Source organism: Hippopotamus amphibius, chromosome 4 (assembly GCF_030028045.1).
Source record: "Hippopotamus amphibius kiboko isolate mHipAmp2 chromosome 4, mHipAmp2.hap2, whole genome shotgun sequence".
Classification (NCBI taxonomy): Eukaryota; Metazoa; Chordata; class Mammalia; order Artiodactyla; family Hippopotamidae; genus Hippopotamus; species Hippopotamus amphibius.
This window is the reverse complement of record NC_080189.1, coordinates 12,418,734-12,479,681: the sequence shown is the minus strand read 5'-3', so window position 1 is coordinate 12,479,681 and position 60,948 is coordinate 12,418,734. Positions and strand designations below refer to the sequence as shown.

At 47.8% G+C, this 60,948-nt stretch overlaps 3 protein-coding genes across 3 annotated transcripts; 1 reads left to right on the top strand and 2 right to left on the bottom strand.

The window, feature by feature from the left end:
• Positions 1–1,421: 1,421 nt before the first annotated feature.
• On the bottom strand, positions 1,422–28,850 carry TRPV5 (transient receptor potential cation channel subfamily V member 5). The gene is made up of 15 exons (XM_057732355.1): positions 28,723–28,850; positions 26,600–26,697; positions 26,340–26,462; positions 25,594–25,731; positions 25,211–25,309; positions 24,890–25,065; positions 24,361–24,507; positions 22,248–22,460; positions 9,960–10,046; positions 9,770–9,846; positions 9,355–9,520; positions 9,085–9,151; positions 6,739–7,007; positions 2,501–2,607; positions 1,422–1,719 (listed from the first exon to the last, which is right to left on the bottom strand). Exons 1-15 carry the CDS (start codon positions 28,848–28,850, stop codon positions 1,422–1,424), a joined length of 2,193 nt encoding a protein of 730 aa, XP_057588338.1.
• Positions 28,851–33,082: 4,232 nt separating this feature from the next.
• LLCFC1 (LLLL and CFNLAS motif containing 1) lies at positions 33,083–33,895 on the top strand. Its single transcript, XM_057732538.1, has 2 exons — positions 33,083–33,224; positions 33,717–33,895. Exons 1-2 carry the CDS (start codon positions 33,083–33,085, stop codon positions 33,893–33,895), a joined length of 321 nt encoding a protein of 106 aa, XP_057588521.1.
• A 915-nt stretch (positions 33,896–34,810) lies between these two features.
• On the bottom strand, positions 34,811–55,868 carry KEL (Kell metallo-endopeptidase (Kell blood group)). The gene is made up of 18 exons (XM_057733590.1): positions 55,806–55,868; positions 55,445–55,589; positions 54,960–55,136; positions 53,010–53,134; positions 52,569–52,715; positions 49,649–49,702; positions 49,367–49,555; positions 48,985–49,133; positions 47,260–47,389; positions 39,183–39,293; positions 38,002–38,100; positions 37,680–37,757; positions 37,142–37,242; positions 36,849–36,959; positions 36,633–36,700; positions 36,243–36,412; positions 35,794–35,889; positions 34,811–35,079 (listed from the first exon to the last, which is right to left on the bottom strand). The coding sequence occupies exons 1-18, from the start codon at positions 55,851–55,853 to the stop codon at positions 34,918–34,920; spliced, it is 2,160 nt and encodes a 719-aa protein (XP_057589573.1). The 5' UTR covers positions 55,854–55,868; the 3' UTR covers positions 34,811–34,917.
• Between the last annotated feature and the right edge of the window lie 5,080 nt (positions 55,869–60,948).

Genomic DNA, 60,948 nt, shown 5'->3' with positions numbered 1-60,948 from the left:
CGAGGCACAGGTCAGGGATGGTCTCATAAAACAAAGAGCAGGGCCATCCAAGCATAGAAAGGAATAATTTAGCACACATATTTAAAAACACACCAGGATGCAAATGAGATACAAACGCTTTAGACTGCGAGTCTCAAAAAACAAGGATAAGACGACTCAAAAATTACAACCAAAAAAACCCCAAAATAGCTCAAAAATGGGCAAAGGACTTGAAGAGATATTTCTCCAAGAAAAATGATATACAAATGGCCAATAGGCACATGAGAAGATGTTCAGTGTTGTTCGTTACCAGGGAAATGCAAATCAAAACCGCCATGAGATACCACTTAATAACTGAAAGGTTGGCTATTATCAAAAAAGCAGAAAGTAACGTGTTGGTGAGGATGTGGAGCAATTGGAACCCTGTGCATTGCTCGAGGAAACATAAAACAGTACAGCTGCTGTGGCAAACAGTATGGCATGGCAGTTCCTCAAAAAATTAAACGTAGACTTGCCGTAAGATCTAACTATCTGCTTCTAGTCATATATCCAAAGAAAATGAAAGCAGGGACTTGAACAGATAATTGTATGCCAGTGTTCATAGCAGTATTACAATCGCCAAAGGTCGAAATAACCCAATTGTCCATCAATGGATGAACAGGTAAACACAATATGGCACTTATATGCAATGAAATGTTATTTGACCTTTCAAAGGAATGAAATTCTGACTCATGCTACAACATGAGTTGAAACATTATGCTACGTCAAATAAGCCAGGCACAAGAGGACTAATATTGGATGACTCCATTTGTATGAGATAGCTAGAGTACTTAAATTCATAGACAGAAAGTAGAATATTGCTTAGCAGGGACCATGGGGAGGGGATAATGGAGTGTTCACGTTTAATGCGTACAACAGTTTCAGTTTAAAAAATTCCCTAGGACTTCCCTGGTGGCGCAGTGGTTAAGAATCCACCTGCCAATGCAGGGGACATGGGTTCAATCCCTGATCCAGGAAGATCCCACATGCTGCAGAGCAACTAAGCCCATGCGCCACAACTACTGAGCCTGCGTGCTGCAGCTACTGAAGCCCGCATGCCTAAAGCCCGTGCACTGCAATGAAAAGCAGTCCCGCTTGCCACAGCTAGAGAGAAAGCCTGCACGCAGCAACAAAGACCCAACACAGCCAAGAAAAGGAAAAGATACCCTCTTTTCCCAAGATGTGTGGCCTCTTGGGAAAGAAGACATAAGATACATGGGGCCCTTTGCTTATCCCAGGGTGCTGATGTGAAGAGCAAGGCATGGATGGCTTTTAAGAATTATTCCAACCAGCCCTCCCGGGATTAACAGGCATGAAGATCAGATGCTTGCATAGGAAGTGCCTCTCTCTCTGCCTTCACCCAGGCCTACCTGGACTTGGGAGGAGAGTAACAGGGGTCCTAATTATAAATGATAGACACTTTCCTCTCCATCCCCTTCCCCAAGGTCCAGTCCATGATTCACGTGTCCCAGGGCATTGCGACGAATAATCTCCCAGCCTCGGTGGCTGCTGCTTCGAGATGTGGTCCGGGACAGGGAGGGAGTTGGGAGGGCCAGGGAGGCTCTGGCTAGAATCCCACTTTCAACCACTGAGGGCTGTTTCTCCGAAAGATGCTCGTGTTCTTCATCCTTGTCTGAGCCCTTGAAAGCTTCCACATAGCGACGTACTCGCAAAGTATTCTGATCTTGGTTGGTCTCAACTCTGAGGATGGGAAAGGGAAGAGGACTCAGCTGAGCTGGGGAGAGGTGGGCCACGGGGAGAAGCAGAAGTAAAGGAGGCATGGGTGGGAAACAGGAGTGAGAGGAAAGGGGGAGGAAGTTAGCAACATTGAAGCCAGAAGACCCACTACCTTCATATGAAGGAAACTGAAGCTAATCCTCCAGTTTATGGAGGATAAACTGGGAGAGAGACCCAAAAGGCTGTGCATTCAGGATTTGGAGGGTAGTAGGATGGGGGTGTGTTGGTGGGAGGAATGTGGTTGAGTATGAAACAGAAAACAGAGCCAATTAAAAGATAAATGTATTGTAAGGATGAGGAGATGCAATTCAGGAAATAAACGAGAGAGGAGAGCCACGTCAGGAAGAGTTGAAGGTAGCGTGTGAAGGAGCAGGTTAGCTTCACGGCTAGACTAGAAGCTTCGAGAATGTACTAGAAGTGGGGGTTAGGTGGGAACAAGACTATACCAAGTTGGATAACCAATGCCCACATTCACGCACGGACACATATTTGTAGCTGTTCACACATTATTGCCCTTATGTACTGACTGCCTGGCATCAGCTCTCAGCATTCTTTGCACCCCTTCACTTCAGCTCCATCCCCCACCCCCAAACAGGCTGATGCAGTCTCACTTTACAGAGTGATGACATCTCCTTTGGGTCCAATTTGGAATCTCAAGAATGGAAAGGAGGGTCATAAACGCAGAACGGGTCACCCTTGCTCCCATAGCCTCACACCAGTTGACAGTTCACACATCTACACTCACCGCAGGAACCAGCGATCCCCCAGCCCGTACTTGTACCCACAGATACCGGAGCGAGGCCACAGGGTGCGAGGCAGCTTCCTCTCCAGCATTACTGTGGTGGCCACGACCTAGGAGCAGCCAAGAGATAGAGGCAGAACTCAGAAAGAGCCATGAGGTTTAGAGAACCCTGAGGCTACTGACACAGGGAACCAAAAGGAACCCGTGGGATGAGGACACCTGAGATCAGTGGAGGTGACAGCCACTTACCCACCCCCTAGCCTGTGCGAGGTGCCATGCTACCTGCCTTACTCATCACTCACCATAAAAGGAGGGAATATTTTATGAGTGTTTTGAATAAGACAGTGACCCCTACATTACCATTCAGATTCATGGAAAATGAGTCACTCCAAACTAATCTTATTTCCTTTTTTTGTAGGAAAGCCATAGACCAATTATCTTGATTTCAATAAAATGATTAAACAGAATCTCTATGATCTTAGAGATGAAATTCTGCTGCTGATGTGCAGGGAATTTGCAGCAAATTAAATAAATACCCATAAACTAAGAAGAAAAAGGGTGAGTGAATGACTCCAAACTTGGCAGGGAAAATTCTAGTGGCATGTCACATGTTCTGTCCTTTGCCCAACTCTCATTAATTACTTAGATGAAACATACAAGACAAGCTTATCAAATATGCCTGTGACACAAAACTGGGAGGGACATGTACTATGCAAGATGACAAAGCAGTAAAGCAAATATATTCTAATAAAGAGTTAAAAAAAAAAAAGATCTCACTAGACTGGAATACTGGTCAAAAACCACTAACATGAAACTTAAGTAAACCAAATGTAAGGTCCTACATTTATGTGTAAGACTAAAGTATCATTTGAAAAGATACATGCACCCCAATGTTCATTGCAGCACTATTTACAAAAGCCAGGACATGGAAGCAACCTAAATGTCCATTGACAGAGGAATGGATAAAGAAGATGTGGTACATATATATAATAGAATGTTACTCAGCCATAAAAAAGAACAAAATAATGCCATTTGCAGCAACATGGGTGGACCTAGAGAGTGTCATACTGAGTGAAGTCAGTCAGACGCAGAAAGGCAAACATCATATGATATTGCTTATATGTGGAATCTTAAAAAGTGGGTACAAATGAACTTATTTACAATACAGAAGAAGAGTCATAGATGTAGAAAACAAACTTATGGTTACCAGAGGATAAGTGGGGGGAGAGAGGTTGGGATTGACACACACATACTACTATGTATAAAATAGTTAACTAACAAAGACCTGCTGTATAGCCCAGGGAACTCTACTCGATACTCTGTAATGGCCTATATGGGAAAAGAATTTTTTTTAAAAAAAGGATGGATATATGTTTATGTATAGCTGATTCATTTTGCTGCACACCTGAAGCTGGCAAAACATTGTAAATCAACTATACTCCAATAACAATTTTTAGAAAAGACTAAAGTATTTGTGTTAAGTACAGGAAAAATGGTAAAGGAACCTAGCTAAGTCAGTCATGTAACAAAGATGTGGGGGGGTCTAGTTGATCACAAGCCTAGTAAGAAGCGATTGCATGTTTGCCAAAAGACCTGACTCCATTTTAGGTGCCATTTATAGTATAGTGTCCAAAGCCAGGAAAGGCATGACCCCTCTTCATGCTGCATTTCTCAAATCATATCAGGACAGGACCATTCTAGTTTCAAAAGGCCTAAGATCTATTAGGTCTGAAGAGAGGGTCAGTCAGGATGGATTGGGTCCAGGGAGCTTGATTAATTGAAGGAACTAGGAACCCTTAAAATAGCTCGGCTCTCCACTCTGACTTCTTCCACCTCCGTCTTTCTCAGTACTCTGCCTCTCTTGGCCTTCTCTCTTTTTCTTAGTTGCGCCAAGTTCCCTCCAACCTCAGGACTTTCAATCATTCTATTCCCTTTCTCTGGATAGCACTTTTTCTTTCTCTTGAAAAGGACATTTAGTGTTTCTTCTTATGCCATCATTCAGCACCCATCCCCCCAACCTTTTTATGGTAACAGAACCCGTCTTTCATTTAGAGAATCACACCTTCTCTGCTCTCAGTCCATCAGCTGGAGTAGACTGGACTTCACACAGTCCTGGTTAATTGGTCTATTCTGCCTCAAACTCCACCACCACCACCACCACCGCCACCACTCTCTAATCTTTGGCCTTAACCTTAGATTCAAGGATGCGCGTATGATCAAACTTGTTGCAATGAGGTGGGTTCGGGGGCAGGGGGAGGTGCTCTTTTAAAGGCTACAGATCCACAGCATTGGGATCTGGGGCTGATTGGAATTTGGGACACAGTGCACCTGCTCATTCCTTTGTAAGTTTAGGGCTTCTCTAAGCTATCTCACCATCATTGCACAAGAGATGGACTTAAAAGAGTCAGGACAAAAGAGAGAAGAACAGAGAAACTGATGCAATGTTTGAAATAAGAGATCCAGGCTCTGACCAGACATGCCTAAAGCTGATTTAATTCCTTAAACTTTCCAGTTATGAAGGTCAACACACCCTTCTCCCACTGCCTTTTTTTTTTTTCAAGTCTATTTGAGTTTAGTTTTCTGTCCCTGTAAGCAAGAGTTCTGATTGATACAAATCCTAACTTCCATCCCTTCTGCTCATTCTTCTTAGTTGACTAATTCTTACCCATGTTTAGGGGCTCATCTCAAATTGTCACTCCATCAGGAAAGCATTTCCTAAGTTTCCAGTAAGACTCCTCTGTTGCCTCCTCTTCTTAGCATTTTCACTTCTCTAGGACACGTTTGCTATTCTAATTGTACAGCTTTCTGTGAAGTCATTTGTTTAATGTCTATCTTCCCAGCCAGACTGTAAGCTCCATGAGGGAACAGACTGTATCGTTATACTTGTTGTCCCCAGATCCTAGACATTTCCCAACACAGAGCAGGCTCTAAATAATTGCTGCTAATGAATGAAAAGTCTGAGGGGATAAATAGTGACTGTATTCAAATATCTGAATGGCGCTCCTGTGGGAGAGTGTGTTCTGCACTATACGAGAAGAAAAAACTGGGGCCAAAGAGTGGTATAATGGAAAGATATGTTTCAGTTCAATGCAATATGGACTTTCCTAATAACAAAAAGTTTTGAAATATAAAAAAAAAACAAACCTCTCTCTTTCCAACCTTTACCCAAATCCACATGATAATAAGGTCTTAATCAGCATTAAAGAAGATACTGAATGACCCTCTGACCAATAAATGATTATATATTGGGTAGGAGCTCAACTAGAGGACCATTAAAAGCATTACCAACTCTAAGATTTTATTAGCCTATGATGATATAGAGAAAAGATTCTAGAGAAACAGTTATGGAAGCAAATAGAAAGTAAGGTCCAAATGAAAAACTAGAATATACAAGAACAAGACAGTTTCTAGTTCCCACTGGATTTAAGGTTTAGTCCTGACTCTATTGTTCCCTTGTGCTCTTGGGTATTGATCCTAAACCTATCCTACCATCCTACCCTTTTTTGTCCCCTCCATCTATCCAAAATTACCTCTGTTGAGGTGACAGCCCCACTGAGTTGTTCCATGACTCTCCTAAGAATCATCTACCATGACATATTCCACTTTGATTTTTCTCTCCATCCCTGCCCCTTAGTAAGACTAACACTAATAACAATAGCCAGGACATGGAAGCAACCTAAGTGTCCATCAACAGAGGACTGGATAAAGAAGATGTGGTACATATGTACCATGGAATATTACTCAGCCATAAGAAAGAATGAAATAATTCCATCTGCAGCAACGTGAATAGACATAGAGATTCTCATACTAAGTGAAGTAAGTCAAACAAAGACAGATATCATATGATATCGCTTATATATGGAATCTAAAAAAAGGGTACAAATGAACTTATTTACAAAGCAGAAATAGAGTCTCAGATGTAGAAAACAAACTTACGGTTACCAGTGGGGAAGGAGGGGAGGAATAAATTGGGAGATCGGGACTGACAAATACACACTACTATTTATAAAACAACTAATAAGGACCTACTGTATAGCGGGAACTCTACTCAATACTCTTTAGTGGCCTATATGGGAAAAGAATCTAAAAAAGAGTGGATATATGTATAACAGATTCACTTTGCAGTATGCCTGAAACTAACACAACATTGTACATCAACTATACTCCAATAAAAATTTTTAAAAAATAATAAAATACAATAAAAGGTAAAAAAGTAAAAAGACTAACACTAAGGAACTCACCTGGGCCCTCCAGAGCTCGTCCTGTTCATGGGCCACCCGCCAGTGAGTGTCACCCATCATGGCGATGAACAGGTTGAGCATAAGGAGCGTGGCGATGATGGCGAAGGCAAAGTAGACGATGCTGAACATGAAGGGCAAGTTCACGTCGTAGTTGGCGGGCCCATCGATGATGGTGAGGAAGAGCTCGAAGGTGCTGAACAGCGCCATGGGGTAGTCATAGAACTGCCCCAGATTGGATGGGTCCTCTGTCTGGAAAATGACAAAGAACGCTGCTCCGCCCATGAAGAGGGCATGGAGATCAGGAAACAGGGAGTTATCCCAATAAGCATGGGCCTGGTAGCATTCATTCTACCTCCAATATACATCTTCATACATTTACACACATGCACATAAATGTAGATATGTGAATTATACACATAAGTCACATTTTCCCTGTGGACCTGGCTAACCCTGAGAGGTCCTGTGATCAAGTTTATCATACCAGTAATACTCAAAATTTAGCAAATATCTATCTCTCGATCAATCAATCAATCAATCAGTATAGTATATGCCTCCTAACTGGTTTTTACATTTTAGAACCACCTATTTAAAAGGCAAGTTGTTACAAGAATGCATGGAATTTCCAACAATTTTAAAGAACTGAGCACATGAAAGGGCTAAAAGAAAAGCATCTTTAAAAAAATCTCAGAATTCCCTAGATAACCATCCATTACTCTGAGATTTCCTGGGTGAGCCTGGACCATCACAAAAAAAATGTTTGCTCAGTGCATAGCCTACTGGATGGTACTGGACATCATGGAAACTCATGACAGCATCAGAACCTCTAAAAGACCCATCTCTGTGTGAGGAATGGAAATATAAATAAGGTGACCCCAAGAGCAGAACTAGGGTCTATGACAAAGCATGGCTTTTCAACCACAAAGAAGAGATGCTTTAGGAGATCTACAGGAAACTACTCTGTTATATTTCCTCATTTTGCCTGTGTAGATGCAGGTGGGATAGAGGGTGGGGAGGAAGTGTACATAAGGAATCTTCCACACAGGCAGCCTGTCAAAGTTTTACCCTCTGAGAGTTCAGATCTTGGTGTAGTTTTTTGGTCTACTGTTCTGTGGAAACCCCCATTAAGCAGGGGGATGCCTAGGACAGGAATGGCGTCCTTTGTACTAAAATCCATGGTCCTGGGACTTCCTAGGTGGTGCAGTGGTTAAGAATCCACTTGCCAATGCAGGGGACACGGGTTCAATCCCTGCTCCAGGAAGATCCCACATGCTGTGAAGCAATTAAACCCGTGCACCACAACTACTGAGCTTGTGCTCTAGAGCCCAAGAGCCACAACTATTGAGCCCATGTGCTGCAACTACTGAAGTCCATGTGCCTAGAGCCCATGCTTTGCAACAAGATAAGCCACCACAATGAGGAGTGCATGCACCACAATGAAGAGTAGCCCCCGCTCGCTGCAACTAGAGACAGCCTGTGTGCAATAATGAAGACCCAATGCAGCCAATTAATTAATTAATTAATTTTTTAAAAAGCCATGGTCTTTAGGGTTGTGGGTCTTCACACGTAGTCTGGTACATCCACCTGCCTCATGGAGGTTCAGCCACGGACATGGAGGACTGGGTTAGACTTGCTGCCGTTTGCTCTTCCTCTTTCAGCCTTTCCCCAAGAACAGTCTTCCACTTGTTCCCTTGTGCTCTCCCTCCCTCTGCTCTGTCTCATCTGTTCTGTTCTGGGTGTTTCCCCTCTGCTCTCCCTGACACCCTCCCCCTGCACCCTGGGTTGTGACTGGGTCCCTGCTGGCCATTCTTCTTCCAGAGTCTCTTCATAACTCTTCTGCCTTCCCCTTTCTCTCTTCAAACTCTCCAAATCCGTTTTTTGTACCTCCTTTTTCAAACTCCTTTCTTTTCTTTCAACTTTGACCACACATGGGGGGAAAAGGCATCTTATGTGTTATTGAATGCTTTTCATTTCATCTTCTGAAGTGTAAACATAGGAGAGTTAAATACTGGACTGTTTGCCTATGGCATCTTTCACAACCGGCCAGTCTTTCCTGTTTAATATCCTTCTCTCTCCAGAGCCCTTTGTCTATCTCTCCTTTAAAGATCTTGCAGGACAATTAGTCAACATGAATGGTATTGGACCAGAAATTCAGAGCACATGGGTCTACTCTCTAGGCAAACCTGAGTGACCCTGATCCTAAGAACGCGAGTGTGTTTTTTGATTCACTTTCCACCAGGGGGAAGAAAGCAAAAGGGAGTACAAACGAGAAATAACTGAGAGCAAGAGTGAGAGGGTAATTTCTGGAGAAATGAATCCGATGATCTGGTGAAAGAGTAATGCTCTTACCTGAGGCAAATCCCACAATAACCACAGCCATCAGCCAGCAGAAACGCAATAGGTCTCCGAAAATCATCTGCAGAAAACAGAGAGGGGAGGGAGGGTGGGAGGATCCTTTCTCCACCTGCCTCTCAGTAGCTACTGCTGCTAGATCAGAAGTCATCCGAGTTCCACTAGATCCACTCCAAGCAGCATTTTCCTTTTTGCTCCCACTCCCTCCCTCTGTCTGGGAAAGGTCCAATGTCTGAAGCCAGATGAAATTGTGGGAAAAGTACTGACCTTCTGGATCATGATGGTGAAGGGACCCAGCATCTGGAATCCTCGAGCAAAATACATAACACTGCACCAGCCCAGCACCAAGGCGGAGGACATGGGCACTACCTCCCCGTTGGTATTGGAAAGCCGCATCACCATGGTCACCAGCACCAGGGAGGCGTAGGTGATGCTGGGGGGAGAGCAGAGGGGGAGGGGAGTGAGAGGAAGGCTGGAAATATTCTAGGTCCCCTCCAGCAAGGCACTGACTTGCATGGGACCCACACACTCGGGCTCAGACTTCACACCTAAACCTATACACTGTCACACACACAAGTCCACTGGAGAAAAATCCCTGGAGGTGAGGGTCCTGGAGAGGGATTGGGAGACCTGGGACATTTGTGGCAAGGGAAAGCAGGGGTCTGGAAGGAAGGACACTCACGTGATGACATGGAATGGCCCCCCGAGGACAGTCTGTCCAAAATAGCGAGAGAAACCAACCCTGAAGATGTCTGGGATCTGGGAAAAGGCCAGGAAAACAAAACAAACAAAAAACAAAAAATTGATGTAGACTTCAGTTCAATCTGAGGCCTCAGGTGGGTGGCCTCAGCCTGGACCCAGCTACGCCTCACCTCTAGGAATAGGATGATCACAGCCCCGAAGATGGTCATCAGCTCCCCCACCAGACGAATTTTATCCTGTTGAGTCACATAGGCCTCCTGTGGGGAGAAATTCAGGATAAGAAGTGCTTTCTGATGGACTGAGAGTCAAATCCTTTTGAGTCAGTGGTCTAAAGCAGCTCAACCCTACCCAAGATGAAGAAAAGATCCCCTTACCACCACCACCTCCACCCTCCATTGTATTTGCCATTGTGGCTCAGTCTGTGACCGGGTCATTAGTCTATATAACCAAGGCTTAACATACATATGTTCCCTATCCTAACAACTGGAGTTACCACCTAGCAAGTCACCTCTTATATATATGTTGTGAGCAGTAATTATGATGATGTGTGTACCAAGGGGCTGAGGTCACATTTCAGAGCATCAAGTTAAGAAGGCTAAACCAACAGGAAGAGGTATCAGTGGCTTGGGCTGGTTTCAGCTATGCTGAAAGGCCAGCTTTTCCAATCTCATTTTGATTCCTGGCAGGTAGAATATAAACACATCACAGACTTCAGTTTCCGGTGTGGATACAGAACCTATCAGCTCCAGTGAAACCTTGAATCAGTCACTAAAACTCCCCGAGCATGGGATTTCTCATCTGTAAAATGGAGACTATAATGCTTACCTCCTAGGGTTACCATTTGGGAGACCAAATTAGATGATGTATTTGGACATATTTTATAAACCATAGAGCACTATAGATATATTCATTGTGGTTTTATTATGATTTGGCAATATAGAAAAGGGCTAGAGACACTCTATGGCTTTCAATTCTGAGGAAGGCTCTGCCTTATCCTGGATGGTAGGTGTAGAAGGTACAACCCTAAAGTCAAGATGGAGTAAAAAACATCCTTCTTCTGCACATGGTACTTACACTAAAAGTCTTGCACCATTACCCAGCACAGCAATAGAATTCTACAATAATGCTCCTTAACTGTTTTGAAGTGGTAAGCCCATCTGAGAATACCATGAAGGCCACAGACCCTCTTTCTGGAAAACTGTGTTCACATATACCATAATTCCCACATGAAATTATACAAGGAATTTCAACACATTTGATTACCCCTTAGACTTTTGGGAACTCTGTTCTCCAAGGTCACATCTCTGAACTGTACCCTGAAGACAGGAGTTGAGAGTCCCCGAGGATGATCTAAGCTGGGGAGGATGTGATCCCTCATCAGGCATGAGAAATGCCTATCATCTCTGTTCTGCTGATAAGCTGGAACCTCTCAACATCCCTCTGCAGGATACTTGAGCATTGTATTCTCCAGTCCAGTGAGAGGCATAGCTTTTGAAATAGGTAGAGATGCTGTGTAGTAAGAGGTGATCTACAGTATAAAGAAGGCACCCACTAATGTATCCCATGGCCACTCAGAGGGTGTGTGTCAGCTCAGCAGAAGCCAAGGATACTGCCTTTAGGGAAGAGTAGGACCAGAGTTACTAACAGACGATGGAAATGTTTCAGGTAAATCATATGGGACCAGGGAAGACCAGGAAAGGAGTTGGTAACTATGTACCTAGTAAACAATGTGGTCTAACAACTTGTGACTAGACTTTAGTTCCTTTGTTGTTGTTGTTTAAAAAACTGATGTTCTGTAAACTTCTCTCACATTTATCTCTCTTGAGAAACTGGCAAATTTTATTTTATCATATAGTGGGACATTTCCCTTTTGCCTTGCTTCCAAGGAAGCTCCGAGTTCTTTTATTTATTTATTTATTGTTTTGTAATCCTCGGCTCAAGCAACTATCTTTTCATCACCTCTCCTCCATCCTAAAATTCAGATGATGGGTCTTGTGAGCTTCATGTTCCTATAGTATCTGTTTTTCATTGTAAAACAGGCCAACTCCTTTTGAGAATCAGGTTGTAGGATAAATAATAAGTTCAGTAACAATAGGAACAAAATAAAATTAAATATAGAAATAAAATAACGGCATCTGTGCCATATATGTGTCTGTACAGAATTTTTAAAACGTAAAAAAAACTTCAGACCTTGGTTGCATATGTCTGGAAAACTGCCACCAACCTTTTTCCTTGGCTCAACTAAGAAGACTGCACTAGTTGGCCAGGAGAGTTGTGGGAATCAGAGTGCCCCTAGTGGGCAGCAAGAGAGTGGCATCAGCTTTCTCCCTCAAGAGGTAAAAAGGTAAAACCCCAACTAATGGAGAACATCAGGGATGGTTTTGGTTACCACAGTTCCCTTCTGGGGCTGTTCCCCTCACCAGCACCCCTTAGCTTGTTCAACAGATTCCTTTAAGAGTAGGAGTTCCCCTGCTCAAGTTCACCAGTGAGTAGCAGAGGTGTCCAGAGACCCCGAGCTTTTGCCTTTGCTCCATCTGGGATCTGATTGCCCTAAAGGAGCTGCCTCCACCACTCTGTACCCAAAGGTCCTCTATTTAAAAGCAGAATGCAGAGTGCCACAGCCTCCCGAGAGCCCCCTTCTTTGCTACTTTCCAAAACCACCACACAGCCCTTTTTGTAGGGTATTTATTTATTTATTTATTTATTTATTTTAAACTTCTCTCTCTGGAAAACAAAAGGTAATATTCATGTGTGAAAGTCGCTGTGAAAATAATGGTAGTTCATACAGTTCAGTAGCAAAAAAACCCCAAACAATCCTATTAAAAAATAGGCAGAGGACCTAAATAGAGATTTTTCCAAAGAAGACACACAAATGGCTGAGAGGTGCGGAAAATGCGCTCAGCATCACTAATCATTAGAGAAACGCAAATCAAAACCACGGTGAGATATCACCTCAGACCTATTAGGATGGCTATTACCAAAAGACAAGAAATAGCAATGTTGGTGAGGATGTGGAGAAAAAGGAATCACTGTGCACAATTGGTGGGAATGGAAATTGGTGCAGCCACTATAGAAAACAGAATAGAGGTTCCTCAAAAAATTAAAAATGGAATTACCACATGATCCAGGATTTTCACTTCTGGGTATATATCGAAAGGAGATGAAAACAGAATCTGAAAGAGATGTCTGCACTCCTGTGTAAACTGCAGCATTAGACACAGTGGCAAAGATACGAGGAACAAGCTAAATGTCCATCAGTGGATAACGGATAAAGAAGATGTGATGTACATATATATGTATGTATGTATGTATATATACACACACACATATATATATACAATGGAATATTATTTGGCCATGAGGAAAAAGGAAATCCTGTAATTTGTAACAATAAAGATGGAACTTGAGGGCATTATGCTACGTGAAATAAGTCCATCAGATTAAGACAAATACCTCATGGTAGCACTTACATATGGAATCAAAAAAAAAAAAAAAACAGCCAAACTCCTAGAAAAAGAGAGTAGAAAAGTGATTGCCAGAGTCTTGGGGTATGGACAAAATAAGGAGAGATTGGTAAGGAGAGTTCCAGGGGCTGACTTGGCCGGGGGGAGGGGTGGAAGAACTGGAAAAACGTGACTTAACCTCACTCATTCTTTAAGACTGATTCTTATAACTCTAGGGTGGGGGTTACCTAGGACGTCACAGATCACTGAGTAATGAAATTCTTTGAATATCACCAACATTTCTAAAGAAACAGTCAGTCCTAACAATCAACCCTGATAATCAATCCTAACGTGGGGACTGTAATTAACTCTGCTCTGAAGGTATATAACTCGCTCAAGTAAGACCCCTTCTCGGGTTTTTCCACCCCCTTCTGGTGTCTGTGCCAGAAGCTGTTGTACTTTCTTCTTAATAAGCTGTCATTCTGTAATTTAAACCTGAGCGGCGGCTTGCTATTGATCCCGAGGAGAAATTCTTTTCTTTCAGAGATCACGAATCCACTCCCTAGATGGATTCTACCGCATCAGTAAAAGGGTACAAACTTTCAGCTATAAGATGATTAAGGTCTGAGAGGCTAATGGTAAAACAAGATGACTATAGTTAATTACACTGTATTGTACAACTAAAATTTGCTAAGAGAGCAGAACTAATTATTCTCACCCCCCCCAAAAAAAGATAAATATGTAAGCTGATGGATGCGTTAATTAACTAAAAGATAGGAATCCTTTCACAATGTATATGTACCTCAAATCACCGCGATGAACACTTTAAATATCTCACAGGATTTCCCTGGTGGTGCAGTGGTTAAGAATCCGCCTGCTAATTCAGGGGACGCGGGTTCGATCCCTGGTCCAGGAAGATCCAACATGCCGAGGAGCAACTAAGCCAGTGAGCCACAATTATTGAGCCTGCACTCTAGAGCCTGAGAGCCACAACTACTGAGCCCGCATGCTGCCACTGTTGAAACCCTGCACCTAGCGCCTGTGCTCTGCCACAAGAGAAGCTAGAGCAATGAGAAGCCCGCCCACCTCAGTGAAGAGTAGCCCCTACTCGCTCCTGCTCGCAGCAAATAGAGAAAGCCCGTGTGCAGCAATGAAGACCCAATGCAGTCAAAAAATAATAAAATAAAGTTCTCTTAAAAAAATAAATATCTTATAATTTCAATTGTCAATTGTACCTTGATAAGGCTGAAAAAATAATATAGTTGTGGGCTTTTAAAACATTTTTCTTTTCTTTGATTTCAAGGGGAATTCTAGCATTTCACACTCATGTAATTTTGGCTCTTGTTTGGAATACTGTTTTCAAAGTTGAGAAAGATTTTAACTTTTTAAAAATGGACAAGGGTGTTGAATTTTAATGAATGACTTTCTGATGTCTGTTGAACTGATAATAAGAATCCCCTCTTCACCAATCACCCTTGCACTTTTAGAATTAAACCCTAAACTCAAAGTGGTAATGAGGTTTTTGTTTTGAATTTTTTAGAATTTTGTTCTTCGGGGATTGTATTCAAGATTTCCTGTCTGTAGGGAGACATCTATCTGCAGCTTTCTTGGTCTGTGGTTCTAATGAGAAGGGATCAAGGGTATGTTTAACAAAGTGAATTAACAGAGACACTCATTTTCAAAGTCCTGTTCATTTAGCCTCCCAATTCTTTCAAATGCTCCTCTGGCCCTCAATCCACAGCGCCACTGCCTTAATGCAAACCCACAGCACCCTGTACCCACTGCCCCTTCATTCAACCCACTCTTCACCTCGATTTTGGACTGGCCTTTCTCAAATGCAAATATCAGCCCATGGCGTTTCTGTTTAATACCTTGCCTAGTCCCACCATATACATGGAATAAAAATGAGGGGGAGATGGCAGTGATGGGTATTCTCTAAATCCTCATCATAGTAGAAATTCAACAGCTAATGTTTAATTAATGAATAGAGACAGAAGCGTATTATTCAGCAGCACAGAGATGACAACAGGGATGCATGAAGAGCTTAAAGAGGTAAAAACTGGCTGCCTCCAGGAAGCAAAGCATGGGTGAGGTGGGGCAGGCCAGCACACTCTTGCTCTCCGTTATTCCTGCCACTTGATTTTTAAATCACGGGTATGTATTCTTTTACTTAGATGTGCTCATAGTGAGACAGGAATAAAAGATAAGACTCAGACTACAAAGCGTGATATACAGAATGCTTGCTGGGCTGGCTCCTGCCCCAGGTCCCCATATTCTGTGTGAGCTCCGGTCACATTGAATTATTGGGGTCCTTGGTTGTTAAGTCAGGGCTTTGTGCCCTTTTCTTTGAATGCCTTCCTCCACCACATGTTTCTGGTTCACCCTTAACCTCAAAAGACCCAAGTCACAGCGTTCTTCCTGAGTCCCTTTTCCTGCCCCTCCACGCCTAGGTCAGGTGCCTTCCCTGCAGATGCGTGGTGCTGGCCTCTGGTTACAGCCCTTCCCCAGCACACTGCAGTCATCTGGACATTCCATGTCTCATCAGGAATCTTAGAGCTTCCTGAGAGCAGGGAACTCTAACTCCTTTTTATCCACGATGCACACACAGTAGATGCTGCATTCATAAGAAAGGAAAGAAGGAAGGGGAGAAGGAAGCAGGTAAACGGACAGGTGCCCCCTGAGCAGGGTCCAAGAGTCGCAGAAGGGAGTAAAGGGGAACCAGGAGGTGGGGACCAGGAGGCAAGTGGGGGAAAGGATGACAACGAATCGGACTTGTCTGGAATTTCCAGATGCCGAGCTCAAGGTCACCTAAGCAGGCTTAGCTAATTAATACACTGAGAAAATACTCCCCCCAGCCCCTTTAAAAATAAATGCCTTTCAACAATGACTGGGATTTTTTATCTCTTTACATGACTTAGGATTTTGGGAGCTGTCAACAGCCAGATCCCCTGTGGAGGCTGACGGGTCCTACTTTGTTGAGGGTTAGCCTAAAGAGTGTGTTCTCACTTACCAACCAACAGAGTTCATTGTCTTGAAGGAAGTGCCCAGAGAGGGGTGGGCCTAGCAGAGCCTGGGTACCATTGTAGGGAAGGGTGGGGAGCAACTGTAACCATGGGGAAGGGAGAAGGCACCAGAAACAGTTGTCAAACCCCATCCTAGACACTCTTTTTCTCCCCAAGCATCTTGCAGAGGAATGAAGCTCCCAGAAAGAGACCTGCTGGTTCATGATGAAGAGTTACTCTCATCCTCTAAACGGTTCAGGGCTCCTAACCAGGCTTCCCATCAGAATCAGTTGGGAAGCTTGGTTACCGCACATATGCCCAGGCCATCCCTGGGGACTGTAATTCATTTGGAGCAGGGACCTGGCATCCTCTTTTTTAGATGTAAGTGTTCCCGCTATTACCCCCACTTGGGAACCACTGGGCCAAAAAGCGAGGAAGAGCTCCTGGTTCCCATGTAAGTCTACCTTCCAAGGGCTTACTCAACGTCCTAGTCTCTGTGTTTGTTCAGGAAGATTAACTTGGGAAATATCTGCTTGCTACAGAGGAGTCCTCCTTATACATACCCACAGAAGCAGGACTTACCCTATCCATTAAAAGGTTAGTCACATTAAAAAAAAAAAATGGGGCCTATTATCAAAACTAGAGCATAGAGCATAGGGAATTCCCTGGTGGTGCAGTAGTTAAGAACTCACCTGCCAGGGGAATTAGATTCCATCCTTGGTCCAGGAAGATCCAACATGCCACGGAGCAACTAAGCCCGTGTGCTATAACTACTGAGCCTGCATGCTCTAGAGCCTGAGAGCCACAACTACTGAGCCTGTGTGCTGCAACTACTGAAGGCTGCAAGCTCTAGGGCCCATGCTCCACAACAAGAGAAGCCACCATGATGAGAAGCCTGCACGCCGCAACAAAGAGTAGCCCCCGCTCACCACAACTAGAGAAAGCCCATGCACAGCAATGAAGACCCAACACAGCCAAAACAAACAAACAAACAAACTAGAGCATAGACAGTAGCTCAGTAGCTAGAGGTTGGAGGCAATACTGAGGTCTGGCTTCCCACCCCTGCATTCCAGCATTCCTTATCTTGGCAGGGAACTATGAGGTGTGCCCAGGTACAGGTGAGTGTGGCAGGCCCTGGCTAGCTCTCAAAGCCTGGAGGTATGAGTTCCTCATGCAGTGGGTCCTCCAAGGAAGAAGCCTGGGATTGAGCACATCACTCTGGAGGGAGAAATGGCCTGGTTTTGTATTAAAGGTGAAGGTTCTGAAGTGAAGCAGAGCAGAACCCCCGATCCCAGTGCTGCCCTTACTAGCTGAGTGTCTTTACCAAAGTATTTAACCTCTCTTGATCTCAGATCCACCATTTTTAAAATGGTAACAATAATTTTCTTTACTTATTAAGCTATCTATGAGGGATCAAATGGTGTAATGCTTTGGCATTTGAAATGTGGTCCCTAGAATCACAACACCAGCAATACCCAGCAGCAAGTCAGAAATGCAGAATCTCAGGGCCCACACCAGCCTACTCTCAGGATCTGCATTTTAACAAGATCTCAGAAGCAGTGGTAAATGCATGTCAAGTGCACAAAGCAATCACCCAGTAGATGTTATTTTTACCTACCAGGCTCCCTGCTTCTCACCTCTTATCTTTAATTTGTTGTGTTTGTTCCAAAATGAGTCAGTTAGGACCCCTGAGTAAAGCAGTATAGAGCTGGAGATCAGCTGGGTTTTCAAATAGCTGTGGTGCTTTGGATTGTTGAGAGTTTATGAGGAATTGTGATGTGTAGAAAAAGCAATCCCACTGACAGTGACAGGTAGAGTATGATTTAAAATAAATGGAACCTATGAGTCACTCCTGCTGTGTCCTCTCCCTGACTATCTACATCACCTCCGCTGTGCAGCAGTGATGATTTTACCTTCGATAAGTGTCCTGACGCCAACCCCTTCTCTCAGTCCCTTCATCACATCCTGAGGCCAATCCCCCATTATCTTTGCTCGCTGAACTGTAACAGCCTCTTAACTAGTCCCCCCCCACATCTTCCCTGGCCCCCTCAAACCTGTCCTCCACCCTACAAACAGAGACATTCTTCTGAAACAAAAGGGTTATCAAGTGTTTCCCCTGTTTAAAATCCTTCTGAGCCTTCCATCACCTTTAGGATAAAAAGTAAAATCCTCAGTATGGCCTCCAAGGTCCTGTATGACTTGAAAAAGGTGTGCCTGGACAACTTCACCTAGAGCCCCCTGTCCCAGCTCCCTCTACTCTAGCCAGTCTTCCTTCAGTTCCTAGATGCTGGCAAGGGTCCTCCTGCCTCGGGGCTTTTGAATATGCACCTTCTCTGCCCAGAACTCACATTCCACCTTTTATTCATACCCATATCTTAGCTCAGTTACCTTCTTCAGGGAAGCTTTCTCTGGCCTCCCAGAGTGCCCAGGCCTGTCATAAGCTCTCTCAGCACCCTGTCTGTTTTCTGATCATAGGGAAAAAAATCACAGGAATTGTAGCCATCACAGGTTGCCGTGAAATATCTTTTCATTTCGTTAACATCAACCAGTCTGTAAGCTCCAAAAGGGCAGAAGTTGCTTGTGTTTTGCTCAGACCAGGTGGAATTTCCAACACCTACAACAATGGCCCCACTAGGCTCTCAGTGATTGTTTGTTCAGCGAAGTGATTTGGCAGTGGAGAGATCAAGGGAAGCTTCAAGACACAAAAAGGAAATCTGATAATGGGAGATCGATGCCCTCTTGCTGAACAGTGAGTCAGGGATCTAAATGATCAGAGTGATTGACTTCACACTGGAAAGTTGAGTAGATGTCTCCTGAAGCCAGGAGCTCTCAGTCCAAGCTGAGTACGAGAATCACTCAAAGAATTTCTTAAAAATACCGTTGCCCGGGCCTCAGCTTCAGAAATTCTGATGTATCGGGTGTGGGGCAGCTTAGGAACCAGTATTTTTTACCAGCTTCCCTTGTTCCTAATGTGTAGTCTTGCTTAAAAACCACTGATCTAGCAAGAGATAGGATCGGCCCAAGGTCAAACAGTTATTTGGTTTCAGAGTTAGGACTCAAATCTAAGCTGCCTAACCCCAGACTTTGAACTTTCTTCTCACTTGGAAACCTAAAAGAACTAGGACTATAGTGCACGTTGCTGCCTAAACCAAGTAGACGTTGAATGGACACAGAAGATGAACTCTAATTAATCAAGAGCATTCTAGGGAAACCCTGAAAAAGCGTAACTTTTACGGCCACACAATGAGGCATCTTAGAGTGAAGACACTGAGAGAGCTCCAAAGCTGCACAGAGATCAACTGACTCCACCTTCATGTCTGTCTGCTTTTGTGTAGTTTGTGCCACCTCATTTAGGAGTATTTTCTTTCATTTTGACTGTCTGGAGACAGTGCTGGGGGTTACTCTCATGAAGCCCAGTAACTTTTCTAGACCCCATGAGACCCAAAGAGGAAATCCTACAGTGACTGAGAGCTCTATGTGTCCAGATTTATTAACATAATTGGATATAAAAGAATTCATTTATCTAAGAAAAAGCTCCATGGGCTAACTAATGTGGCAACAATTGCATTCATCAAGTCAAGACCCTGTATTGGTACATTTTCATTTTTCTAAGACTTTCAAGTAGTAAAATTGTAGAAAAAAAGAATTTCCTATTATTCAGCAAACATGGTACATCATGAAAAGAGAATCTTTCAGCTCACAGTGATGTATTTGGGGGCCCTTTATCTCATCCCAAGATACTTCCTGCTGAATAAGAGGAAAACATCATCTCAGGTGTTCCATCAACTCAGTACCAAGGCTCAAGGGGTAATGCCAAAAAAACACAGACCTTGGGATTTCCCTGATGGAGCAGTGGTTAAGAATCCACCTGCCAATGCAGGGGACACGGGTTCGAGCCCTAGTCCGGGAAGATCCCACATGCCACAGAGCAACTAATCCCATGTGCCACAACTACTAAGCCTGCGCTCTAGAGCCCGAAAGCCACAACTACTGAGCCCGTGTGCCACAACTACTGAAGCCCACGTGCCTAGAGCCTGTGCTCCACAATAAGAGAAGACACCACACTGAGAAGCCCCACACTCACAGCGAAGAGTAGCCCCCACTCTCTGCAGCTAGAGAAAGCCTGCACACAGCAATGAAGACCCAACACAGCCAATATAAATAATAAATACATGACAATTTAAAAAAACAAAAAACAAACCACAGAACTTCACTGATGTTCTTTGCTATTCAAACCACTTACAGCAGCATTCTTAAGTCCCCTCCCCCACCAATAAAAGACTATTTGAAGTTAGGAGTCTTCTATTTGGGCCAAAGTGGCTTTTATTGATGTGGGAGGCAAAAGGGTAAAAATGCCCAAGGGGAAAAGGAAGGATTATCAGAGAGAAAACAGAAGGAAAGTTTGTGCACACAGCTATAATTATGCTTCACCTAGTCCTCAGGCAAGGGGAGGGAATCTCCTAATAATAATTTAGACTATTTGGGTCAGAGGAACACATCTGTACATCATTAGTCCTGCCCCAAAGAGAAAGAGCCACGTTGGAAGGAGACTCAGTAATAATCAGCTGCTTAGCATCACGCAGCTCTCAGGCTAGAAGCCTATCGACATTCTAGGTCCGGACAATCCCCCCAAAGTTTGAAACAAAGGAAGGTTGGAAAAGGATGCATCTGAGGAAGTAGAGCCAAGAACGTTAGAAAAGTCCAGCCACGCCCACGTTTACCCATTTCCTCCACTGCCAGTCACTCACCCCTCTCGGCTGGCCATCTCCAGAATGTCCTTATTTCCTGTTGTGTGGTCTCCATACCGGGGACAACCTTCATGTCTAGTGTGAGACACATGGAACACAACCTCCCCCAAGCACGCCTGTGCCTGCCTCCACCAAGACAGGCCTACCGCACTCAGCCTTGTCTTTTCCAGGCAGCAAACCCTGCTTTGTGAGAGACAGAGGCCCTGGACAGACACGAGCACACTGTATGTACCAAGAGGCAATTATAGAAGCATGGAGTGTCTTGACCTACTTCGGGATTCAGTGAGGCTCTTTGTCCCGTTCTTTCTCTGTGCATCCACTGTTTCCGGTCTCACATGACTCAGGTTCTGTGCTCCTTAACTACCCCCGAGCTATACCCGTGGCTGGCCCATCGTGCGTTGAGCATAAATCTCCAGGCATCGAGCTCTTTCTCGCCTGGCAAAATTCTTCCTCCTCGGTCCTTTGCTTTCTGCCCACATACCTGCACTCCCTTTCTGCTATTTTCAGGTCACTAGGACAAGAATTTTGGTTACCTATTAAACGAACCCAGGGTTGAACGTATATGCCCAGAAGCACTCACGCGAGTCTGCTCGTTCTGTTACGCCAAGGAGTTTGCTCCCTTCAACCACAGACTCTGCTATCTACACCGCACCTCTACTCAGCCATCCTCACCCCAGGTCTCCAAAGGTGACCCACAGAATGGCAAGCCCACAAGAATAAAAGGGACCTCAGAGACTATTTACTTCCGCCTGCTACCCAATCCAGGCATCCTTCTGCAGCACACCGGACACGTGGCCAGACAGCTGATGTATCACTGCCAACATGCTCGTATTGGCAGTGCTCAGAAGAGAATGCAGGTCAGAGGGATGTCTGTGCTGCCCTAAAAGACTAGAAGCAGATCAGAAACGGACCTGGAGCACAATTTTCCTCCCTTTAAAACAACAGGGTTTCCATGGAAGGTCACATTTACAAAGGTCGGGTCCGCTTGGTAAATGACAAGGAATTTTACAAATGTATGGCATTTTTAATACCAAGCATCCTTTCAAAATTCACGAGAAAACCACTGATCCCTGACAAGTCCACCGTTACTCATTAAGCTCCAACCCTGGTCCCCTTCCCTCCTGCCTAATTTCTGTCTGGGTGGTTGGGAGCCTGTCCCTGCCAGACCCAAGGGAGTGGGACCTTTCCTGAGTACCATGGCTCTGGTTTCCAGTGCCATCACCCCGTGCTATCATCCCCTCTTCATCCCCTCTGAGAAGAGTCACCTGGAACAGCTTCTGCTGGAGGATGGTGATGTCTCGGGAGTCTGTGCGGTTGCCGCTACGGTACTTGAGAGGACGGTGGATGCAGCACATGGTGAAACAGATCATATAGAGCACGTACAAGGCCCCCAGGATGCAGAAGTACGGCCGCCCGTACTTCCTCCACTTGAAGCTCACCAGCTGCTTCACTGGGGTCTGCTCCAGGATCTGGCGAGCCTGCCATAGAAGGAGAGTGCAGCTGGGGGTGACCAACAGAGCGAGGAGCAGCGCCAGGTTTCCCGCTGGGTCCCAGGTGTGCAGGGGCGTGGTCAGCATGAGCATCCCTGATTCAGTGCATCTGTCATTTCTTTTACAGACAACTAGTCAGCTGCTACTGTACGCTGGGTCTCATGCTAGTGCTGCAGATAAAGCGTGACAGAAGTAAACACCAGGACCTGCAGCCCCACGGAGGCTCTGAAGGATGAGCCGTAGATGGTTGAGTGAAGGGAGAGTTACGCAAGGTCATCCCGTAAAGCAGCAGCAGTTGCCAAGGCAGGAAGGTGCGGGAAGACATTGGCGGATGAGGTGTGGTTGGGGATACGGCAGAAGCTGTTGGAGGGGTGGGCAGGGGTTATTCTGGGTGCAGCAGCTAAGGGCCAGATCATGGTACCTCGTGAATACGAAGGTAAGGAGTTGGATTTTGTTTTCTGAATGCAAAGGAAAGCAATTGGAATGTTCAAGCAAGGAGGTGGTCAGATTTGCTCTACAAGTATTGTGGACGCGAGAGGAGCAACAGAGGACACAGAGAGTGGGGTGTGGCCATAATCTCCACCAGGTGGGTTAGTGCTCAGATATAAGTAGCCAGTGAGACGTTAGGGATGCTCTTGAGAGAAGATGATGGGTGGCATGAGGCATCTGAGAAAGTAGGAAAAGGCAAAGCCAGAGTGCAGCTGGCGGGATTATCCACTAGCAGAAAGAATACCTTTTCCATTGAACCTGGAAGGAAGGAGAGACACAGTAGACAGTTCCCAGATCTGCTGGGCAGGACAAGGCAGGAAGCTGACAGACCTCCAGCCAGAGAGCCTCTATTTTCATCATAATGAATCTGGGTCTCCTGATAGAACTGAAGGCAAAAGCAGTGACGGTTATAAAAGGGGCTAGAAAGGAATTTTGAGGGAATAGAATAGCTGACTAAGACAAGAATACACCTGTAGGAGAGCACTGAGAGCTAGCTGAAATCAGAGACCAAAGATTTGTGGTGGGGTTCCCACCCAAATGGACTGGGGTTCCCATTCCTAAGAAATCCTGCGCTGAGAAAGTTCATACCAACCAGCCACTCCCCGTTTCCTCTGTTCATCAGTACCAGAGATCATCTGAGCTGGGCTCTAGAAGGGTTCCTAGGACATTGTCAGGTGGCAGATAAACAATGGGAAATACATTTTGTCACCATCTTGGAGGTCCCAGAGACACAAACTACTTTCTCCTCTCTATAAGTCTTCAACAAACGCTCCTTTCCTTTATATCACTCAACTCAGTACTGTCTGGGTGACCCATGCATTTTTTCCTCTCTGGAAAGCTTGCTTTTCCTTCACCTTCCTGGTGATTCCCAGCTCCTCCCTGAAGCCCCAGCTCAAGCACATCCTCTGTGACATCTTCTCTGGTCCATCCAAGCCAAGATAAACCAACCTCCATTCTGCTGCCACAGTGCATGGCATAGACCAGACGATGATGGTTTATGTTGTACCCTATCACGATTATCGAGGACAGGGACGGGAAATTGACAAAGTTGATTGAAAGGAACTGTGTTTTATTTATTTCTGTAGTCTTAGTTCCTGGTAGAGTGCCTGGGACACAGCAAGAAACTCAATAGGCTGAATGAATGAATGAAAGGAAGCAACTTCCATTTGGAGAGTTCCTCATATACGTGTTAGTATGAGAGAGGTAAGTGGACCAGAGCTAGGCAGAGGGAGAGTGGAGTTAGGAAAGGGGTGTTGATCGGCATTTTCTCCCAAAGGTCTCAGGATTCTGCCCTCATCCCCATCTATTACAGGGCAGGGAAGTGTCTGGACCCCAGGATCTTAGCAGACAGGCTCTGCATAGACACCTGACAGCTTCTGATCCTCTGCGGTAGCCATACCTCTCGCTTCTTGGAGGAGACCACAAGCTCTAGAAAGGAGACATCCTCTCCCCAGGAGTCGATCTCCGTGAGGTCATAGAGAGTGGAGGTCAGCGGCCCACACACCCACTGGATGTGCTTCCGCTTCTGCATCAGGTGCTGGAACACCTGTGTGGACACAGGGGGGACGTGGGGGTCAGTGTGGGAGGAGCAGGTCAAGGGCAACAGCGTGGCCGCTTGCTCCTTGGCACTGATGGGCAGTTGGGAACTGACAAGCCTCTGCTGACATGAACGTTTTAAATTTTTGTCTGTCTTTCCTTCCCACAAATCCCTATAAAGTTCTGAAAGAAGAGAACAGGTGAGGGGAGCAGAACTCTAGGTTACCACAGCGGATGCTCTCGGGTAAGATTCTCTAATCCTCCTGAGTCAGGAATTCCTGAGGCTGAGGACTTCAGCGATGGAGCTGGAGATGAGGGACCGCCACCCTTCTGGGGAGTTTGGTAAGAAGGGTCAGGAGAAGGACACAGTGGGATTGGGGAGGGTCCCTCACCACGGTGTTGCCCTCCACGCCAGCCAGCTTGAAGGGGGTAAGACCCTGGTGATTGGGCACGAGGTCCAGGGACTGCAGGTGGTTCCCACGCCCATCGTAGGACAGCAGCAGGTTGTACATCTGGCAGGCAAAAGTTTTGTTGGGCTGGAGGACGAGGATGTGCAACACTGTGTTTCCTGGGGGAGGACAAGGGGTGCCACGTGGCAATTGGGACTAGAGTCCCTGATGCTCCCCATGACCCCCCCCAGGGTGGGCCTGTGGGCTGTCCCAGCCCCTCCCCCACCCCCCAGCATCCTGGCTCCCCTCTAGCCCGGCTCTTACCCAGGGAGTCCTGGGCCCGGATGTCGGCTCCATGCTCGAGGAGCAGCCTCACAATCTCCTCGCTGCCCACACAGGCGGCAAAGGACAAGGGGTGCTCTCCTGGGGAAGCAGAGGGCGGCCTGAGCGTGCAGGCTGGGATGGGCAGTCTCTCCAAGTGATGGCCTCTCCCTCCCCACACCTCAGCTCTGGGCCTGGGGACACTTGTCAGCAGAACCAGAGGCAGGGACGGGGCAGAGGGCCCTGGGGTGGTGGGGTTGGCTCTGGCCTTCAGCCCCATAAGGGCGGACCCCGCCCAGCTTCCCCAGGCGTGGAGCCTCCTCAGCCCGCCCTCCCTCTGCTTGCGCCCACCTCCCTGTCCTCCCAGCTCTGGCCCTGGCTCTCACCAAAGTAGAGGAGGTTGTGAGGACTGAGGCGGAAGACTGAGCCTACAGCCCTTGCAGAGACACTAGCCCCGTGGTCAAGCAGGGCTTTCACCAAGTTCACGTTCTGGTTCATGACAGCTATGTGCAGTGCCGTCTGACCTGGACAAGAGAACCCTCAGTTATGGGGTCTGTTCCCAGTTCTCTCAGTGACACAGCATCCGCCTGGCTTACAGGAGATCCCTGACAGATCCTTGCATGGATTTCTGCCCTCGACTCAGCAGAGTGGTGCGAGACGGAGGACAAGTCATCCCTCTGGCAGTTCACTTAGCTGTCCCCACCTCCCGACCACTGGGGGTGGCATATGAAGGTAATCGCTCTAGTGCTGCTATGAAAGAAACTTCTGTCCTTCAGGGAACATGAAAGGAGTTGAAGGGAAATAATAAATGACTCAAGAAGGTCACGGAACTCAAAGCCAAGGCTAAGACCTTTGTCTTCCTTCCAACTCAAGGGAGGCCTTCCTGATCCTCCATCACTCCTTCCCCGATGTACCCTCAGAGGCTCATTTTAAGAGATGACTTCAATTGGGAGATTGGGATTGCCACATAAACATTACTAATAAGAAAAAAAATACAAATCGTACACTTTAAATATATGCAGTTCATTGTGTGTCAACTATATCTCAATAAAAGTTCTTTAAAAAGAGAGAGAGATGACTTAAGACCCTTCCCTACATGTGCCCACCTTGAAAAACCATTCAGGCTCCTCACCTACAAATGGCTCAAAGATGGTGGGCTCCTTGACCAGCTCCGGGGCAGCCTCCATCAGCACTGTGGCAGCCTCCAGATTGTCATAGAGGGCAGCCACGTGCAGTGCCGTCTCCCCCAGGGCTCCTGGAGCAGAGGGAGACAGGAGCATCAAACACTTCCCAGAGACACGCTCCAAGGCCCCTTAGCAGAAACCCTCAGAGAGCCAGGGGGTGGGGGAAGGGCAGGGGCTCCATCCCCATCACATCAAACTCTCATCCCACCTCGTTGACGAAAGTCACAGGTTCGGTCCAGCAGGAGTTTCTTCAGGACACATAGGTCATTATCCTTGGCTGCCCGAAGCAGAGGAGACTCTCGAATCCTGGGAAAGGATGAACAGGAGTCAGAAAGAGACAGAATGGCAGAGAGGTCAAGGGCAGAGAGGAATAGACAGTGTCCGCCTAGGACAGACACTGGTCACACAAAATGTGCAGTGACACATTACAACGTTGTTTCCTGGACTCTAGCTGAGGGTCAGACTGGGCAAAAGCCTGTCTCAGGGTCCCTGTGTGGTCGCATCGTGCCACCTCTTCCCATGTGAGGGGGCTTCGTGGTTCAGCTGAATGAGGGCTGGTGTGCCTGAGGGAGGAGGGCCCAGGCCATGGGATGGGTGGTCCTGGTGGGCCTGGCTGAGTCAGTCTAAGCTGAGTAAATGTTTCGAGAACTTGGGGACCTGGAGCAGGTGGAGAGGGAATTGCTGCCTGGTTTTGTCCCTGCTCCCAGGCCTGCTGAACCAGCTCTCTTTAGCCAAGGGGAGTTTGAGAGACCAGAAGGGGGCTGAGAGATGGGCCAGCTATTAGAGCTCAGAGACTTGGGAGCTGCTGCAATGCTGACTCCCCCAGGGGCTGTTCTTTAAAAAGAGAGAGAGATGACTTAAGACATTCCTGCTGTGAGGATGGAGAGCTTTGAGGGGGACCATGAAGGATCTATCCCTCCTATGCTTATCCTTAGACTCAAGTGTCTAAACGTGCTGCTTGTACTAAGGAAGAGCACAGCCATGGGCTTCTCTGAACATGTGCATCTCGGAGTGGGTGGGAGGAGCCCCGTGGAGATACCCATCCCATGGTACCTCTGCCGGTTAATCTTTCTTTCTCCCCTGCCTGGCTGAGCCAAACAAGAGATAAAGCTGAAGCCGGCTCCTGCTGGGCAAGTATGTGTTGGCTCTGAAGTTGAACACAGGCATGGTAGGTAGAGGGTTGGAAGGGCAGAGGTGAAATGCAGATACACAGACTGACCAGTGGTTCCTGTGATGTCCTCCCGCCCCCACTTCCTCTCTTCCAATGGTCTCATAGGCCAGGGGAGAGAAGCTTTTTACGGAAAGGAGAGGCTTTGATGTCAAGGTAGAGCTTGGGTCTGCCCTTCACAGAAGTGCTCTCCAGAGGGATGCAGCAGAGTGAGGGCCAGGTCCCTGCCCCATCTCACGCTAGACCCTCTGTGTGAGTACACCCGGCTCAGAGCAACCAGGGCCAGGACTGCAGAGTCCACCCCTGTGCCGAGGTCTCTGCTCACAGCCTCAGTGCTCAGGCCTCTGTGCTGGAGAAGCCACTGCCCACGAGTTCCGCCCTGGCTGGCCGCCCAGCTCTGCTAATGGCTGCTCTCTGATGGGAGACAAGTCCCCCAAACACCCCGAGGCAGAGACCAGCCTTCAGGATGGGTCCCTGCTCCGGCTAATCTTCCAGGGTCTGGACCTCAGGGCCGACCATGAAATGCTCTGACCCCTGGGGCACCAGTGCTGCCTGAACTGCCCTCGGAACAGGCCCAGGACTTAATCTCTGTCTCCTAGGGACCTAGCACAGCTCCGCACCCAGGAGACTCAGTAAAAAGCAGAGGGACTCTATGAGTCCCCACTGGGACTCCCCAGTGTCGCCTGGTTTCCCCGCTCAGTCGGTCAGCTGCAGGAGGTACCCGGACCACAGCTCTCCTCCCCTATTCCCACGTCATCAACTTTCCTTCTCATTAATGGTATTTCCTCACTCTCTCTTCAACCAACAAGTGTCCTGAAACCCACAGGATCGCAGCTCCTCCCCAGCACCCGGCTCCCCGCCAGCCTGCACCAGCCTGCTTCACTCCTCCCCTGCCCTACACTCTGGCTTCTTCTGCCTGGTCCCTTTGGGCCCCCCGCCCACGCCCCTCCTTCCTCAGATGAGAGCTCCAGCATCATTCTGCCCCCTCTTTCCCGTGGCCCAACGCCACACCCCCTACCGTCAACTGACAGAGGAGCCGGGCTTTGGTAGCAGGTGCACTGGGCCCATCCGGCACCTGGCACTGAACTCTGGGCTGCTCTGTTGGGGAGACAGACCCAAGTGGGCAGAGGGTTTGAGGCTCAGGGAGAGGAGGGGCAGCCTACCTCTTCTGTTGCAGCATGTAGGCCTCGTCCAGACGCTGATCCCAGTCTTGTTGTCCCACCAGCCAGGAGGTCAGAAGTTTCTGGAGTTGGATCCAGAGCCCCCTGGCCTTGGGTGGAGGAGCTCCCATGTCTTCTCCTTTCAGGCCCTGGCAGCTCACAGGGATGTGGTTCGAGGGAGCAGATCTAGGACTCAGCAGCAGCTGAAGCCTAGGCGAGGCGAGGAGGTGGGGGCTGGGATGGAGTGTGAGAGTCTCTCCAGGGTGCCCTGTGTGCCTGTGCTGCTGCGGGGTGTGAGGAGGTATGCACGTGCACCCAGGGAAATGGGGGCCCTGCCAAGAGAGAGAGGCTTTACCTGAAGGGGGAGGAGCTCTTTCTAGAGAGAGCCCCGGGGACACAGAGCCTGCCCCGGGGCCAGGAGGGGAGGTGGAGGGAGCTTGTTCCTATCAGTGGGCTAGGGCGGCTGAGACCGGGACAGGAGGTGGGTGGGGCCCAGGAATCTGGACTGAGAGCCTGGATAGAGCCCAAAGGTGGGTCCCTCAAGCCAGGTGAGCAATTACCTTTGCTCTCTAAGGAAGCAAAGCCCTCCAGCTCTGCAGTCAGGCAGGTGTGGGTCTGAATGCTGGCTCTGAGTCCTTGCAAATCAGTTAGGTGAGCTTTCTGTGCCTCAGTCTTCTAATCTGTAAAATCGAGGCAATACTTACATGCTCTCACGGAAGTGTTTATAAAGCACAATCATAACAGCTCAAGGACAGTTGATTCTTCTTCCATAGACAGGCTCCAAAGCCCCCCAGACTCTTGTCTGAGCTGTGGTCTCCTCTGTCCTCCCCCGCACAGCCCCGCAGCTCTGCCTCAAAGGAGGTTTCCTGGCTGCCACTCCTCCTGGAGAAGCCCAGTGACTCCTCTTCCCTTCCAGCTCCTCCCTTCCAGTCAGAGGAGACCCCAGAGAGCCCTGCCCTTCCACAGAGATTGAACAGCAGGAACTGAGCAGAGGTGGAGGAGATCCTGGGACTCTCTCTAGGAATGAGTCACCAGGAGGAGTAAAGATAAGACAGTGTTAAATTATTTTATGATAGTTTCCATTTTTCTTCCTGATTGTTTTCAAAGATGTATATCTGTATTATTGAACTGTAGGTATTCAAGAGATCTACGAGGTATCTGGGAACAAGCTGAAGCTTCTCTATTTCTTAAGTGAGAAGACAGAGCAGGGAGAGGTGCGTGTGGTTACCCATGACCGGTGGCAAAGCTGGAGTTGGCTTGCAAGGTGGAATCTTAAGTCCAGATCCCCCGTCAGACCTCGCTGCTTCTTGGGAACCTTCTGCCTATAAAGATGAGAGGCTTGGGTGGAGATAAGCTGAGGACCCTCTCCCTTGGTGGTCTTCAGGAGCAGGGAGGTCTTCAGGAGCAGGGACCTCTCCCTTCTTTTGTTCTAAGAAAGAGAACGCTTCACCAGAGATTGAAGGATGGACAAAATAACCTTTAGAGAAGGACGAGAATTGAAAGGAAAATAAGTAAGGAAAGGAAGAGGAGGTGCCTGAGACGGAGGAAGGGGGGAGATGCCAGCTGGGAAGGGGGAGGGTCACCTTGCAGGACATTTTTCTGCTTTGCTGGGGGGTTGGGGCAGTGTGGGGCTGTAATGACCTCTGAAGCCTTGGGACTTCCAGTCTAAGGAGATGGAGGGAGGGATAAGGGTGAAGTGGGGGTGCAGATGTGCTGATAAGCAGGGCCAGCAGAAGAAAGCAGCGCCTGCCCAGGAAACACTCAACCCTTAATGCTAGTCCTGGAGGGAGTGGGGGCGGGCGGGCCCGGTCAGAGCCGCACAGAGCAGGTGCGCAGGGCTGGCCACCGAGGGCACAGTCCTTGGGTTTTGGAGAAGGAAAGGGGGGCGCCCTCTACATGCGGGCCTCAACCTCTAGGTCTTCCCCTCCTACTTGCACTCCTTTGCCGGTACTGTCCTCTCCAATGAGAGGGGCAGGAACAAGCTCCCTGAAGGGGACCAAGCTGTCCCTCCTGTCCTACCTGGTGGGCTGGAGACCTAGAAATGGCTTCCTAACCTTGAAGGAGTTCTCTCCTCTTCTGTCCCCTGGCTTCCCTCCCCATCCCTCCATCCCCTTTGTCATGTCTTGGGTCACCACCCTACTCTTCCTTCTCTCCTCTCATTCATGCTTATCCTCCAGCAGCTTTTTGCAGGCAAGGAGTTCTGCAAGCTCCCTCCCTCAGGGAGCAACCTCTCTGCAAGACGATGCCTCAGGGTCTAGCATGAGTATGTAAAAGCTGGTCCAGGACCCCCCACCTCACTGTCTTATCTCAGAGTCCCTTGGCGCCAAAGGAACCAGACCTCTTATTCTGATGTGGTAAGGAGGAGGAAAACATATAACCCTGGATTTCAAAATTTAGGTCATATACTCTCACTCCACCTGCTCACAGCCATGTTGGGAAAGAACTTGAATACTATCCTTTAAAACATGAAAAGTAATTGTCATTGCATGGTGGAATTATTTGCCCTTTTTTGTTTTTCATAATTTTTAATATACTTTTATGATAAGAAAAAACATGAAGGGGTTCCTGGTTTCCTATGAGGATTTATCTACTCGGCACAGGGTGTCAGGCAGGTGGGTGGTGAGGGAATGGGAGAAGTGGTCAATGCCACCTGGTTCTTTCCTCTCCGGCTGCCCCATAAGACACCGCCACCCCCAGCCCCCCTGCCCATCCAAACTCACAGAGCTGGAGATGGCTTCTCATTTAGCCAGGAACCAGCAGGCTCCTCCCCCAAATAGCCAGGGGGAGGTTAGTGTTGTTTTTTTTTTTCCATCCAAGCATCATTTCCTGGACCTGCAGGTCAATGAGTGCAAGGGAGGGGTGAGCAGGGTCATCGCTTACTTGAATCTTACCTCTCTCATCATCAAATGACCTCCTGCACTGCTCCCCAGTCACTCTGTCACCTGGCTCGGATCACTGGGAAGTATACAAGAGGCCGTGTCAGCTGTCGGGGAGAGAGTCTCCCAGAAAGCCTGCCTGCTAGCATGCGTGGCATCCATGGGAGGGAAACGCCATGGGCCCTTCCGTTTCTGCGATCCCCCCTTTCAGGAAGGGTACGTGTTTCTGGGCACATCCTCATCCCTGCATTTGGTGGTTCATTCAGGTGAGGGCTGTGCGGACGCCAGGAGTGATGTGAGCTGGTGGTGATGGTTCCAGTGTGTCTGAGACCGGCTCCCCACTGTCCAGGCATCCCTTCTGTCGCTCATGGCTGTGATCTGTCTCTGGTTTTCCAGGGCAGGGCTTTACCTTGTCTCCCCATCTCTCTGTTCCAGGAAGCAGAGGCTAATGAGCCACTCCCCATTACTGCCAGCTGGTCGGCGCTCACCAGGGTCATGGGCGGGGCGTTGGGACACGAAGGCGGGTTTCTGGAGATCCGTTACTTGGGATCCTTGCCTCTGCTATGCTGGTTTTCCTCTGAAGACCCTACCTCCTCCCACCTTTTAGAGATTGAGTTTAGACACTGAGTCTCTAACAACTCTCCCCCTGTGTCTGAGTACAGGAGGACATGGAACGAGGGAAGACGGTGTTCAGTCTGTCAGTATAAGAGGGCAAAGGCTAGGGTAGAGGGAAGACCAGGGGAGGAGGAGGAGTGAGAGGAAGGTTTCCGCCGGGGTCCTGGGCATGCTGTTCCGTCTCTCTGTCACACCCAGAACAGGTACCTGGCCCCTCCTCCACCGATGCCCTCCCCCTCCCTCATTTTTGATGGACTTGAGTTTCATGCACAGCCCAGGACTTGAAGATCCTCATTTTGACATCTGGTCCCGGCCTCAACTTATGTAAGTTGCTTTCCTTTAAGAAAGTCTGCACAAACGAGTGGGAAGGTATGATACTTAGACTCTAAAGAATCAGCCAAGAGCCCTGCTCTACACCGTATTATCCGTGTGATCTTCAGTGGGTGAGTCATTTCTTTTGTGAACCTCAGTTTTCTCATCTATACAATGGGTATGGGAATACCATGACTCTGAGTCCTGGTTGCTATGTGGATCTAATGATATAATAGATGTGAAAGGACTCCACAAACTCTTAAGTCATTGCTGTGGCTCTCCACAGGAAGGCCCATTATGGTCATCCAAGAAGCCTCTGTTGTCCCCTGCTGGCTACTCTCCACGCTCTGGCCAGTGGAACTCTCTGGTGAGCGGGGATGAGGGTCAGGCCCACAGCTGTGATGTCACAGAGCTCACGACATCAGAGGTCCTATGGAAGGGAAGGGGAGAAAACGGTGCTGGCAAGGGGTGAGGGCTGGGACAACGGACAGGGGAGGGTGGAGGGGGCCTGCCGGGCCCTGGGGACTAGGCAAGGCCGACGGCCGCAGCTAGGCAGGCCCATGACTTCCCTGGGCTCCCAGCTCTTCAGGGCAGCATTCCTGGCAGCCATCCTGCTGCTGCTGTGGCTCAAGGGGGTGAAGCCTCAGAAAGGGAGCCCTGGTCTGGATGAGAGGAGTCAGAAAGAGAAAACACCCTCTACAGGTAGGTGAAGACGGGGAATGATGCCCGGAGCTGAGACCAGATCTCTTTGGAGTCAGATCACTGGTCAGGCAGAGGGAAAGCTGAGACAGCTCTGGGTAACGGGCGATCACCCAGGGCCCCACCACTGCAGCGTGAGCGTCGTGTAAAGGGTCCAGAGCCAGGGTTCCTTGCATGGGGCCTTGTGAATACGGGAAGAAGGTCTTTGGAGTTCGTCCTTCTCTGAGATGGTCCCTCACTCCCCAGATGATGTAACACCTTGCAGGAGGCAGTTTGAGTTGGCAGTGGGGGTGGGGGTGTGTGTGCTTGAGTTGGGGCTATAGTTGCACGCAGACCAGAAGAGACCCCCAGATGGAGCATCACCTCCAAGGACACGGGTGTGGGCAGATGGACTCCCAGTTTCCTCAACTCCTTCACCTTTCCGGGGCGGGCCAAAGGCAGGGTGGGGGCAGTCAGAACCAGTCCTTTCACACTGTCTCCTTGCCCCTGTTCCAGACCAAGCTCAAGAACACTTGGAAGAGCGCTTTGTAGCCTCCTCAGTGGGCGAGTTGTGGCAGGTGGTGGACATGGCCCAGCAAGAGGACGACCAGACGTCGGAGGCAGCGTCGATCCAGGACCACCTGCTTGACCTCGCCTTCTGCCTTAACCTGGCCAGCATCATGGTTTTTTTATGAGGGACATGGAGGCGGAGGTGGTGGCCTGGTTCCTGGATGAGGACCTGGACATCTACCTCCGCTTCATGATTGCTTACTGACCCTCCATCCCTGCGGGGCTCCGGGGCGCTTCTCCAGAGAGAGACATCCACACAGCTTCCTGGCTCCTGCCCGTGCCCCTCCCCCTCGGGATGCGGCATCAGAGAGAAGAGCCCACGCCGGCCTTTCAGTGGTCCATGGCCACTGCCCACCTGCCTCCCCACACTCTGAGTGCCATCTCCAAGAGCCGGGACACCAGACCCCTGCCCTTCTCTTCCCCAGCCTCTCCTGGCTTTGTTCAGGACAACAGATTAGGGGGAGGAGGCAGAACAATAAAAGTAATAATAATCAAATCCTGGAAACAATTGGGGGCAGCTTAATTTTGTCTCTAACCAGTTTTATCACCCAATCTCTGGCCCACCAATCTTTAGCTCAATCATTGCTTCTTTCCTCATCTCATGTCGATGGAATTCTGCTTGGCATTTTCTCTTCTGATTTTTTCTGACTTCTAGGCATCAGACATAGCAGAAAAATGTTCTTAAGAGACAGGCAGGGGCCTCCCTGGTGGCGCAGTGGTTAAGAATCCACCTGCCAATGTAGGGGACACGGGTTCAAGCCCTGGTCTGGGAAGATCCCATATGCCTCAGAGCAACTAAGCCCGTGCACCACAACTGCTGAGCCCACGTGCCACAGCTACTGAAGCCTGTGTGCCTAGAGCCCATTCTCCACAACATGAGAAGCCACTGCAATGAGAAGCCCGCACTCTGCAACGATGAGCAGCCCCGCTTGCCACAACTAGAGAAAGTCCACGTGTAGCGATGAAGACCCAACGCAGTCAAAAATAATTAAATTAATTAAGAAAAAAAAAAAAAAGACAGGCAGAAGCCATGGGCCAGCTTTTATTTGTGGAACAGAAGGGGAGAGGAGGTGTTGCCCCGATTCCAGGGATGGAGCAGGGAGATGCCGATACACCTGGAATGAGATCTCTTTGGGAGCCGGCCAGGTTACCAGAGTTGGCAGCGTCTGGAAGGGTTCATGAGGGTACCATGGGCACAGTGGAAGTGTCTGGCGAAGGCTGGGCTGTTGCTTAGTGGCCCGTGGGTTCGAAGGGTAGGAGGGCTGTGCGTGTCCTGAGGGTGCTGGATGCTGGGGTCCCTACACAACACCTGGGGATAAAGAGAGGTCCACACAGGGTAAGAACAGCAGCGTATCAGGCTCAGCAGGACATGGCAGACCTGGTGACCAGGTGGTGACTAGGGACAGCAGAGAAGGCAAAAGCAGGGATAGCAAAGCTCCAAGGGCCACATGGAGTGAGGAGGATATTTGCCATTTGTAGGTCATTTAATCTGCGGATGGGTATCTGGGGAGGGCTGGGCTGTGTAACCATACCATTTGTAAGTGCCCGAGAGGTGAGTCTGTTGTAAGAACACTGTGGGGTCTTTAAGTATCCTGAGGAATTGGGGGCAGTATCTGTTGAGGGAGCAGATGGTGCTTGGCGGGCGGGGGGGTGGCTATGTCAGGTGGGGACCCCATCTGGGGGCGAGGTCTCCAAGGGGGAATGTGGTCTAGAGAAAGTCTGTTAAGGCTTTTTTTGAAGAGATCTGTTTCTAGAAGAAATGAGAGAAAATAAAAGTTGAGCTCATCTCAAAGGGGGATTCGGGAATAGAGGGTTTTTTTTCTTTTTTTGAAGGGAGTGCTGAATATAGTAGAAGAATTTACAGTAGGATGAAGGGATGGTCCCACGGGCACACGTGTGAAAGGATGACAGTGGGGATTTGTGCAGTAGAGGGTTGGGGCATCGTGGGAAGATGTTTCAGGGAGGAGAGATTCTCTGAGTGTTGATATGGACGATGCCATGATGGGAGGTGTCGGCTGCCTACCTGGGCATAGCTTCGGAAGAAGAGTTGCTGGGGGCTAAGGTCCAGGTTGGGCAAGGTGGTCTCTCCACGGTACCATAGTAGCCTCTTGTTGTATGCCTGGATATGCGAGTGGGATGGAGAGTTGCCCTTAGGCTCCCAGACCCGTGGCCCTCTGGAAGCCTGATGCCCTACACACAATATCCAAAACCAGTTCATGGTCCATCTCCCCAAGTACTGCTCTGACACACTGGTCTGAGCAAGGAGAAAATACTTGCCGTAAGATCTGTGACATCCTAGAAAAGAGGGCTCCGTGCAGTCGGAGGGGGTCCTCAAGTTGCCACCCGTTCAGTGGGGATGTGAAGGCAGAAAGCTTTGCTATGTTTGCATGAGGGATGGTGGAAGGAAAAACTGGGGACAGGCTGTCTATTCTCCTGGTAAAAATAGATCCTGGCCCTCAGGGTGTGAGTTACCTGCAGTGCAATGGTCAGTCCCCCTATGTCTGCAGCATCTTCCAGGTATGTGCGGGAGCCATTGAAGGAGGTCCCCTTGGGTAACGGAAAGGCAGCATAGTGGCGCTCCAGGCACAGTCGCACCCCCTGCAGGGCATGGGTGTCACAGGCCGGGCAGCCCTCAGGCAATACTGTTGAAAATGGGGCAAGGGAATGAAATGGTGAGGTGTGACGGGGGTGAAGACGTGGGGGTGCCACAACCTGGGCTGGCTCCCAGGAGCACTGCAAAGGCTTCAGGCTTGTCCCACCGGGAGCCCCGCCCAGCCTCCCTGTCTCCTCCTCCAGGCTGCCTTCGGGGCCTTCACCCGGTTTCCCGAAGGCCCCACCTCCCAGCAGCCCGCTGTTACTCACAGAGCTGGTAGAAGATGTGCAGCAGCTCGTGGGCCATAATACTGCCAGCGGCGCCAAAGTTCACGGCCCTAGGGAGCAAGGGCTTGTCTTACCCTCAGAATCCCTCCAAGTCTTTGGTCCCAACTCTCCAACCATCAGACGCCTCCGTCATTCATCATGACATTGGCCCACGGCTCTTGGGAAACTTCCTGCCCACCCTCATAGAATGGCCCATACCTGGGGTAGCCCGGGTGGAAAAATGGGGGTTGGAGGATTCCGGCTGGGAAGACCACCACGTGGTCAGGTATTGAATAGTAAGCATTGGCGCTCCAGGGGAGCACCTGCAAGCTGTGGAAAGAGCACATATGAACACAAGCGCCATCATTTACTACCACCCCCCAACTGCATACATGCAGTCCTTCCCAAATACTGTCACTGTTCCTGTTTCCCTGAGCCTCTGGCTTTCTTTCCTGCTAATTTTGGATGGCTATCTTTGGGATGAGGTGTCTGTGTCTCCCTTGCTGTCATACCTGTGGCCAGGGACAGGCTGCAGGACACTCTGGATGATTCTAGCTCGGTGGGATCGGCCGCAGCTCAGGAAGGACTGCAGGAAGCTGGTTCCAACTTGTATCTGGGAGGAGGTAGGAGGCGACTCGAATACACGGAGACAAATGTAGATGCACACTGATATACCCTGCTGCGGACGTTTGAACCCAGACAGAAAAGCCCTGACACACGGAGATGTCCAGAACAGTGGAAAACCAGTGCCATGACACTACCACGTGTTGGTGCAAACAGGCTTCACACGTACCAGCACACAAACACTCAGGCGTGTCACATGAATGCATGGGTGTGAGTGTGCCTACACTCTCAACATGACCTGAAAAGATTCTCTTCTGGCAAGACCCATAGTGTGGCTACTGGCCCTTCAAACCCGAGCAGCACCAGGGCTGGGAAGGGGTTGTTTAAGATCAGCTAGGGAAAATGACTGTCTGCCCCTCAGGTGGGTCGGGGGTGGGGGGGAATAAGCTGAGGATTAAAGAGGAGCGGGCCAGGGCAGAGACCCACGTCGCTGTACTCCTGTCTGGTCGGGTCTGGCTTCAGGGCCCATTCCGGGGCCCCCATCTCCACCTGCAGTTGGATGACCTGGGAAGAGACACAAAGGTAGAAGGAACCTAGCTCCCCTGAGTCTGTCAGAAGGAATTTCTCCTGCTCGCTGCCCTGCCCCTCCTTTGATTCTGTTACCAGGATATGTGGGTAGCATGTTGGTGTTTATCCTTGCCTTGTGGCCTTGTACCTTGAGCACCCTCCTTCAGGACCCGTGATCTCTTGACCTAGTGCTCAACACACACCCACTACACGTTCCCACACTGTCTCCTTCTGGCTTTACCTTGTCCTGGGCCTCTGCCCGGGTCGCTTCATCCATCCAGGGAATGGTTTGGAGGCGAGCGAGGAGGGCATCCTTGATTGCAACGAATAATTCCATGGCCTGTGGGCAGGAGGGGGCAGGGAGAGAGGAACAGGATCAGGATCAGTCTCAGTCCTGGGTCCTACCCACCGGACCTCCAGGAAGTGGCCTTGACCCTGAGGAGCTGCCAGAAGGAGGAAGATCTCAGAAAAAGTGGAGAGTGATATCTACTAAGTGACTAAAAACTCAGGGTACAGAGAGCTGCGGAGATGGGAAGGAGGTAAGAGGCACAGAAGGGGAAGGTGGGGACTGGTCACTCCTGACAGCTGATGGGGGGGACAGTTCCTTTCCATGGGGAGATCTCAGCCTGCAGGGGAGACACCATCCTTTCTCTCAGCCAGGCAATCTGCTCAGAAAGTGGAGGGAGGAAGAGGACCACCATCCCCGTCTCTGCTCTCTTTCTTAAGGCCTGCATTTCCTCTCTCATCTTCCTGGGCTCTTCTGCTTCCCAACAGGCTGAAGCCTTCCAAGCCTCACACCCTGAATGTGTAGTTACTGCTTTCTCATCGTGTATATTTCCTTTCTTGATGGAGGAAAATGGAAGACAGCATCAAGAAACTAAGTTCAAGTCCTAACTTTGCTGTTTGGTAGCTGTGTGATCTTGGACAAATGACTTAACCCCTCTGTGCTTCAGTTCTTTCTGCTTTAAAATTATAATAATAGTAGGAATTAAAGTCGTTGGTGCAAAGTGCTTATAAGTGTAGCAGGCACATGGTAGGTACTGAAAAGTATTCAGTAGTTACTTACTGGCACTTCTGAAGATGACAGCATTCCCTTCTCACATCATTTCATGTGTTGTTAAATCATAGATAAACAAAGAGTAGGCTTAAAGGTCATGGGGTTCAATTTTCTCATTTTATGGTTGAAGAAACACATGAGCAGGAAAGTTGGGTGACTTGTCCAGGTTAGTGCATGTCGTGCGGAATTTGTGTCCCGGAACTAAACCGTGCAGACCCTAGGGATGTACATGTTTCTCTCTCTGTAACTGCTGGGTTCTCTGACCACGGAGACCATTGAGAAGAGCAAAGTCGCTAGAACCAGGAGAGGATGGGCTGGGTGGGAAGGGGTGGAAGGATGTGGGTTGGGGAAGAGACCTCACGTACAGCACTTTGGGTGCTGGGGCCGAAGGCCTCATGGACAAACAAGGCTGCCAGCGTAGGCTTGAAGAAGGCTTCTGTCTTCTCCACACACGTCATCCAGCGAGGAGGGGTGGGCTACAGAGACAAAGCTGGAATGAATGGCTCGTGTCAAGGGCTCTTCTTCATACACCTTCCCAGGCCAGTCTTGCCTAGACCTTCACCCCCAGGGGACACTCTCTTTTCCGGACTTTCTGGATGCTCTCTTTTCTGGACTTTGTGTCACCAAAAGGGGTAACACTCATGGGGTTATTGCTGCCTAGAAAAAGGGGCTCACATTTCCTCCAGGGTTAGTGGCATGAGCCTGGGTTGGGCAAACTATCCCTGTTTATTGTCTATTGATTTGAAAGCAAGGCCTCTGGGAGGCATCCTTCTGGATGACTGAAGGGCTCCTGGGAAGGACAGGCCTAGAGCCAACCCTCTTACTTTAGCAAGTCTGCCTGTCACCCCGTCCCCACCCACCATGTGCCCCGCCTACCACGCACATGGCTCAGGGATCCCAGCAGAGACTCCCATCCTCCCAACCTTCTTTACTTCAAGCAGAAGTTGAAGGAGGAAATTCCTTTCTGCCTCCTGCCTTCCTCCCCCACTCTCCAAATGGTTACGGCAGATCATATGGTAAGATCTCGTCTTATAAAGAAGAAAGTTATCAGAGTGAAATTGGATTTTAGGTGCCGTATTGTTTGGTAGGAGAAGAGGAAAAAAGAAAAGACTACATCTATGAATTCAGAGAGTTAAGAAATGTTCTACTAACTCAGGGGAAAGAATATAGGATGAGAGGAAGGATGTCTTCAACTTCAAAGGCGGAGAAACGGTTAGACAAAAACTCAAAGGGGACCTTGGCAACTGGGGTGGTTTTTAACAGTGGAATGGAAAGAATAAGAAGCATAAGAGAGAGATGCTGGGATGGATGGCTTTCAAGAGATGACCAAGCGTAGGCCCAGAGATGGTGCAGGGCAGATGAGAAACAAATTCAGGGAAGCAGGAGTAAGGAAGGAGAGCTGGCCTAAGGGAACGCTAAGCTGGGACTTAGGAAAAACCAGCTAATAGGCTAATTTGGGTGGAGTGGGATGAAGTCACAGGACTTCATTCCTGTAACTTATTTACTCCCCCAGACCTGCTGTCAGGGAATGTAGTTAGGTTGCCACCATGCATTCTGGTTCTGGGGTTGGAGAGAGCGTCCCACAAGAGGACATAGAGAGGAAGGCCAGGACTGTTGTGGCTGAAGACACTCCCAGGCCTGCCTGTTAAAATATTCAGGCTCCAGACCCGGTTACCCACATCTGTGTGTTCTTGTCTGTCCCCTCACCATGAGGCCTATTAAGGACCTTCTCCTAGTGAGGAGAAAGGACTCAGACACTTTTGATCATGTACTAGTTGGAGCTCTGAAACTCACAAATGTGAAAAACAAATACAAACAGAAAGGCAGCCTAGGTCTGACAGCCATGCCCGGGTCACGTGCAGACTCGGCTGGCCACTTTTGGTGTCCATCCCCTGCAGGCCCCCGCTGACAAGCTCAGCTCTGAGACTACCTTTCCTCAGACTGCTGGGGGGGTGGGGGGTGGACGGCTGCACCCAGGACAGCAGCAAACACAGCAGCCTTGAGCTTGGTAACGTGCACCTGCCGGCCCTTTCCACACCTCCTGGTTCTTGAGTTGTTTCCTGATCCTCCATGCTGGTGCCCACAGCCTGGGCCACGGCAGGCCCTAACCTGCTTCCTAGAGAGTATGGACACCACCTCGGACCACCCACGGCTCCCCCTGTGCTACTCTGGGATTCCTTTGGTCACAATTGTGCTGAGTCATATGTTCTATGTGCAGGAAAATAACTTCCAGAATCTATACATGAACATAAGTCTCAGGGGCAGAGGTTGGCAGGTTATATATTCATCTGCTGGGGGTTAGGAGTATCTGAGCTGTCTCTCAAGACATGGGGTGAAAAAGAATATCATATTGATTGAAAACAGAGAAAGAGAAAAAGAAAAAAAATCATGGCTAAAATATAAAAGATGGAAGAAAACTTCAAACCCGAGATAAGGAGGCTCAACAGATTAATTTTAAGGAACAGAAAAAAGTTGCTGGGGTGAGAATAGGGGAGGGACAGATTGGGAGCTTGGGATTAGCAGATGTAAACTATTATATACAGAATGAATAAAGAACAAGGTCCTACTGTAGAGCACAGGGAACTATATTCAATGTCCTGTGATAAACCATTATGGCAAAGCATATGAAGAAGAATATATATATATATTCTCTCTCTCTCTATATATATATATATCACTTTGCTGTACAGCAGAAATTAACACCACACTCTAAATCAACTATATTTGAATATATTAAATTTTAAAAACAGAAAGAAAAAAGGTTGCAGATATAACCTTAGAACCATGAGTAACGATAGACATGGCAGAAATCAGGAAAAATTCCAAGAATCTGGAGGGAAGCACATTTTTGCACAATTTTCAGTAAAGGGAAAGTAGACTGTAGAGATTACAGGTCAGCCAGGAGTCCTTAACGTTAATTTCTAAACAAAATTCGAGAATGAATCATTAAACCGACTATTTCTGAACACTTGGAAAATAACGTGTAACTACTTAGGGCTAACGCAGCATCGCTGAGGACGAATAATGTCAAAATCACTTTTAAATGTCATCCTTTTTGAAGGATCACTAAATTAGGATAAATAGTAGATCAGGACTCACAAACTCAAATTAAGGGCCATGAAGTAGCCTAAGTGAGAGGAGCAGTCCGACATCAGAACCCCAAGACAAGAAGGGGTGACGGCAAACCGGAGAGAGGACCCAGCCCTACTGACTGCATCACCCAGCTCCAGTCACTTGTTGCCCCTGGAGAAGGGCAGCTCAGCTTCGCATTGACAACAACAACAAAAAGGCTGGAACTCTGACCCTCGCTGTGCCGTTGCCTGTTTTGAAAGTCGGCCATTTGTTAAAAGTTTATAAAAAGCTTTAAAGGCCAACAACACACACTTAAGGGCTAGATTCTCCTCAAGGACCACCGCAGTGCTCCCTCTGAACAGAGAATTCAGTATTTACTAAACGTGGATTATTAACTTAAACTCTTGTACTTCAATTACACCAGCTATAAAAATTAGCCTAATGCCTGTTCTGCCTTCCTCACGATGCTGCTTGGGAAAGCAGGAGAAATACTACACGGAAAATGCTCTGTAAATTCTAAACTTCTACCCCACTCTGTCGGCACTATTTTGATTTCAAGATAGCATTTGGTAAAACCATAAATTACATCTTCATGAAATTGATAGCGAAACCCACATTAAATGACAGTGTGATCTGAGTGGCTTCTGAGCTGGCTGACCCATAAGGGAAGGTCAATGATTAATGACTCCAAGTTCATACGAGCTTCCCTGACAGCCCCACTGAACACCATAACACATCCCCACTTAGCATGCCTCTCTCTCTTTCCTGTTTTATTTCTTCAAAATACTTAATTCCATCCAATACATTTTATTTCTGCCTCCATTAGAATACAAGTGTTTGAGGGCAAGGATTTTTGTCTATTTTGTTCATGAAGAATCCCAAGAGCCTAGAGAAGTGTCTGGCATAAAATAGGGGCTCAATTAACATTTGTGGCACCCACCACCTAGATTAATGGAAATGAAAACAAAAATAAACAAGTAGGACTTAATGAAACTTAAAAGCTTTTGCACAGCAAAGGAAACTATAAACAAGACGAAAAGACAACCCTCAGAATGGGAGGAAATATTTGCAAATGAAACAACAGACAAAGGATTAATCTCAAAAATATATAAACAGTTCATACAGCTTAACATCAAACAAAAACAAACCACAATCAAAAAATGGGCAGAAGACCTAAATAGGCATTTCTCCAAAGAAGACACACAGATGGCCAAGAGGCACATGAAAAGATGCTCAACATCACTAATTATTAGAAAAATGCAAATCAAAACTACAATGAGGTATCACCTCACATTGATTAGAATGGGCATCACTGGAAAATCTACAAACAATAAATGCTGGAGAGGGTGTGGAGAAAAGGGAACCATCTTACACTGCTGGTGGGAGTGTAAGTTAGTACAGCCACTATGGAAAACAGTTTGGAGGTTCCTTAAAAAACTGACAATGGAATTACCATACGACCCAGCAATCCCATTACTGGGCATATACCCAGAGGAAACTATTATTCAAAACGACACTTGCACCCCAATGTTCATTGCAGCACTATTTACAATAGCCAGCTCATGGAAGCAACCTAAATGCCCATCAACAGATGAATGGATAAAGAAGATGTGGTACATATACACAATGGAATATTATTCAGCCATAAAAAGGAATGAAATTGGGACATTCGTAGAGACGTGGATGGACCTAGAGACTGTATTATGGAGTGAAGTAAGTCAGAAAAACAAATGTCGTATATTAATGCATATATGAGGAATCTAGAAAAATGGTACAAATCGACCAGCTTGCGAGGCAGAAATAGAGACACAGATGTAGAGAGCAAACATATGGACACCAAGGGGGGAAAGTGGGGGTGGGGTGTTGGGGTGGGATAAATTGGGAGATTGGGATTGCCATATATACATTACTAATAAGAAAAAATATCAAACTGTATACTTTAAATATATGCAGTTTATTGTATGTCAATTATATCTCAAAGTCCTTAAAAAAAAGATCTAAAAAAAAAATGTGTTGCATAAATGAACCGATGACTCTACACTAGGTCTTCAATAACCTGACCTGATACTCTTCCCTCTGCAGCAACTTATCAGCAATCTAAATGAAGATGCACTAAATAAAACCGCAAATGACACAGGGCAGAAATAACAGATCATTGAAACAAAGGCTAACATTACCTGAATAAATTGGGATGTTGGGCTGAACATAAACAGTTCACATTTAACAGGCAAAAATGTGAAGTTCTGCTTTTAATTCCCCAAACTCAGCTTCTCAAGTTTAATAAGAGAAAGACATGGCTTAACAGCTGTTTGCATTGACTATCTATTCAGAATTAATTTAAAAAATTATGGTTAGATAAGGAGACCTAACAGTCCTTCTGAATAAAGGCATTATCCATTAGAATTCATTCAGAAGAATATGGTGAAACACCTGTAATGAATAACCATGTATAGAGATACAAATTTTGGTCAAATCAAGGCCAAAACCTTGGTGGTATCTTTGACTCCACTTTCCCTCTCACATCACACATCTGTCAGAAAACACTGCTGCTTACCTTCAAAATATGTTCTTTTAAAACGTAAAACAGATAAATCCCTCTAGAGGCCCCTGTTACATCCAGAGAAAAATCCATGTCCTTACAGTGATCTACCAGGCCAGGTATAATCCCTTTCTCCCCTCTATTTCCTCCCTACTCTTATCCTATTCGCTTTCTCTGTTGCAGTCGCGCTAGCTTCCAGGCTGATTCTCAAACCCTCAGGCCAGACTCCAGCAGTAGCACCAGCAGGACAGCCTTCCATGCAAGCCAGTCACCTCTTCTCAGCCAGAGCCACCAGGAGGATCCCTTGCACTGCACCAAGCCTTAGCCAGCCTGCCCCATGCCTTGCGGCCATGAAATGATATCCTTTTCTTTGCCAGAAAACCCCTTCCTAGACGCGGCTTCCATCCTACCTCCTGCTCACATACCCCTCTGATCGTTTAAACCCACCCTGAGCTCCCCCTCTTGGGAATTCCCAGAGTATCTAAACCAGAGTTTTCTCAGAATATAGCGACGCCCATTCATTTACTTAGAGGGTAACTGCTTTTGTGTTACAAGGACAGAGTTGAGTGGTTGCAACACAGATCACATAGACCACAAAGCCAAAAATATTTACTGTCTTGACCTTTACAGAAAGAATTTGCCAAAGCATTTTTTGTTACCACCCACTATTTCTCAATCCTGCACCGTTTGTGGTTAAAAGTAAGGCCACATGGTGCAGTCGGAACAGATTTGGAGTCTGTTCCTTCACTTGGGAGCTGTGTGGTCTTGGGCATGTTACTTGTCCTTTCGGAGGACCTCAGAGGGTTTCTGGGAGCAGTAAATAAAGTAAGCAAGGCCTGACATAGAGTAACTACTCCATGTGTTTCAGCTATTGTTATTAGTACGTGTCATTTGATGCTGTTCTAGTCAGGTGAAAGGGCTGCACCAAGTCACAGAACTATTTGTTGGTAGAGTTTAATTCAGCTTTTAAGTCCAAGGACAACTATGTATCCTAATGGATATTTAAGGACGTATATAATATTTATATAAAGGATATATATGTGCATAAAGGGTGGTGACTTTAGGAATTCATAAGCCTTCTCAGTTGTTTTTTTTTTAGCTTTTTATTGGAATATAATTGCTTTACATTGTTGTGCCTGTTTTTGCTGTACAACAAAGTGAATCCTTCTAAGTTTTTTAAGTGTGAATTTCAACGCTGGCATTCTTACAACCTTTGAGAAGTGCCACCAGGCCATGGTTCTGGGATTTACAAGAAGTCGTTAGTTGCCAGGGATTTTGTAGCAACCCCAACTAAGAAGGGTTGGGACTCTGTCTCATCTGAGTCAAGAGAAAGGCTGAGCAGAAGGTTCTTGGGGACTAGCCTATCCGAGTGAAAATTCTAGGGAGTCTGGGCTTCCTAAGTGGTGTAGTGGTTGAGAATCCTCCTGCCAATACAGGGGACGCGGGTTCGATCCCTGCTCCAGGAAGATCCCACATGCCACGGAGCAACAAAGCCCATGCGCCACAACTATTGAGCCTGAGCTTTAGAGCCTGTGAGCCACAACTATTGAGCCCATGTGCTGCAACTACTGAAGCCCACGCGCCTAGAGCCCGTGCTCCACAACAAGAAATCCCAGGGCAATGAGGAACCCGTGCAGCACAACGAAGAGTAGTCCCGACTCACCGCAACTAAAAAGAAAGCACCTGCACAGCAAAAAAAAATTCTAGGGAGTTTTGGGGTGTTTTTTTTTTTATCAACAATTAAGCACACACACTCTGGAGCCAGACTGCCAGAGTTCAAATCCTAACTCTAACAGCTTCCTAGCTATTTTACCTTGAGCAAAATCCTTAACTTTTGAGTCTCAATTTTCCCATCAATAAAACAGGGACAGAATAGACTGCCTACCTCATGGAATTGCTATGAGGATAAAAATCAGTTCATATACCTATAGGGCTTAGAAAAAGGTCTGGCACATTTTAAAATCTCAGTAGGCAATAACTACATTCCAGTCCCTGTGTTTACAATTCCCCTCTCTGAATTCCGCAGATATTTCAGGTTGCCAAAGCCATGAGTTTCTCCAAGGCAGAGAAATGGTCCACAAATTACTCAGAAAAGAAACCCGGTGATTTTCAAGACTACACTGAGTCCTTGACTGAGGCTGGAGGGAATCTAATACGCTCCGCTCCCCTTCGGATGTGTCGACCTAGGATTTCAAAGTTCTCATTGACTGAGTATGGACAGAGTAGACTTTGATTAGTTCGACCTAGGATTTCAAAGTTCCCCTATAGACAGAGTAGACTTTGATTAGTGGAGCACGTTTGGTACACAGCCCCCTCCTCTGATATATCGGGATCTGCACTGCCAAGCCCACGGTGTGGCCGACAGACCCTGTGGGATGGCAGAGATGAGCTCTTTGTGAAGCACATCTGGACATGGAACACTGGAAATCACCTAGACAGAGGGAAGGCCCCTGCTTGCCCCACCCGCCTCTCGCTCCAGGGAACCCTAGGCTGTATGTCCGGGTCCTCAAATCACAGTGCTCAGGATAACCAGGCAAATAGTCTAGGGGTCACAACAAAGGAAAAGCAGGTCCCCATCACTTTACAGCTTATATATCTAGACTTTAACACTCAGGAAAAAGGCCCTTGAGGTAGCCAGACGTGTGCCTAAGGGTCTGGTCCCTGGCGCCTCAGCTCTCAGTGTAAGCATGTGTGCTTCCACCAGAGCCCAGATATTGGGGGCATCTATCCTCACGCCCCTCTGTGAGGGGGCTATGGCCACATTTGTCCCCCAATCGACAGATGCTCCTTTAGCCCCCAGTCTGGGAGAATTCCTCCCCTCCTCTCCTCACCATGGGTGGTCGTCCTGTCAGCTCCCCCAGTTTCTGATTCAGCAATCTGTGTGCCTCTTGGAATTTACTGTCCAGGGCTGGAGAGAGGGTTCCCACCAGCCCCAAGATCATGTGGCTCTTCAGAAAGTCCCTGTGGAGAGAAAAGATACCCGCAATACACCCCTGGGCTCTGGGGGAGCCACCAGAAAAGCCTCCCCTTGTATAGGTCACCTTGACACTGCCCAGGAAGACCTTCTCCGTATTTATAGAGAACAACAGCTTGACATGTGAACACGTCAAGAAGCGCTTTCCTTCCTTCCTTCCTTCCTTCCTTCCTTCCTTCCTTCCTTCCTCTCTCTCTTTCTTTCTTTCTTTCCCCTAGTTTAAAAATACCTCATTGCTAAAATATTCCAAAACGATTACAGTAGTAACATTAAACTTCACTGATCACAGATCACTTTGCCAACTAAAATAATACTGAAAAAGGATAAAATATTGCGAGAATCACCCAAATATGACCCAGAGACATGAAGTGAGCAAATGCTGTTGGAAAAATTGTGCCCACAGACTTGCTTGACACACAGTTGCCACAAGCCATTCATTTGTAGGAAAACACAATCTCTACAGAGTGAAATACAGTGAAGCAAAATTAAATGAGATCTGCCTGTCATATGTTATCAGCTGTAGTCATCATGTTATATATTAGATCCTGAGACTTTGTTGATCTTATAACTGAAGGTTGGTACCCTTTCACCAACTTCTCCCTATTTCCCCACCTTTCAGCCCCTGGCAACCACTGTTCAAAACTTTTGTCCATTTTAAGAAGAGCTTTTCTTGATGTGGGCTGGGTTGGGGGTGGAGAATGATAGAGGAAGGAACCAGATGAGGGGGCGGACCTCTCAAGTCACAGGGGGAGAAGGATCTGGGCCAGATGAAGGCTGGACTTAGACTCAACAAAACAGATTCAGCTACTTACACACCCAAGAAACCTCAGCTCATTTGAAGATGCATCTTCTAAGAACAACAAAGCTGGGATCCTTTCTCTGCCCTGCTGCCAACTGTCTCATAGGGTTCGATCTGTATCCTTACATAACCTGCTCACGCCTGTGTGAATGGTTGTTTGCTTCCCCCTGAAAGAATTTCTAGATGTTGCTGCCACTGAGTTCCTATGAATATAGGCTTTGAGCCCAAGCCCCTGGAAGGAAGCCTCTGCCTCCACGTGGGGGCACAGTATCAGGGACCACATGGAGCCTCCCCCCACCTTCCATGACGTCTTGATCTTTCCCAAAAGGGCCCCAGAATCCTCTCACTACAGCCTCTCCCCCAGGTTTTTTCCCAGCCTTCACCTCCTACATCTACTCCTGTGCCTCCTCCTCCCACCCACACCCCTCAGCGGCTAACAAGCCATAAATGCCCCAGCTGTCTCCAGCCACTGGCCTTCAAGCATCTCCTACAGCTCTTCACAGGCTGGGTGCTACTCCCAGCAAAACCCATGTCTTTTCAGATACCTGGATCCCTCATTTTGTATGTGTTTCCCCTACCCCATGCCCCCCAAGCTCCTTTTCCTGTTTCCTCCATGCCCTCCTGGAGGGCATCCATCCCACCCCTTCTCTGCCCCCATATGGCCCTGGATCCCTCCCATCTTCCTACAAGACCTTCACTAGCCTGCATTCTCCAGTTTCCTTTAACCCTGAGACCTCTGGGTCCTCAGACCTTCTTTTCATCACCCTCCCACGTGGGGCAAACCTGTGGTTCGACGGCTGACTTTCAATCAGTTGAGACATTTTTTTCAAATACTCCAGGTTGTGGACCGCGACGGGATGAGAGGGGCTCAGGGACATTGGTGTGAATGTTGCTTGCAAGCAGGACAACCAGTCGATGGCAGGGGCGATTTCCTTAAAGGAGGGATACGGGTTCTTGAGGGGGGGACAGGAAAGGAGGAGAGGGGGCTTCCCTTCCCTCAGGGTAGGAGAGGGTGTGTGGAGCTGGGTGGTTGAGGGGAAGGATGGAGCCAGGAAAGTTAGGGATGGAATGGAATTAAGGAAATGAGAAAGAAGACAAGAAGATCAAGAATGTTTGGGAGTGAGAACCTCATGCCCATTTTTCTCCAGTCCCTGGTTCAAGGCACCTGCAGTTGTTCAATTGTGACCATCTGGAAGAGCTTTCTCTGTGCCTGCTGCTGCTCTGGGGGTCCCAGAAACTGGTGCAGGTTCGAGTTAATGGTGATGGAAAAGGAGGAGTGGTCCCCCACTTTGCTTGGTTCTCCTCCCAGCAAGATTCCCAGGCGATTCAGGTAAGTCAGGTATTCCCGCATGATCTGGAGGAGAGGCAACGTCAGTCACAGCCACCAGCAGCCCCTGCCTTTCTCTAGCATCAGGTGTCAGGAGGTTGGTCCCCAGCGCCATCTTACCTGGGCCAGTTCCGGCCTTTGCTTGAAGGGAACTTCAAACTCTGGCGGGTCTATCTGGACACAAGAGAGACTGAGAGAAGTGGGGAATGTGGAGGAAGGAGAGGACAGGTGTGGGGACATGGGGATGTACCAGGAAGATGGCCCCAGGGGACAGACTAAAGGGGGCACAGAGGAGGAGCCAGAGCAAAGAAAGGGAGGGATTGGGGGCGAGGGACATGGGGGAAGAGTACAGACATGCGAATGTGCAAACAGGGTATTTCAGCCGGTTTGGGGGTGCTCAGCAAGAGAGAAGCATGATAACCCATGTCCTGTAGGGAACCATGCCCTGCGCCACGGCCAGGTCTAGGGTAAGAGGAGTGAGACAGCCGTCTCGGGTGCAAAATTTAAGAGGTACTGAAAACTCAGTAATCAAGATCAATAGTATCTTAATTGAAATTTTTAAAATCTAAATTCATGCTAAAAATCCACACAGAATAAAATAGCAAAACTTTGCTTATCACGTATTTTCCCCCCAAATCTACAATGTACTTTTGATCATTTTTTGAAATTGTAGATGTTTCCCCAAAAGTCCGCAATAGAATTTTGATCTGGGGGCGGGGGGGGGGACTATTTTTTTTTAAGTCCACAATGAACAAACATTAGATGTTTTGTTCATCGTGGAATTTTGCATTGATTTTGACATTTTAAAAAAATATTTATTGAAATACTATTTATCTTGATTAGTGACTTTTTGGTACCCTCTTAAATTCTGCACCCCAGGCAGGCAGCTCACTACCCTCACGTGCTTCACCCTACTTCTGGCACTGGTGTGTCCTTATTTCTACCCTGAAGAGACGTGCTCATACATATTTTGTTTTTCGTTTCTGACTTCAATATCCTACTCCCACCTGGAGCTATATACTTTTCTGCTACCTTGGAAAAAGGTTTCACTTGACTCCTTTGTCACATTTTATGTCCAGACTACAACGAACTAAAAGTTATCTATGCCTTTGCTTCAACTTTCTTAACTTCCTCCTAACTCCATACAATCTGAGTCCATTTCCATGACTTTCTGATGCTATGGCTACAAGCTTTCCAATGGTGTCTTCTCATTCCTTATTTTCTGAGCTCAGAATCAAAGATAACCCCGCTTTCCTGAACTGGCCTCTCCCCTGTCCTTCGTGGCTCTGCTGAGCTGGTCTGACCCCCACCTCCTGACTGATCTTAATCTTCTCTGGCCCCACCTCATCGGGGTGCTCCCTCTGTAGTTCACTCTCTCTACCTGTATCTCCCCTCAGAGACCATCCAGTCTCAAGGTGATGGGAACCACCCTCTCCTCATTCACACCAAACCAACCCTGTGGGGTCATTTTCTAGTTTCTCCATTTCTCTTATTGATACTCAGTCAGTCACCAGGTCCTCTCGAATCACCACAGACCATCCATCACCACTAGGATGAAGTTGCCTACATCCTCATGCCTGGTCTCAATTTCTATTTCTGCCACAATCATCTTAGTTCAGATTCAAGGTTGCTCATCTAGATGCCTCAGCATCTCCAGGTTGACCTCGAAAACCGCTGACTCTACTTGGGCTCTATGTACAATCATCATATTTGAGAGGCCTCTGTAGCGCTTCTTTTTTTTTCTATTACGTCAGAAGTTATCACCTCGGTCCACTGTTGGAGGCCGGGAATAATCAGGCTCAACTTCACGTCTTCAGTGTTACTTCTACCTTCCACTGCACCCCACCCCTGCTCCCAAATCCTCTGTTCCACAGACCAGTCTCCTCACTGACCCCACAGAGGAGTCACACTGTTCCAGGCTCTTCCCGTAGCTCCAGACTTCCCTGCACCCCTTTTAAAGCCCTTTAGCTTCACTGTCACTTGTGTGAATCAACCAGGCTTCAGGGCTCAGCCCACATTTTCCCTTCTCTGAGCTTCTCCTTAACCATTTCAGATCTTAACGAATTTCCAAAGGTCACACCAGTTAAACTCCTCAGCCCCCCCTTTAGAACTGAATTTGAGAATACCTCACATGGATTAGCAGTTCTTGTATATGCATTCTCATATAGTTTCGTGGAATTTTTCAGAGTAGGGGCCAATTACATAGTGTCACATTGCATACCACAATACCGATGCCTCCAAGGTTTTTTTTACCTGGTCAGCAAACACCTGGTGTGGGCCTCTAGATGCCTGGCCCTGTGCTGGGTCCCGAGGACCAGAGTTGAATCAACTGTGGCCCTGGGCTTAAGAGGCTCAGTCTTCAACACGGTGCTAAATGCTGAGAGGACGGGAAATGGGAGAACAGAGGGATTCACCTACATCTCAGCCAGTCTTCGATGAAGACTTCCTGGAAGGCACAGCCATCAAAGCCAAAATTTGAAAACTATGTAAGAGTTTTCCAGGCTGAGGGTGCGAACTGAGAAGCAGCATTGCAGGCAAAGGGAGCCATGTCTGCAAAGAACTGAGGAATATCCTTGAAGGTCGGAAGTGAGCGAATTGGGGTATAAGGAGGAGATAAGGCTGGAGGCATCCGTAAGGGTCAGACTTGCAAGGCTCTGCTAAGGATTAAGAACCAGATCCTGATAACCTAGTGAGCCATTGAAGGCATTTCAGTGGAGACAGCATAATTAGCTCTTGGTTTAGAAAGGTCCCTCTGGGGAAAATGAAAAGTAAATGAGAGGAGGCCAACACTGGCGACAAGGGAACTAGTTGAGAGACTCTGGGGGTGATTCAGATAAGCAACAAGGAAGACCAGGACTACTTCTGTCTTTCCAGGACTGGCCCTGCTGCTTCTTCCCCTAATCTCATCTAAAGTCCTTGGTTCTCACATCGATAATTTCCCTAAAGATAAGTCTCTTCCCTGGATTGCACATTTTTCCTCTAAGAGGAACTCTGAGGCAGGCCTAGGTTTCACTGCATTTTTTGGCAGAGCATCCCTCACCTGGATGATTGGCGTGTGTGGAGGGATGGGAGAAGTTCGCAAAGAGGCTCTGAAGAATGGGAAGTGACCATACTGACTCATCAGAAGGCTTAGAGTTCGGTTAAAGTCTAAGGAAGTCCAATTACTGGAGACTGGCCAGCCTCCGAGCTGGGAAGAAGAAAGGCAAGGCTCAGCACAGGGGCACAGTCTCTGAGACCATCCCCCCCATCGCCATGGCTGCTTCGTGATCTCCACTCTGAGTCCCTTGACCCCTCCAGGGCTCCACCTCCATCCCTCGTTTCCCTACCCTCACCTAAGGCCTGAATACGTCCACAGGCCATTGCCATTTCCATCTCCCTCCCAAAGCCCTAGGAAAGAGACCCATCTTCTTGGGGGAGAAAATGGCAGCCCTGAGCATACACTGGTCTTGTATGCCAGAAAAGTTGATGTCCCGGGTCTCACCTCCTCAATAACTTGTCGGAGGGGACCAGCCCCTGCAGCCTCAATGGCACCTGTGTCCATGCAGGAGTTGTAGAATTGGAAGGCTTTCTCCTCCCCAGAGGCCAGGTGCCAGGAACCTGGGGCTTCTAGAAAGAAAGCGTAGGAGAATTAAAGGAGTAGGGCTCAAGGAAACTAGCAGGGAAGGCGGGAGACAGAAAGGATGCAGGAGAAAAAGGGAGGACTTCCAGGGAAAAGAAGGGAAGGGGAGGAAGAGAGGGATGAAGAAAACTGGGAAGATGGGATGAGCTGGATCAACTTGATGGAAGAATAAGAGCTGGGAACAGAAGCACAGAGAAGATGATGGGGAAGAGAGAGGAAAGGAGAGGCAAGTCCCTGGCTGTCCAGCGGTTAGGACTCCACGCTCTCAGTGCAAAGGGCGAGGGTTCAATCCCTGGCTGGGGAACTAAGATTCAACCCCCCCACCCCCCACCCCCGCCACACACACACACACACACACACACACACACACACACACACACAAGGAAAGCTGAAATAGGAAATAAAGAGGAAAAGAAAGCCAGGAGAGGAAAAAACAGACACAGAATTAGTGGAGTACAGAAAAAGGAGAAAGAATAGAAATGTGAGGCAGGAGGGAAATGAATAAAGGAATTACAAAAATTGGGGAAATCAGAGAACTTCTGAAGGATCAGAGAGAGGAAAGCTCATGAGGAAAGATTTAGCAAAGAGAAGAAACAGAGGCAGGCTCCCCTGGTCCGGACTCTCCCCTCTTTAATCCCAGGAAACAAACAAAAACACATGACAATAACCCAAACCCAAACCCATTTGAACCCTCCACCCTCTAATATCTAACACCTCTCCCTCAGTCCCCCTGACATCCTTTCATTCTATTGTGGGTGGCAGAATTTGTCCAAAGCATATTTTTTTCTTTTCATGCCTGTACTTTAACTGAAAGCATGATCCTCTACCATGCAAGGAATACCCACCTCCATTCTTTTCCTATCAAAAGAAGGAAGGCAAACGGATACATTTATTTCTTCCAAATTCCAAATGATACTGTCAACAAGTTCTCTGGGTGCTAGAAATGCCTTCCTTTTGTTACATTCTCATTCCCAAACCCTTGCCACCATCCACCAATTTCCTGGGACCGACTTCCTACTTCCTACGTGACGTCGGTTGTTCCCTCACAATTTTCCTCTCAGTTCTTTTCAACACAGCCACCACCTACAGGAATCTTCTTACCTTCAGTGTTTTAAACTTGGTCCTCCTCTTCCTCCAGTATCTACGTTCATTCCCTTACACATAACCAGATAAAGCCTTCCATCATTTCACACCCACTATGCCACTTCTTTCCTCCTACCATCATCTCCAATCACCCATCTCCATCATCCCAGTTCAACTTCTTCCAGTTCAAGTTTCACGCCATGGTCCAAAGTTTCAGGGAGAACAGGAGATAATGGTAAGAAGAGAGGGTCTGGGAAGTGATGGGAGGGAGAGGATAACACCGACAAGGGGGCATTAGGAGACAAGACGGGTTCTAAGGCTAGAGAATGAGAGTGATGGAGAGGATTGAAGTGCAACAGGTGTTCAGGAGATGTCTGTGGGGCAAGATACCCGGAATAGGGTAGAAATTTAAAATTTAAGGGTGATAACACAGAAGATGGAGCTTGGTAAAAGGGAGAACTTGGAGAGAATGGAGCAATCGTGGATAAATGGGAAAGGAGAAAGGATAGGGATTAGGTAAAGAAAAGAGGAAGGGAAGGACCAGAGGAGATGGAAGAGAGGTGGTTCCTGCAGTGAAATGTGCGGTGATGGAAACTAGCAGTTCCCTGAGCGCCAGTGGAGGATGGTACCAACCGGTGGTTCCACAGCCACACAGGCTTGGGACAGTTGTGACCATTCTAGGCTCAGCCGCACCCATGGCAAGAGAATCTTCCACCCTGATTTCCTTACCCAGTATTCTCTGAAGTTGGCGCTTGTTCCTCTTTTCAATAGCCTGAAAAGAACTACTGATCTTGTTGGCGTTTCCACAGGCAAAGCTAAAGAAATCAGTGCAGGGGGCCACACTGGCGTTCCCAAAGGCCAGGTAAAGTTTCAGGAGGTCCCAACACACAGGCGTCTCACAGGGGGCTGCGGGGGAAAAGCTCAGAGCTGGGAAAGAGAAAGTGATGAGGGCTCCCCCGATGGGCTAAGCAAAGGAACACCTGGTGAGGGAAAGGGACAGAGACCCCGGTGAGGAGGAAATGGCCTGACTGGCGGCCAGGAGTGGCATTCGGGGGGGAAGAGGTCGGAAACCCGGGGCCCCGGAGGGTCAGGATGAGTGGCAGTCAAGTCAGTGGACACAGGGTGATGGACGGACAGACAGGGGTGGGGCAGAGGGGGGCGTCTGGAAATGAAGGAGGGCTGAGTGGGTTGTGGGGATCTAGGATCTTGCTTACAAGGACCACAGCCCTGGAAGACGTAAACCCAAAGCAGCAGAGAACCACCAAGGATTACACTGACAAGCAGGCCTGTGATTAGTGCCCGCCTGGCCATCGCCCACTGTGTGCTGTGTACAGCGGGCAGCCCCTCTTCGGGAGGTCTCTGTACGGAGAGCCAGGAGGTGAGAAACACAAGGGGGAGGGGATTGGAGGTGGGGGTGAGGGCGGGGGAGAGGAGAGAGAAAGAAGAGTTAGTGCTAGGGCCCCTTCGTACAGAGATAACGCCCCCCCGTTCTCCCAAACCCAGCCTGCTTTGGACCCCTGCGAGCTGGCAGGGCTGTCCTCCGTCTGCCCCACGCAGGTCACAGAGGTCACTTACCTCCCGTCTCCTGCGAGTCTCCACTCCACCGGCTTCCTCGGTGGGCATGGCTCTCCCCCACTCTTGTCTCCACCCTCCTGAGCTGACTGAGGAGCAGGCAGGAAAGAGAAGCTGGTTCAGGAAGCGGGTACTTTCATGACAGAGAGTTATATCAGGTCATTTTGACACCTCCTCCTGCCCACCTTCCCCCCACCACACACACGTGTTCTCATCCCAGGACAGGGCCCCCAGATGGGCCTCAGAAAGAACCTCTCCCCTCCGTGCCCCCCTCCCTCCCTCCCTCTGCCATCACCTCCCTCTCCTTCCCCGTTCCTACTCTCTGAGCCTCACATCCCTCCTCTCCAGTGGGGGGCAGGGGACTCACACACACCAGCCAGCCCCACCTCCCACCCTAGCCATCTGACTCCAAAAGGGAATGGCTTTCTCCAGGGGACTTGCCGTCTGTCTGGCCTTCTCTCTGGCTCCCAGAATCCTTCCTGGTTCTGCTCTAGATGCTGAGTCTGAGGACGGGCATTCAGGAAACAGCCTCCCTGCTACCCCCACCCCAGTTCCTTTTTCCTGGAGAAAGGCTGCTTCTGCCACCTGATGCCCCGTCCATACACACACACACACACTCACACACACTACTGGCCTCTGGGTGGAGCCCGTTTATCAGTCAGGAGACACCCCAGCCTCTCCTCTTCCTTTATCACAGCCTCTCAGGGGAGGCGAAGGGAGGGAGTCTTCACTCCCCGAGCAGTCTTGCCCTGGGTGGTCCTCTTGCCCTGCTCTGTGCCTCTGCTTACAGAATTTCTTTATTTCTGAAATATTCTTTCTTCTCTCTTTTCTTCTCTGATTGAAACCTCTTGAGTCCTTTGATTCTCAGATCAAATGCCATTTTCCCTGGGAAGTTTCCCTGCTCCCAAGCAAGCTTGGTGGCTTACCTGGGTGTGTCACAGCCCTACTGGCTGCAAGCAGAGCAGTCCACAAAAAAGATCAACAAGCCAGGAGACCCTAATCTGCTAATTATTAGCCCTGTGACAGTGAATGAGCCACTTAAACTCTCAGGCAGGTAAGTTTTGTCATTTGGAAAATGAGGATGATATTTGCCTTTGAATACGTCACAGGGTCTCCTAACTTCTGCAGAGAATAAAGTGTAGACCAAGAATGTCACCTGTCATCTCAGTAAACAAAGGATGTTGCAGCCATCAAGCCATCAGCCACTGCAGCCACCCCAGCAGTGCACCCTGAGAGCATTCAGGATGGGGAAAACACAGGATACTGGCCCTAGACAGTAAAGTGCATATCAAAGGAATAATTTCAATAAGTCCAGATACTTGCATCTTCCCATACATAGAAAAGCACTGAATTCATTAACTTGAGATGTCTGGTTTTTCTTTAATTAGCAGTAATCCTTTGATGTTCTACTACCTGGGTTTTGGCTTTTGTTTTGTAGACACTCCTATATATATCCTGACTCCTCCTTTACCTCTTTGGAACAGTCCCTGAGAGCTGAGAGGCTGTACCCTGGGCTTAAGTCCTCAGTAAGTCCACCAAATAAAATGTAATTCTCAACTTTGAGGTTGTGCTTTTTTTTCAAGTCAACAGAGGCATGACTGGTCCTCTAGTTCTATTACTCGGGTGACTTTTATCTTCTTCTCCCTATTGATCGCAGGGAGCAGAGACAATGTCCCTTTTTCCTTCACACCCGCCTAAGATGTTTCATAAGTATTTGTAGGCATGAATTGCATTCTAAGCCAGAAATTCTCTTTCCCGCATCATAAGGAGTCCTCACCTGGGGTCTTTGCACATTCCTGAAAGAAAGTATTTCACCTCTGTCCCTTATTTCGCCATCTCAGGCAAAATGGGATTCACTAGGATAGCCACCCTAATGATACCTCGACAGCAGTTCCTGATCAGCAGTGTGCATTTGTTGCGATGGGGGTAAGGACGGCTCCATGGCTGGGAAGAGGAATACAGCTCCTATGCGGGTGGACACCACATTGTAAAGCATCATGAACGTCCTGAAGAAAAGTCACGACTTCACACATTAGGAAAAAGGGACTGAAGCCTTTTGAGGATGAGTGTGACATGAAAACAATAGCTACAAAAGGCTGGCGTGGTACTGGGGATCTGGACTGATTAGGTGAAAGACAGGTGACACGGTGCGAGTTCGGTGGAATGGGAGTGAGGAAGTGAGGCCTGGCCCAGGGTGAGGGCAGAGGCGAGGGGACTATGTGGAAACAAAACATTTATAGAGGAAACTAAAGTCATGGAAACCGATTGAATGGAGGGTGGGAGGCAGTGTATAACAGCCACAAATGAGCTTCCAAGTTTGTTTCTGGATGTCTAGGAGAATAGCCGTGCCAGTTGGTTAAGAGCTGAGAGCAAAATGATGATTCAGGATTTTAGACGTTTTGGGTCTGTTTGGATATAAACCCATCACGCCTTCTCTATTCCCTGCCCCAAAGTCCAACACTCTACCCGTGGACTTCTGGCTTCCTTCACACCTACTTTCCTCCCTGCTCCTTTCCCACCAAGCAAGTCCCCTGGACTGAAGTTTCTCAATGAAAATGATGACAGGGACAATTCAGATTAGATAAGAGCAAGTTGAGGCACAAGCGCAGTGTGGGACATTAGCCCTGTAAACAGCCAGCGTGGCCTGGGCTTAGGCTCGGAGCCAGCGGTGGAGATACGGCTGCTAGGACACCCCTCCCCGCCCTGCTGCCGCCTGAAGGCAGAGTAACCTCTGTTCTTGCTGCCTCTGGAGCAGAACACCCTTATCTCCCACGTCACAGTCTGCACCGTCATTGTCACCACGGCCATGCCCTGTCCCACCAAGCGCCTCCACTCAGCTCTGAGGCTGCTCCAGCTCACAACCAACTCCAGGCTCAGGGAGCTGACACACACTTATCGTCATACACACTGCCTCCTGGTTGCTTTCCTTGTTCGGTCCAGTCCATTCTAATCCCAGGATCTTTTGATACTGTAGTGATGTCAAAATAAGAATAGCAATATTTATAACAAAAGAACAGAATTTTTACCGAGTATTTCCTATGGTGCTGGGACTCTAATAAATGCTTTGTTTACATATATCTTTCCACTCCGTCTTCACTGTAATTCTACGAGGGAGATGAGATCTATTTCCCCCATTTTACAGATGAGGAAACTGAGCTACATGGAGTACAGTAAACTTATCCAAAGTTACAAAGTCAGTAATGATCAGAGCTGGGAATGGAACCAAAGCCTTAACAATTGAACCTCTTGGTCATTAAGATTCGGTTTTTAGAAGTCTCTTCCAGGTTTGGAAGTTAGAGGCTTCTTTTGTCTAAACTCTTTAAACTATCCTTCACGGCTTGACCTTGTTCTGTGATGCCTGGGGGGCTGTTAGTCTCCAAACACTCAAACATCTGATTTCTCCATCTGAAGACTGTGGCCTTTGTTGTCTGTCCATAATTAGTCACCATCTACAGTGGTTAAGGTATCACACAGGCGTTACTTTCAGGTGTATATGTCAGTGGCAATTCACTTCTAAGATCACTAGATTTTGGTGATAACGACTAAGAAGCTACCTCCTAAGGGCAATAAACCTGGTTCTGACTGAGCCAGAGGAAGCCTTGATGTCCCAGGCAATGCTGGGGATTGACAAGATGAGGAAGAATCAGAGTCCCGGGTCAGTTGGGGGCATTCTAATTGCTCTTTCAAAAGAAGCCATATTGCTTCCCTGGTGGCGCAGTGGTTAAGAATCCACCTGCCAATGTAGGGGACACGGGTTTGATCCCTGGGCCGGGAAGATCCCATATGCCTCGGAGCAACTAAGCCCGCGCACCACAACTACTGAGCCTGTGCTCTAGAGCCCGCAAGTCACAACTATTGAGCCCATGCAACACAACTACTGAAGCCCACGCACCTAGAGCCCATGCTCTGCAACAAGAGAAGCCACTGCAACATGAAGCCCATGCACCACAACAAAGAGTAGCCCCCGCCCACCACAACTAGAGAAAGCCCATGCGCAGCAACGAAGACCCAACACAGCCAATAAATAAATAAATAAATAAGTAAATAAAAAAGAAGCCATATTGAGAGTTGGGGATCACATTTGTGAAAGAAGAATTTATGAGTTTTGAGAAAATTTCAGTGGCAAGTAGATGGAATGTTCTTAATAATTTAATTTGCATATATACTTTTTCTCTTATAGATATGACTAGAATACATAATCCCTGTTCAATTAAATTAGTAAATTAACCAAAGATATATTTAACAGTAATACCTCATTGGTATTGAATGTGGCAAAAACTTGAAGGTAATTCTCCAAAGACTGAAGTTTGTAATGTGTAAGTTGACACATCTCAAAAGGAGGATCCTTGTCCTTTACTTTTCTTATTTTTTTTTCCCAAGCCACCACTCTCTTCTTCCCAATCCAACAGATGTCCAGGGCAATATTCTGGGTGCAGAAGACTCTAATTGACACAGGTATCAATTCAATGCACGTGTCCCCAAGAAGAATCTGCATAACATCTTGCTAAGTCTACTGTCTTTGTCAGCTAATGCCATGATAATGTTTTGTAATAAATCGCTCAAAACTCAGTGTTTGCCTAAATGCCCATCAACAGATGAATGGAAAAAGAAGATGTGGCACATATATACAATGGAATATTACTCAGCTGCAAAAGGCAATGAAACTGGGATATTTCTAAGACATGGATGGACCTAGAGACTGTCATACAGAGTGAAGTGAGTCAGAAAGAGAAAAACAAATATTGTATATTAACACATATATGTGGAATATAGAAAAATGGTACAGGCCAACCGGTTTGCAAGGCAGAAATAGAGACACAGATGTAGAGAACAAACGTATGGACACCAAGTGGGGAAAGCGGGGAGGGTTGGGGGGAAATGAATTGGGAGATTGGGATACCAAATAGTGCAGTCTAAATATATGCAGTTTATTGTATGTTAAAAAAAAAAAAGAATGAAATTGAATTATTTGTAATGAGGTGGATAGATCTAGAGTCTGTCATACAGAGCGAAGTAAGCCAGAAAGAGAAAAACAAATACCATATGCTAATTCATATACATGGAATCTAAAAAAAATGGTACTGATGAACCCAGTGACAGGGCAAGAATAAGGATGCAGATGCAGAGAATGGACTGGAGGACATAG

Coding starts and splice junctions, on each gene's coding strand:
- TRPV5 (XM_057732355.1), bottom strand. CDS start 28,850: ATGGGAGCTCCTCCACCCAAGGCCAGGGGGCTCTGGATCCAACTCCAG. Junction 26,698..28,722: donor TACATGCTGCAACAGAAGAG/GTAGGCTGCCCC, acceptor ATCCTTTCCCAG/GATTCGAGAGTCTCCTCTGC. Junction 24,508..24,889: donor GCGTGGAGGGCAACACCGTG/GTGAGGGACCCT, acceptor GTGTCCACACAG/GTGTTCCAGCACCTGATGCA.
- LLCFC1 (XM_057732538.1), top strand. CDS start 33,083: ATGACTTCCCTGGGCTCCCAGCTCTTCAGGGCAGCATTCCTGGCAGCC. Junction 33,225..33,716: donor AGAGAAAACACCCTCTACAG/GTAGGTGAAGAC, acceptor CCCCTGTTCCAG/ACCAAGCTCAAGAACACTTG.
- KEL (XM_057733590.1), bottom strand. CDS start 55,853: ATGCCCACCGAGGAAGCCGGTGGAGTGGAGACTCGCAGGAGACGGGAG. Junction 47,390..48,984: donor AGTCAGCCGTCGAACCACAG/GTTTGCCCCACG, acceptor TTCTCTCCACAG/GGACTTTCTGAAGAGCCACA. Junction 37,243..37,679: donor CCAGACAGGAGTACAGCGAC/GTGGGTCTCTGC, acceptor ACCTCCTCCCAG/ATACAAGTTGGAACCAGCTT.